Source organism: Panicum virgatum, chromosome 2N (assembly GCF_016808335.1).
Source record: "Panicum virgatum strain AP13 chromosome 2N, P.virgatum_v5, whole genome shotgun sequence".
Lineage (NCBI taxonomy): Eukaryota > Viridiplantae > Streptophyta > Magnoliopsida > Poales > Poaceae > Panicum > Panicum virgatum.
The window spans coordinates 49740770-49801717 of record NC_053146.1 but is presented as its reverse complement, the minus strand read 5'-3'; the positions used below and the strand labels follow the sequence as shown (position 1 = coordinate 49801717).

Genomic DNA, 60948 nt, shown 5'->3' with positions numbered 1-60948 from the left:
CTCCGGCACCACCGCCTGCACCACCTGCAATGGGTGGATACTGCGGAGAAGGCTCAACGCAGTTTGCTACGTAGGGGTACGGCTACTAGGACTTCCCTAGTGCTAGTGACATGCTGCATCGCTGTGTTTGTTCTGTTTTTTTTAAATTACCTAAGGCATGTTAGGTTAGTCCAGAATCTGTTTACCGTAGTTTGTAACGGGTTCTGACATGCCACTGCATGTGTGATGTGTTTTTCATTATCGTTGTATTATGATGTAAAATTTGGTGGTTCACATTACGTAATGCATTTCTTAGTTCTTATTTCTTATTTGTGTGATGTTAATTTGTAATGAGATAGCTGTGGACCACTTATTTATACACTTCAACGTTCGTCACTGATCACTCTCGTATTTTCCATTACATACAATAGATGGTATGTTTATACTTCGATGCTCCATTACGACTAAGTACGATTCAAACTCGACATTATGTACATGTCCAGTGAATGCAAGTTAGGTACGAGACATACGAACAAACATAATACAACATTAACAATACTAAATGTGAATACATCTTAAACCGATGAACATCATATGTTATAGATCATGGCATGAAATCATCTAGGTCGTCATCCCAGTTGACAGATGGTGGTGCTGCAGGTGGTGTAGTCTGGCTCGACGAACCTCTTGGATTTCCCTTTCTCTCTTTTCTGGATCTACGTTCATGTACAGGGGGAGGAACATCATGTGTTGGAGGCCATGGTTTGGGGGCCATGAAGTCATCCATGTCGTCATCCCAGCTAACACAAGTTTGTACTGCAGGTGGTGCAACATGACTTGACGAACCTCTTGCCTTTCGCTTTGTCTCCTTTCTGATTCTAGGTTCATGTACAGGGGGAGGAACATCATGTGTTCGAGGCCATGGTTTGGGGGGCATGAAGTCATCCATGTCGTCATCCCAGTTAACACAAGTTGGTGGTTGAGGTGCTGAAGCATGACTCGACGAACCTCCGGGCATCTATTCTTGCGCAGGCCAAGTACTATCACCCGAAGATCTTATCCGCCTCCTTCGTCTAGTTTGCGGCATAAGTCCACCACCGAAGATACATACCAATTTACGGAAATTTGGTATCATTTTGTTAATCTACTCCGTGTCCTTGGGGTAATCCTAGCATATAATTAAAAAACAATGTTACTGTTTCATAAATATGGATTCAAAATGATGGACGGGATTAGAACTGAATGAGAGTTACCTTAATGTGCATCTCCTACACCTCTGGCCGCATCCATATCTTACAAGAACTTTGTAAGAATCCAATGATATTAGGATGATTTGCTAGTTCACATACTCTCATGTATATCTTCCGACGTTCTAGCAGGTGTCCCATTATATCTTGCGTCGTAATACCTCGAAATAATGTGAAATCTTTAAACTCTACTACTTTGGACAACACCATCTCTATCGTACCATCCGCTAACGGATCCAACTTCTTACTGATAACAAGATGGGTCATGATATCAAGTATTATACTAGATTTTTCTTCGGTCCATGAAAATCCTCCACAATTTGAGACAGCCATTGCCTTATGCTGCAATATCAATAAGGTACTGTCATAATTCTATTCTAATGTATAATTATTTTATTTGAAAAAGTCTGTAATAGTACTCAAATTGTAATACTAAACCAGTGTTCTAAAGCACCAAATCTAATTCAGCTAATCCACTAATTAAATTAAATTGTTATACAATATCAATGGATTCATACGGAAGTTACCTGTAGATCAGGAGTACGCAATTCGGCAGAGCTTCGCCGCTTTTCTTCTCCTCACCCCTCTCTTTTTTCCTGAATTTTTAGGCTCAAATGACAAAGGGAATGGCGGCGAATGGCGGCCAGGGCTTAAATAGAGGGGAAGGCCCCTGTCGCCCCCCCCACGGGCGACAGGCCCCTGTCGCCCCTGGGGTGGGCGATAGGGGCCTGTCGCCCGTTGGGGGGGCGATAGGCCCCCTCTTTTTTTTTCTCTAGGGACTTTGTTGCAAATTTGAAGAAGAAAAAAATTACATTTGAGCCCTGTCGCCCCCCATAGGGCGACCGGGGTATACTTTTGAAATTTTCCAAAATGGACATATATTTTTGAAATTTTAATTTTTTTAAATATAAAAAAGAAAAAACTCCACCAGGACTTCATCATGAACGAAGCAGCAGATTACAAACGAAAAGCCTTCTTAAAGCATAGAGGCAGCCCGAAAGTGATCCTACCAGGGCGCAGCAGGCCCATTAGAATTTCTTAGCCCGGCCGAGGTGATTTGTATCTTATCAGCTAGGCAAAAAAAAAATTAAAGGTCAGTTAGGCGAAATGGGCTCTTTGAAGAAATGGACTGTGCCATCCCTCTCGAAGGTCGTGGGCCTCGTGGCTGCACGCTCTCTTGGGCACCGTCAGCAGGGTTCGCTCAAGGATGGCACGGCCCACAACGCCTGCTACTGGCCGATGCGCGCGGCGCACGCGGCACTCAATAAAATGGGCAGAAGTCGCTTGCCCACCGTTACCCTGTCGCTGCTCATCGCCGTTTGATCTGATTTCAGATCTGCAAGCGATCGCCACCTGAGCACAGGTCGACACGCCGCGGATTAGATTGGAGCCTGACTTGAAATATGAACAGTAGCTAGCGCTTGGTTGATGCTGAACTGAAGAAACGGAGCTGGGCTGAAACTCTGAAGCAGACCAGCACATAGGCGTGTCAGTTCCAACACGCAGCACTTATGCCAGCGAGTTTGACAAACAAACAAACAATTATCTGAGCTCACAGCCCAAAAGATCCATCCGGGCGACAGAAAATGCGTGCTGAAAGCTGGCACTTGATCTGACTGGCCACTCCTGAAATTTCTTGGCATCAAAGGTTGTTACTGTGTGTGTGAGAGAGAGAGAGACCTCAGCCTTACACTAAATAGTCTATTGTAGAACATGCCCGTTTTCCAGATAAATTGTTGATTTCCTCCTAAAAAATGGCGGCACTCACATTACCATCCCAGGTCCCAGCATACTCCGTGGTGCACATCTAGTGATCTATGCACCAAACAGTTACTCGTCTGAACTTTGGCAATGAAAGGTCGAAACGTACTAACCCCATTGACTATCTTGTTGCAGCCTGACTTCACCCAACGGAAAGAAGATTCTTTCGGCTTTGTAGTGGTCCGGAAAGCTTCTTATCAGCTGTCTCCGTAACTCGACGTCAACTAGTTCTCTCTCAGCCCTAGCTTTTGCCAAGGTTGCCGAAGCCGGTGTTTTCCAGATTGCAAAGGTTCAAGAGTTTTCTGTAGCAACCAACAAAAAAGAGAGCAATAGCTATAGCTTTTTGAAAGACGGAGTAAGTGTCCAACCGACAGGATCGCTTTTTTCTAATGTTCCTGCCCCTCGATTCGATCTTTATTTTTTCTCCGTTTTCCGCCGAACCAACACGCCCTTACCTGACCTGACAAGACGGCGATCTGAGAGGAGGATGTCTTGCACAAACCACTTCATCATCCATTGAACACAAGAGGAGCAAATTTTTATTTGAACGAAAATATATATAAACCGAACAAAAAACGATCATACATGATGTACACCTGGTGACGAATACACACAGCTACAGACATCAAAAGGACACGCCACGGCAGCGTAAGTACGTACACGAGCTGCTGCACGACGACCAATCGCCAGAAAACGTAGCAGGAATAATATGGACACAGCAATTACTGATGGATTATTACACGAATGTCATCATCAGCGGCCAAGAACGTGTAGCCTGCAATGCATGCACTGTCTCTACCCTGAGACTGATCCGATCGACGAGACGGCCGTGCTCAGCTCCGTCGTCAGAAGAGCGCGAGCCTGATCGCCGCGGCCGCGGCGGCAGCGGCGGAAGCCATTGTCGCCGGAAGTTGCGGGGCGGCCGCGGACGCGGCGGCGCCGGAGCGCGTGGCGGAGACGGAGATGGCGAACTTCATGCCGCTGGCGCAGTGGCCGGGGACGTTGCAGATGAAGTAGTGCGTGCCGGGGGTGGTGATCGTGACGGTGGTGGAGCCGCTGTCGTCGTCGCTCAGCGCGTTGGCGCCGGAGCCGGAGCAGGTGTCGTAGCCGCTCTTGCTCACCTCCGTCACCGTGTGCGCCTTGCTCACGTACCGGAACACTGCAGCAGCACACGACCCCGCGAGCTCAGCTCCGGTACGGTGATGACACGAGACGTGAGAGCGGAAGGGAAGCTGAAGCTCTACTGCAGCTCACCTAGCGTGTCCCCGATGGCGAAGCTCTTGTCGCTGGCCCAGCTGTTGTAGTCGACGCCGGTCGTCCAGCCCTGCGAGCCGCCGACGGTGAACGTGGTGGCCGAGGCCAGCGCCGCGCACCCGGCGACGAGCAGCGCGACGAGAGGCAGGGCGTTGGCCATGACGATGCTTAGCCTTATCTGACCGTGATGATGCGCTGCTGGCCGGGCGCCCGGGCGTACGTGCAAATCACTATTCTTGCTATGGTAGGCCACTCTGGGCTGGAGGTTGGAGGGTCTATTTATACAACGCAAGGTTTCTAAAATCTAAATGTTCCTCATCATAAAGTAAAATGTGTTTTTAAAAAAATGGTCCCTGTCAATCGAAGCATTTCTCCTGTGCGTTGATTTGTTTATTACTTTTGCACCCCTTTTCATCCGATTTGATCAAGAAAAATTCAAAAGGGCGCGGCGGCGGTGCAGTGCGTGAGGACGATGGAATTGGAATGCCTTTGGGGCGACTCAAAGCTTCCCGCAGGGGGCGCGAGAAAGTTGCGCGCAGCGCAGGCCAGCTGGCGGAGGCATCTTCGAGCAGTTTTTGATGTGTGCGAGTTTCTTCCGGCGATCTCGCGACTCCTTCTGCACATTTTGTAGATAGATGTAACAGAAAGGGTTACGCGTTTGCATGGGGTTTGGACCCCCGTGGGCATTGGAAACAGGAAAGGAACAGCCGTTGGAATCAAGCTTTTGATTTCTCAACAACTGGTGAAGCAGGAAGCGCTGCTGCTGCTGCTGTGCCTTGCGCTGGAAAACGAGCGTGGGAACTGATGCCAAAGTGCAGTGGAGCAGCAAAGGCGCCGGTCGCCTCCGCGTTTCTTTGCTTGTTTCACACACGCGGAGCGCCTGGCCGGCACGCTCGGATTCGTGTCAGTGGGACTGTGGGATATAGATGGCCAAATGGGCCGTGTCATATGGGTGGCACGGAAAATGACACTAAAAATACGACACGAACACTGAATGATACGGTGGGTTTAGTGTCAGTGTCACCATGGCACGAGCGTAGTATAGTGCGTGAGCTGTAACCTCAACACGCAGTCAGTGGCGGAGCCAGGGGGTGCAAGGGGTGCTCAAGCCCCCCTACCACCTTGGCTTCCATGGAAGCCCCCCTATAAATTTTGTGGAGGAAGAAGGAAGGAGAAAATTTTGAGGAGGAAGAAGAAGGAATGAGAGGAGGAAGAAGGAAAGGAAAGCCCCCTTAGCTCTGGATCTTGGCTCCGCCGCTGCACGCAGTGCTGGCACGGGCACGACCCGGATAATGGGCCGGCATAGGCCTGGCACGGTACCTATTTGATACTAGCCGTTAGACCTGATCTAATAGTCGTTAGACTTACAGGTTTACTGGACCGGGAGCCCACTTAAGACCCGTTACAGCGACCATCGTATATATACCGCGAACGACGCCTTTCACGCTCACCTCTCGCCTCTCCCGCTCCGGCCACCGGATCTGTGCCGCCGGCCGCCGATGGTCGTCTTGGGCAAACTCTTGGACAGCGTAGCCGGGTCCTTATCAGTTGGTATCCAGAGACAGATTACTCACGGTACTTTTGGAATTATTGCTGCTGATTTATAATGGATCAACCTTATTTGCTGGACAAAATAAAATTGATGCCGCAACTATCTCTGACAACAAGTATCAGTGAATACTTTGATTGGCAAGATGGTATGGAGGAATTTTTCAAGGGCCATGGATTTACATCTATCATAAAGATGTATTTTGCGGAAGAAACATTTGATAATGATGTTTTGCAATAGTGGCTTAATGCCGATGACCATATTCGGACATCGGGAGATATGACATGTGTGTTACGACGACGATTTGTTTATGATGCAATGAACAAGGCTATTGCTCATCCTCTTGAGCCAAAGAAGAATATATTATCAAGCAGTGGGAGTTCTTATATGGTTGTTTTTGAATTTTCTTGTACTACACAATTTGAGAAAAATGCTTCCACTAACCATGCAGCTATAATGGGGTTGCCTAGTGATCTTCCTGCAGCCACATCCATTGTTGGAGCTGATGTCAAGGTAAAAGCTGGTGGTTCTGATTTTTCTTTGACACTAGGGCAGCAAGTTTGTGAGTCTTCTTATGATGACCCAGTGGAACCTTTAATTAGAATTCCAGCTGTAGTTGTGGACTCTTTCAATGTTTCTTCTATAGAGCCATCGCTTGCTATTGATATGACAAGTGCATTATCTTTGATGTCTCATGAAGTGCAACGTGATGGAACCATTGCTAATGTGATGGGCCAGCGGAACCATTGCTAATGTGATGGGGCAGCGATCCAATATTTTTCAGTCAGAGTGCAAAATCCAAGACAAGGTATGCAAATTAATTATTGATGGTGGTAGCTTCACAAATGCTATTAGTTCTGATTTGGTGAATGCTTTATCCTTACCTACACGGAGGCTGCCAAAACCACATTATATGCGGTGGATGAATGAAAGTGGTACACTGAAAATTACTCACAAGACTAGAGTTAAATTTTCCATTGAAAATTATATGGATACAGTAGATTGTGATGTTGTGCCGATGAGTGCTTGTCATTTATTATTGGGTCGACCATGGCAGTTTGACCTTGATGCTACTCATGGTGGTCGTTCCAATAATTATTCGTTTGTGCACAAGGGAGTTCATCATGTGCTCAAACCGATGCCGGTTAGTGCTATTAAGGCTGAGGTATTTGCTACTTCAAAAGTAAAGAAAAAGGTTGCTGCAATAACCCCAAAGCCGAGGACCCCAAAGCCGAGGACGGCTTTGTTTTTAGAGGGGGAGAATGACATGGCTATTCCGGTTTCGATCCATTGTGCTGGTAATTCTGAAATCTCTACTAATGCAAGGAAGAAAGATGCCATCACTACTTCTCCTATTGTTGATTCAGAAAATATTTGCAAGGACTCTAAAGCTATAGCTGGTAAATTATTGAAATCTTCTGCTATTCATTTTGGTTCCTTAGCTGATGAGGAAAAGGAGAAGGATAAGAAAAATATTGCAGCCATCATGTCATGCAACAATAGAGTTAGAAAGGTTGACCCAATCAAACATGCCAATGCTGAAAATATTCCAAAGTCGAGGACGACTTTGATTCAAGGGGGAAAGAATGATGAGTCCATGGCTGATCAAAATATTCACCATAGGGTCGTTCAAAATACATACAAGCTGCAGTTCGGTTCCTTTGGTGAGTGGCAAAGTGATATGAACGATGAGGTTATTTATGATATTACCAATAATTCAACTAAGACCATAGTTTTTGGGGCTAATCTGAGCAAAAATATAGTGGAAAAGAATTTGTTTTTCAAGTATGGTAAGACTTTGGTTTGAATCTAACAAGGAGTTTCAAGATGGGAAGATTTGAACTCAATTCGGATTGCCACGTCACAGCTTTACAAGCCCAAAGTAAATTGGCCATATCTCCCTCATATGAAGTCCGTTTTTGCTATATAAGTACTTGTTGGAAAGATAATTTCAATATCTTTCCAATGGATCTGATCCCGCAGTCATATCTTTTTTGCATGAGTCGCAGTAGTCGAAACAATTGTCAGGTCATGTTGAGTCCGTGTCTGTTTCAGGTCATGGTCGAGTCCGACTTGGGTTTGTGGTTGGCCTACGTGCCATATAGCCTAGGGCTGATGCCCATGTATTTTTAGATTGGATTTTATTTGTGTATCTCGTCTAGGGTTTCTCCTACGAACAGCGAGACACCGTCCGATCTCATCTACTTTGCCGATTCTTCTGGATCGTGATTGGGAGCGTGATCAGGATTGTTTTCTGGGTGCGCTGCTCCGGATTCTTCAGTGGATCCCTATCTTCTGATCGTGGTTCGTCGTGGCCGCGGGTGGAAGATTTATCTAGGGTTTGGATTGCATTGACTGTAAGCCGATCTCTTCTCTGCTGTTACTGCTTGTGGTGCTGGATCAAATCGAAACATTATTTTCTACTATCTGGTTTGAATCGGTTCATATAAGTTGTCTCAATTTTGGATCTGATAATTATTCTATCGTGAAAGACATTGGCTGCTGCTTGTTATTTTAATTATATACCGATTGATCCCTGATTGGTTGGTGAGATAATTAACATCAATTTATTTGCCGAGAGAGCAAAGTTCGCTGGTTGATTTGTTAAACGTGAGTTTGCTACTGGTTGAGCGTGAATAGGATCTTGTGCCAGCCATATCTCTAAAAAAAGAAATATTCAGTGAAACTATTTGTAAGTACCGTGAAAGATTGGACCAAACTACGGGCATCGTAGGCGTGTCCTTATCAGTCTTGCTCCTGTGCTACACTGTCGTCCTCCTGCTCGACTCCTCTTCTCTTCTCGTCCTCGGCCAGAGACGCGGTCCGGCCAGTAAAGCTACGTTGCCTCCATCGTCGTCCCGGCCCGGCACTACCACAGGACTTCTTTCCCTTCTAGTCACATCCTTCTTTCCCATCTTCGGTCTCCTCGAATCCGTCCCCAAAACTGAATTCTGAGTATTTTGAGCCTTTTTTGTGGTGGTAGTGCCTGTGCCGGCACTAGCACAGCGTGATAAACCGTGCCGCCGGCGGCACGACACGGCACAGTTAAGTGCATATAGTAGTATAGTACCTGGGCCGAGCGGCTAGCACGCAGTGCCGGCACGACACGACTAGGACTTAGTGTCGATTAGTGTAATGTCGAATAGTGTTAGTGTAGTGTTGGGCCGGGCCGTCGTTTGGACATCTATACTGTGTGAGGCGCCGAGAGGCGGGCACTCAGGAGTGAGCCCATGCTCGGATTCGTCGTCACGGGCCTCACGGCCCATGCATATAATCGCAGGTAGCATCCCAATCCGAAGAAATCTCCGTCAGGGCCGTAGGCATACCAAAGCACGGGCCGGTTTGCTAATCTTGTGGGCTCAGGAATTGGGAGGCTGCTGGATCCTCCACACGGGCCGCATGCCTAATTTTGCACGTGTGTTTTACCTGGGAGAGAGAGACAGGAGTATATGTGTGGCGCACGGTCACTGCTCCGTCCACCTATCCATTCTCACACCACTCCAAACCACCATTACCGAACATTTTAATTTATAATGTAATAAACTATTAGTCAAACTATTGTTACAACTCAATAAAAATTTGTTTTCCAAAAAAAATTATAGAGTAGGTTTTGCCACAATATTTTGCACAGAGTAGCTACAAATTATACTGAGTTATCTCCAACAAATTTTGAATCAATTTCGACAAAATTTTACCGTGTGAATGCGGGATTTTATTTCTAGAGCCCAGCTCTTGACATGGGGTCCACATGTAATTCTAGCCACACTGCTTTGCACAGAGTAATTGCTAGTCTACTGAGTCATCTCCAACAAATTTCGATTAATTTCGATAAAATTTTATAGTGTGAACACGAGATTTTATTTCTAGAGTCCGGCTCTTGACCTTGGGCTCATGTGTAATTCTAGTCACACTACTTTGCACAGAGTAGTTACTAGTCATACTGAGTCATCTCCAACAAATTTCAGTCAATTTTCATAAAATTTTATAGCGTGAACGTGAGGGTTTATTTCTATGATCCGGCTCTTGGCATGGGTCCACGTGTAATTCTAACCACACTGTTTTGCAAGAGTAACTACTAGTCATACTGAGTCATCTCCAACAAATTTCGGTCACTTTCGATAGAATTTTATAGTGTAAACGCGAGGTTTTATTTCCAGAGTCCGGCTCTTGCCGTGGAGCTCACGTGTAATTCTAGCCACACTGTTTTGCACAGAGTAGCTGCTAGTCATACCGAGTCCAACAAATTTCAGTCAATTTCGATAAAATTTTATAGTGTGAACGCGAGGTTCTATTTTTAGGACCCGGCTCTTACATGATATATATATATATACACACACTGTTTTGCATAAAATATCCATTTTAGTCCACCCAACCCACATCAATTCATATTTACATAGAACCCACTCCACCCCATTCCATTAGTTAACACAACTCATTTGAACCTACTCAAATACAATTCATATCAAATCCAACCCATTAAACCCATTTAAGGCCAACTCATATCAACCCAACCCATTTGGATATTTGCAGGGCTAGCTCCGGTTCGGTGTTTCCTTCCGGTTTTCCAGAGGCAAATCACGGAAGATCAGCGCACCGTGGACAGCCACGCATGATCCAAATCGCACAATGATGCAGGCAATTAGCCACGAACAACTAATTTCCAGAAAACCTCTAGCGTATCGGAGATGTGGACAGTTACATATTGCACGTATTTCTGCGATCTGCCCTGCCCCTTGAGACGCCGAGTCGCGCGCGCCAACGGACGCGGCGGATGGGTTCGCTCAGAGCAGCGCGAGCTTGATCAGGGCCCCTGTTGCGGCCGCGGCGGCGGCGACGACGGGCACCGCCACCGGAACCTGCATGGCGCCCCCGGCGGCGCCGGATGTCGTCGCGGCAGCCCCCGACGCGGGTGCCGCGGAGACGTTCACGGCGAGCCTCATGCCGCTGGCGCAGTGGTTGGGGACGACGCAGATGAAGTAGTGCGCGCCGGGGGTCGCGAGCGTGACGGTGGTCAGGCCGCTCTTGTTGTCCTCGCTCCGCGCGTCGCCGCCGGCGGAGCACGCGTCGTACCCGCTCCTGCTCACCTCCGTCACCGTGTGATCCGTCCTCACGTAGCTGAACACTGCGGGCACGTGCACGTGCGTACGGTTTCCCCCGCACAAATTAACCTTTTGCTAATAATGGATCATGGGTAATTGAGCTGCAGCATAGCGACACACATAGCAGCTAGCTAGCTAGGCCTAATATAATGAGGGGGGCTTTACTCACGTAGCTGGTCTCCGACGGCGAACGTCTTGTCGCTGGCCCAGGCGGCATAGTCGACGCCGGTCATCCAGCTGTGCACGCCGCCGACGGTGTGCGTCGTGGCCGACGACGCCAGCGCCGCGTACCCGGCAGCGAGCAGTACCGCGACAAGAGCCCGCCAAGCGTTGGGCGCCATCTTGGTGAACAACATGGCCGGCTGACAGGAGGTTTTAGTGTGGCTTATTAACATCTTGGTCCATTTGTATGTATGATGTGAGAGCGCGCGCGCGCACACACACTTTCAAGATGCTCTCGAACAGAAAATTCATTTATCAAGACCTCGAGGGCACTGAAAACAGAAAAAGGGATGCGCCTTGCTCTGAAAGGCGAACGTCGAATGCTGACAGCCATTGGTCACTTAAGGAACTGATGCCAAAGTTCAGTTCAGTGAGGAAGCTGAACCAACGGACGGAGCCGTTTCACTTTCACATAGTCTTTGCCTTGACCAGAGCCTGAAGGAAGCCACGGTTCAGGGGACGACGCCCAAGGCTCACATTATGCCCCGTGTGAGAGTAAAGAAAAAATTAGATCAATACTCTTAAAAACAAATATTTAGCTATTTATCATTAACATATTTTCCGTTAGATATTTAACATCAAAAGATCACAATATTACTCTCGGGATGGTGCCCAATGCCACCCATTTGATGGCACCGTCTTGCTGCTTCTTCCTGCAAAAAACATGCTTGCTCTTCGGCCCTGTTTGGGAGAGCTTCGCCTCCGACGACTCCATCTACTATAGCAGTACTGTAGATTCCTGTAGCTCAGAGCTGGAGGAGCCACGTTTCCCAGCTCCACCGGCCAGTGGTGGACCCAATGGGTAGTCCAGGTAGGCCCAGGACTACCCAAAAATTCAGCCCAAAAAGCTTTTAGCGCTTAAAAATTAAAGCCCAGGCTTAACTAATGGCCCAACAATCAATCCTAGCCCAACAAATAACCTCTTCCTCAGCCCAAGTTCCCCCGTCTCCCAATCTCGGGCTCCTTCCGACTCCCCTTCCGCCTCAGCGCCTTGGCATTCCGGCACCGGGCGCCGCCACCCGCGGTCGCGCGCCGGCCAGTTGCCACTGCCCGCCTGACCCAGACGCCCGGCCTCCCGCGGTCCCTGCTGCCTGCTTCCTTGCTAGGTAAGCGCGGCGCGCGCGCCTCCCGCCGGCGTCGTGCGCAAGTCTGCACGGACGGCAGCAGCAGCTTCCCTGCTGGGCAAGCGCGGCGCGCGCACCTCCCGCCTGCTGCGGGCCTGCGTGGCTGGCAGCCACGGCAAACCAGCACACCTGTGCCAACAGCCTCCCGCACACCCGCGCGGCCGCACTGATCGTCCGGCGCCTCTGTAGCTGGCTGCCTAACTCGATTGCACAATTGCACTCCCCTCAATGGTCAGTACTCTGTTCCTGTATTCCACGAGACTATGATTCTGTGATTTCATCTCAATCTCACTTAATGGAACCATGGTTCTTAACTAATTTGTTGAATTGAATGATTATGAGGCCTTTATACTTATGTTATTGTAAATTTTAATCATTATATACCGTAATTTTGCCAAAGTGCTATTAGAGTATACCGAATTACACTTAGAATTTTTTTTGCTAGGACTACCCTAGTTTCAATTCCTGGGTCCGCCACTGCCACCGGCTCCTCCCCTCCCCCAGTGACTGTAGCATGGAGCTGAATCGTTTAGACTCCATGCTACAGTGCATCATAGTTCTGCACAGTGCCGAAACACTGTAGCACGGAGCTGGAGCTGCTCCCGCGGAGCCCTCCCAAAGAGGGCCTTCATGTTTGATGGTGAGCGCTCCGCGTTCTGTTCTAGAGAGGAGAGTCTCGATGCTATTTGTAGGCAAGAGAAAAAGCTGCGGCACCACTCTTTGTGTGTGACCTACGGGCTAACGTGCCGCATAGGGCGGGGTGGGTTAGAGCAAGGTTAATGATTTAGCTTATAGCTGGCTGCAAGAATCTTTGCATCTCATCTCTCAGCCCATTTTTATAGTGGTTTAGCTCTCTACCATTAATACATGACCCACTTGTCTATCTTACAAATTTTTTTGGTTCTTGTGTCGAAGTTGGCTGTAAGTTAACAGCCCACTTCTCCTCTTCTCTCCCCTCCATCTCAGCATTCAGCATGCTTATAGCTCACCATAATACATGCTCTTAACAGCTGCCATCGCCAGGTGCTCATCCGCTCCTCATGGTCTGTTGGGCGGATCTAGGGGGGTTAGGGGTTAAGCTCCCTTAGGCTGTCTGCACTCGGCATCCTCCATTCCCTTCCTCTAAAAGAAATATTCTGTTCTGATCATCGAGATTCTTTTCTCTATACCACTTTATCCCGCACCCATCCATACTATATATATCTACTCTATACCACTATTCTATTTTTTTTTCCAATCATCTTCAACTACCATCTCCCCTCTCCTTATTTATTTCTCATATCTCCTTCCTTCTCCACTCTCTCTCCTCAACTCCCCTCTGATCCGTCTCTCCGCGCCCCTCCTCCCCGATGGTTCGAGCTCCCACGGTCGTGGCGGCGCCTCTCCTCTCCTCTCTGCCTCTCCCCCCCTCTCCCGAGGGCCGCAGGACACGGCGGTGGGACCCGACGAGCTTTGCCGGCCGAACCCAGCGCCTCCTCGAGCTCCAGGGGCAGAGCCTCCCCGTGGCGGCGGAGCGGCGGCGCCCAGCGCCAACACGAGCAGGGCACAACGAGGCGGGCCGCGAAGGCGGAGGCGCACGCGCGGCGGCGAGACAGAGGCGGAGGTGCGCGGCAGCCTCGGGACCCGACGGCAACGCGCGCGACACAGATCCCGGTGGTGGCGCACGTGGGGCGTTGGGACCCGGCGGAGGCTCCATGGCCAAGCGCGCGCGGAGCGATGTCCAGCGGCGTCTCCCGGCGGCTCGACGAGGTAGGCCGTGGAGGCATGGCGGCGCGCGGCTGTAACGTCCCGCCTCCCCGAGGCCAGGCCCGCTTACATCTGGGAGCTTTCTAGGACATAGACTATCCCCACAGACCAACACATGTCTTTTCTGCGCACTTTGTCCTCACTCATGTGCACCCGGGAAGAAGTTCCCGGTCGGTCACCCATCCCGAAATTGCTCCAGGCCAAGCACACTTAACTTTGGAGTTCTTTCGAGATCGGCTTCCGGAAAAAAAGTTGCAACTTGTTGATATGAGTATTCTATCAATTCTATTAAGCCCTTGGGCTGGGGTGTCACAGCGGCGAGGTGGAGGCGGAGGCGGCGGTGCGCGGCAACGTCGGGATCTGGCCGGGCATGCGAGCCGGTTGCGGCCAGCTCATCCTCGTCAAGCGAGCTCCGAGCCGTGGGCAGAGCTCCGCCCCTCCCTCTCTATGGCAGCCAGGCCGGCGGCGCCTCCCTCGCGCCTCGGATCCATGGCGGTCAGGTTGGGGTCGCCGGAGGCGGCGGCATTGAGGATGCGCGCTCCAGACCGAGCAGTCTGAGACGCGCCCGGACGGGGACTACTAGCGACGGTGGCTTCCGGCTTTCGAGCCCGAGCCCGAAATTGTTGGGGGCAGCGGTGATGGGTCCGACGCGGCGCCACATTTGCCTTTGGCGGAGGACGGCAAGTGCGCTCAGAATAGCGTAATTAATGTCGTCTGCTTGCTTAGCGTATCAGGTAGCGTGCCCCGCTGTAGGCTTTTTCCGCCAAACGTGTACTGCAGGATGCTTTAGCGGATGTCCCCGTAGCCGGTGCGCATAGCCTTATCTCCAAAAGATTGATGGATACCCCCTAAACTCTTTCTTCATTTTTAAGAACGGGCTTGCTAGCGCCCGGACGTCTGATGGGAATATCTTCCATCGGACGGTCCATGCAACATTCAAAATCAGAGTTTGCAACATAGAAAAACTCGCACTGCAACATTGAAAATCTGCATTTGCAACATCAAAAACATGTTGAGAAAAATTATTATCCATTCATCAATGATGAGGAAAAAACCCGCCGCAACATAGGTTTCATGTTGCATGGATCATTCCAAATCTCTCAATGAAAATTCAACATCCAGATAAAACACTTGCAATATACGTGCGAAAACGTGCAATATTGCTACATTCAGATCTACTTTTGCAACATCCGCATGAAATATTTGCAATATTGTTTTGAAACATTTGAAACACGTGAAACATTCGCTTGCAACATGCGACAAACCCTAGCAAAAACAGTGGATGGTGAGCTGGGGAGCCGGTGGACCTCGACCTGGGCTACGAGGCCGACCCGACGACGAAGAAGACGATGGCCATCCCGAATTGTAATACTATTATTATGTCTTCACAAAATTGCAGTACATGAATTTCTAAAAAAAATCCTTTAGCATTTATACTAAGTAGATGAATTTTTACATTCCTGTTATCCTCTACTTTTACAATATTCCTGGAATATGATCTACCATGTGGTCTTTATTAGGAAGAGAAGTATACAATTCATACTTCTTTATCTTGTTGATTGATGATGCTTCCCTCGTGAGCTTCTGCCTGGGCCTTCGCCGACGACTCATGCTTCTTCTGTGACTTACGGACGTCACCTTCGGTTCCAAGCTTCACCTGATCATGCTTAACGGATCATGCTCTCCTTGCGGTCTTCAGAGTTGAGCAGCTTGTACCTTATATAATAGGTATAGACTAAGTATGACGAAGACAAATGTTATGGCGAAAAAGGAAGCTAGGAAATTAGAAGGAAAAAAGAAAAACAAAAAGGAAAAGAAAAGAGGGAGAGAAAAGAAAAAGAAAACGAAATGAGCCCATGTATGTGGAAGATAGCTTAACGGATCGAGCACTGACTTCTATTCTATTACAACGCGAGCTTGATCATAGCTCCCGCGGCCGCAGCGGCGACAGGGCCCATCCTTGGCCGGATCCGGGAGCCCGTGCCGGTGGCAGCCGAAGTGACGACCGGGGGCGAGCCGTCTCCGGCAACGGCGACGGCGAGCCTCATGCCGATGGTGCAGTGTCCTGGGATGTTGCAGATGAAGTAGCGCGTGCCGGGGCCCGTGAGCGTGACGTTGGTCGAGCCGCTGCGGTCGTTGCTCAGCGCGCTGCCGCCGGCGCAGGCGAAGTAGTCGTTCTTCCCCACCTCCGTCACCGTGTGCTCCGCGCTCGGGTAGCTGAACACTGCAATAGGTTTCTCACGACGTGCCAGTGCATGCGCGGCTCCACTCTGCAGACTGGTTTAAGGGAGCAGAGAGATGACCACGTACTTACCCAGTTTGTCTCCCACCTTGAACGTCTTGCCTCTGACCCAGGCGATGTAGTCGACGCCGATCGTCCAGCCCTGGTCGTCGCCGACGATGACCGTCGTGGCCGAGGCCAGCGTGCCCGCGGCGAACAGTATTGCTGCGACACGAGCCAAAGTGTTGGGCATGGTGATCTTCAGCCTTGCGATGTGCTGCGACAGTGAGGGACACAAGACGGTGGCGCACCGGTTCGGCGCGGGAGATCGACCAGGATTACGAACAGAAATCGCCTGTTCACCACTGTTGCTGCTGTGCACACTTGACATGAGGTTGGACACGGTGGTCCAAGTACTTATAGAGACCGTCACTTACGCCTGCTAATGGGGTTGACCCCGCCCCAAATCCGCCCTACCCATATTTCAAGAGCCCTAACTACCACCCGCCCCGACCCACCCCGTCGGCCCAATGCCCCAACCCACCCCAACCCGAAGTCACGACAAAAGATGATATGCGACTTACGCGCCGATCTACTACCATAGTGCCCCAACCCGTCCCAACCCGTCTGTGTCATCAACCCAACCCGCCCCAACCCGTTTTATAGTGTCACCCGTTTCCACCCATCCAATAGTACCCGTATTAAAACACACCCAAAAAATCCGTCAAACCCCGCCCCATTAGCAGGAGTACCGTCACTAGTCACCTCCTGGTTGTTGTGTTTCAAAATGCAAAATCCGGCCCGTGATGATTCTTATTTCTTGCATGTTTCTTTCATTCCTTTAGCTTTTTTTGACTAATTTCTTCAGAAGTGGAATAAGTGCAATGATGTGTCGAAGAATTATGGGGATGGAATTGGAGTGCATATGGTGCGAGTGCGACCAAAAGCTTAACACGAAAGCGGCACCAGAGGCTACGGGTAGGGCAACCAGCTGCTGTCATCTTCGTGCTGTCAAGTGCATCTTTTTTGTGTGATCAGAGCTCTAACGCATTTGTGTGATCAAGACCTCGTGGGCGTTGAAAACAGGGGGGGAAATGAACATGTACCTCAAATGATCCCCGATGTGAATAATCGAGGAGAGTGATGCCTGGTCAGGGACCTGATGCCAAAGTTAGAGCAAAATTAGGATCCTGGCCGGAGGGAACCGATGCCAAGCAAAGTGTAGAGAGCAGCATCAAGACCGTACCTAATGCATTGACCAAGCGTGCAAACGACTGGGCCAGCCAGGACTCAACTAGCTCGCTCGGATACGTCAGTCTCATGCATCCTGCTACTGTGTCCCAAATCATCTCGAAATTCTTGCAGCTCGCGGGCAAGAGGTCTCTAGTACGAACTGCGCAGAGCATAGCACTTCAAGGCCCATTCTTTTTATGTTAGGGCAATCTGGCAGGTGCCTGCCAAATCAATTAAGCAATACGAAGAGGTACAAATGATGAGTGCTCGATGATTTTTTATTAACAGTTGGATAATCATAGGTAGCAGGTGAGAGAATTAACGGTTGGATAAATATCATGTGAAACGAAAAATGAGTAGCTGAGAGAAGTCATTATTGTTTGCCCATATATTAGCGGTAATTATATTCCGTTATCTAAAAAGTGGCACCAAAGAGAATAATACCCCAAAACCCAATCAGAAACTCAACAGGGGGGGGGGGGGGGGGGGGGCGCTTGAACAGAATCCGTGTGGCCACATCGAGCTACCGCTGGCTTCCGACGGCACGGGGCCGCAGTGACGGCGAGCTTCACGCCGCTGCCGCAGAGGCCGGTGATGTCGCAGATGATGTAGCTCGTGCCGGGGCCCGTGTGAGCGTGTGAAGACGGTCCAGCTGCTGGTGTCGTCGCTCAGCGCGCCGCTGCCGGAGCAGGGTTCAGTGCTCCCATGGAAACCGGATGCGTTAGGGAACTGATGCCGAAGTGTGGGCTTTGATCAGCTTCGTGGTCTGGGGACAGATGCCAAAGTGCAGAGTAAAACATGGCCATCGAGATCCATAACATCCATTGGCGCTGATGGAGTGTTCAATGGGCACGTATAAGAACCACATAAATCCTAGAGTTTCTAGGAAATTCGTAGATGTATCTCCCCATCCCATTCCCATCTGCATGCACCACCTCATGGAGAACGAGTGGTGCATTTGACTATTTCTATTTTTTTCCTTTCCAAAGCGATGATCATTGTGGGTTAGTGGGCAATGATTGGAACACAAGGCCTATGTAATATTCCAGACTCCAGTTGGTAATTTTTGTGAATATATTTTGACCATCATGACACTCCGATTTGAGCATCCGCTTACTAAATCATGGAGCAGTTCTGGTCCATATTTACAAGGAATTCAGAAAGAAGAAGCTAGAGAAGAAAAGAAACAGCCATATTTACAACAAGCAACACTTCACTTTTTCCCTCGAATCTACATGAACTATTATTTCTTGGCATCTGATCCAGTAGAGGATGTTGGGTTTGGCTTGAAGTCCTTCTCAAGCGCTTCGATGATAGGCTCCACAGCGGCATCGATCTTGTCGCTCATGTCTTCAATCTGCAATAGAAGAGGTTTAACTTTTCCATAATACATGGAATTATCGTTGACTGGACGAAAGAAAACTGTTTCTAATTTTAGCTGGATGCCTGAATAAATTTGGTACGAAGCTACCCAAGCATGTTCAGCAGGTCTGAGTGTTTCTGAAATAAAGCAGACACAAGAGTGTTCTGAACTTGCCTTCTAAATAGAAGGCAAGTTCTGCAGGAAGCATCAGGAGCAATCTTTTAAAATCTGGTTTTCCCCAGCTCCAAGTGAAGCAAAGATTGAATGTGTCGTCAGTTTCTTACATGAACAGCTAGCCGAGAGCAAGATCCTCGTTTGACCAGTGCTCCTGCTGGTTTTTTCAAAAAAAAAAAAGGTCCCTTGTTGATGTGGTCAGAATTTTCCTACAATGAAAAGGTCTGAAGTTTGTTCTGGCACTTGTTTTCTCCATGTACCCTCACTAATGTCTAGTGAAAAAGCATGGCTGATAACAAATTAATACACTAGTGAAAAAGCATGGCTGATAACAAATTAATACATATGATTCTCAATTTCTCATGTATGACTGCAATATGGGATCCTTAATATGTTGACACATTCAATTTCAAGTAAGAGCAGTGATAGTGCAACGCATACCTTCTTAATGACCGCTTCAACCTTATGTGCATCCGTATCCACCACTTCAGCAATGTACTCAATCTCCACAGCAACCTTCTGCATAGATCCGTTCTCTGGTAGGGAATCGGCCGCGTTGGCAGCTAGCTTTTCTGTTACTTCAGCAACATGCTCCACAACCTCCACTGCAGTTTCCACATTGCTCAACGTTTCGCCTGACAAACATATTAATTCGAGCATTGCAATAAGCTGCTAGGAACTGGGTTATATGAACATGTGTCAGCAGTTTGTAATTAATCTGATCATCCATGATATACTATAAACTATATAAACTGACAATCAATCCTGAACTATGCCCCCAAGGTCCCAGTCACCACGTGCAATTCTGCATCCTGCAACTAGCAGTGTTATGGGCCTGAAGCCCTGAACATACCTTCGATCTTCCTGGCCCTCTTGTAGAACGGCACAGCCGTGTAAACCACGCCCCCAAGGACCATCTGCACCCTGAGAGAGACATGGAGCATGTTAAGCACATAATTCCAATCATATTTTGTGCTTCAGACAAAAAAAACAAAGAAAGAAAATTGCTATCCCCAACTCGTACCAGATAGGTATCATCGGCAGCGGCGAGAAGTTGAGGCGGGGATGCCCTGCGGCAGCGGCGGCCTCGGCCAAATCCGCCGGAACGATGTCCGATTTCCCCAGAACAACCCACCTATTCACCGGAATTAACCGCATCAGACAAATCCACGAGTCGTTGTCGCAAACAGCAGAGAACAAATCACAGATTCCTAGTCCGAGAAAACGTACCCTGAATCCATGCAGCCCGGATCTGCAGCACCGTCGCCAGGCTTCCTGATCCCGTTGCATCATAAAGAGAAAATTCAAAAAACCACTCCATCAGATTTGACATCAATCCCTTAGTAGGTTGAGTCTTGCGAAGAACCCAAAAAAGAAAAAAGAAACAGAACAAAACAAAACAAAGAAGCATCAAAGGTGGCGGCCGGGGCCGGGCACATACCCTGCAGGGCCTTCCTGCGTGGCGGTCTGGCCGCCGGCGTTGGTCGGCGGCAAGGTGAGGGTGGCCATGGAGGATCGGGGCCGGGGTAGGTGAGCGGTGAGCCCCAAGGCAAGAAAGGATCAAGCGAGTAGAGTAGTACAGATCAAGCTAGCCGGGTCAGCTATAGGTTCCGTGCTTAATTGCACACGCTATTATTAAACTTGTGATAGTCTCAGAATAATTATTGGAGATGCAGCCGTAATTGACGTCGCGGTCGAGTACGGAGTAGAAAAATTCAGCACGAGGGATGTTAGTTCTCGGTTTTTTAAAGTAGCTATTACGTTTGGATCTCAATTCGAATATTCACATACTAATTTGATATTAAATTAATTATATAAATTGTAATTAGAATCCTAAACGAATCTATTAAATATAATTAATGCAGTTCAGCGAATAGTTATCCTAACAATTAGTGATTAAATTATAAATTAATTAGGTTTAATGCATTCGTCTAGTGATTAAATCATAATTTATAAAATTAATTTTATAATAAATTAATATTTAATATTATTTAAATATAGAATGTGACAGGACCTATAACTTAAACTGAAAAATCAAACGAGACCAAACTAAACAAACTACTCTGCAATCAGGATAATTGCGTGACTCTGTATTATCAGTGCGTGATGACGTGGCTTGCCATGCCCCAGGCTGGATTTGAATTCGGCAGCGCGGCCCGGACTGGCCCGACCCATTCGCAAATCTCACATCAAAGCCCACGCAAATCTTATCTCTACTAAAAGGCCTTAGTTGGGCTGGTGGAGAACGAGCCCAACTAGCCCGAACTAATAGTGTTGACGTTATCCCGGAAAACAAAAAAGATTAGACGGAGCGCGTACCGCTCGAGTCAAAAATTTGCTCAATCATCCAGTCAAAACGAAAAAAAAAATGCTCAATCCTCTAGATGCAAGTTACCAGTTTCATTCAAATACAGTGTGTTAAAATCGAACGGCGAGAAGTTCAGAAACCAAATGAGATCTTGTTTAGATGCGTAAAATTTTGAGTGTAAATTACTATAGCACTTTTGTTTTATTTGGTAATTATTATCCGATCATGGGTTAATTAGGCTCAAAAAATTTGTCTCGCAAATTATAGACAAACTATATAATTAGTTATTTTATTTAGTTATATTTAATACTTCATGCATGCATTCAAAGATTTTAATTTTATAAAGTTTTGAAATTTTAAACTAAACAAAGAGTGAGCTGATGATATTGGGAGCCTGGAAAGATCCAAGAGCTCATTGACTATTTGTCGTCAGTCGTTGTGACCCGTGATGCACCCATTGATAGCGCTGGAACATCGATTAATTTACCAGCACTTGCCTAACACAACCGGACCGCGCTGGTCAAATTTACCCTTTGTTGCCAGTTGCCACTGTACTCCAGTAGCTCAGTTAACTAATCAAGTATCATTGTCTGGACCACATCCAGAGCAATGCGTAATCTTCTCCACTTTTACGCCTCACACGCCTTCCGGAACTGAATCAACGGTGTGAATAAGGGCCTCTCCAGCCCTACGTGTACGGAACAGTGGAGGCTAATCTTGGTCCAACTATCGTTTGACTTCCTGTAATCCAATACAGGGCGCGCTGCTCGGCGCACTAGCTTCTTTGGGCCCATCGTGTCAGAGAGATGCTTGCAAAGTCGTAGATGTCGCACTCGCCGTCGCCGTCGCCGTCGGCAGTCTCTGCGCTCCAGCTCCACCCCAAATTGCTGCCTCTGCACGTCCGCCAAACCTTTACCAAACCCAACAACGACCAATCCACTTCACATCTCCACCACCGCCCCCTCGCGCCCGCGGCCACCTCCCCGATGCGCGCCGCCGAGCCCGCCGCGCTGCCCCAGCCGCAGTCCGATCCGAGGTAGCCATGATCCCGCTGCGCCCGCACGCGGCGACGACGGTCACCGCCAACTGCACGGACACCCCGCTCGCCTGCCTCCGGGCCTGCCCCAGCGGCGTCGAGGACTGCTCCGAGTACGCGCTGCCCCCGCCGCCCCCGATCCCGGTGATCCCGCGCCAGCCGGACGCCGACCACCACGCGCCCGTGCGCCTCCTCCTCGTCGTCTCCCTGCTCTCCGCCTTCCTCTTCCTCTCGCTCGCGCTCTCCACGCTCCTCGTCTACCGCCGCCGCCGCCTCATCCTGCGCCGACGGCGCCGCCTCGCCGCGGCCGCCGCCGCCGCCGAAGGTGCCGACGACGGCGGGTTCGGCGACGAGGAGGGCGGCGGGGGAGGGGGAGCGGTGGTGCACCCCGTGTGGTACATCCGCACGGTGGGGCTCGACGAGGCCACCATCGCGTCCATAACAGCCGTGGAGTACCGCCGCGGGGTGGGCCGGGGCGGGGACTGCGCGGTGTGCCTCGGCGAGTTCAGCGACGGGGAGCTGGTCCGCCTCCTCCCCCGCTGCGCGCACCCGTTCCACGCGCCCTGCATCGACACCTGGCTCCGCGCCCACGTCAACTGCCCGATCTGCCGCTCCCCCGTCGTCGTTCCTTCCGATTTACCCGCCACGGCCGCGGAGGCTGCGGCGGATGGTGTCCAAGCGGAAGAGCACCAAGTGCATGACGAAATGTCGCTGTCACAATCTGAACCGGAGACTGAGGGCTCGGAGGTCTCTGAGGCCTCTTCAGACACTCAAAGTGAGGACACATCTGCTTCAGGGGAGGAGAATGGAAGGGCGACCGCCAAACCAATTCAGCGCTCTGCGTCCATGGACTCGCCATTGTTCCTTGTAGCTGTTCCTGAAGCTCAGGATGATGTCGTGCCGTCTAATTGCAAGTTGCCAATTGCCCGAGAGATGAAGATCTTCAGGGTGAAAGAGAAGGAGGCAGCAGGCACTTCTTCGTCTTCTTGTCAGTCAGGTCGGTTTAAGATTGGCAGGTCCATGTCAAGCAGTGGCCAGGGGTTCTTCTTCGCACGGAATGGCCGCTCCAGTGGCACTGTGCTGCCACTGTGAGTCGGCAAGTTTTTTATCGTCAAGGGGATGCAGCCTCAGCAAAGCCGGGAGCTGGTAGTGTGTCAGTGTCTGTTGATAGAAAGCTTATACCAGAGAGCTGAAGTCGCTCTCGGAGAAAATCTCCTTTGAGATGTGAGCTGAAGAGAGCAATTGTTGGTGATATGGATTTTAGGAGTGATGTGGTTGTGTTAGCTTCAAAGTCCCAAGTTTCCTGTATGATAACTTCAAGCTTGGGCCTTGGGTTAAGTGAATTTGGGGAAGCTGATGTTTGGCTTCTCCATAAACTTTTATTATGTAGCAATCACGTAAAAAGGAATGAACTATCACCTATATCAACTTCTATTTGTCTCAAAAAGGAAAGGAGTAAAAATACTAATGTAAGAATCTGTAGCCTGGGAGACCAGTACTTCCTGGTGGTGGTTTATGATATTGTTAGATCTCTTCTTTTTATGGATAGCATTGAGCATGTATTGATTGCAAACTTAATTAGTAATTTAGCATGTGATTGTCTTATTTATCATGGGGATGTTAAGATCCAGTTAGCATAACTAGTGATGGAATATTTGTTGTGCTGACATATTGCAGATTTTGCATGTGAGGTTTTCCTGTTGGCAGGATAATAAATGGACTGCAAATACAATACTATGGTGTTCTGCTGCTGATCAAGGTATGAAGATTCACCAAATCAAGGTACCTGAATTGTTGATTCCTCAGTAATATAACAGGTTTTAAACATAAGTGATAATATTTCAAGACCCATACACTTAGATTGTTGATGTCCTACATCTCTAAGGTTTTCCTTGGCCTTTGTTAGTGGCCGGCTAGCTTGTCTTATGTGAGATGTTTGATTACAACATTGATTTAGTTGCCTCTATGATAGTACTACAGAAAGATATTTCATGATGAAATGATGAATTAATAAAGCTTTAGCAATCACCTGCAGGCATCATGAACTTGATGCTTATTTTATTAAGAATACTAAAAAAATGATCCACTGGTGCCATATCTTTTTCACTACTCTATTAGTAAAAAAGTACTAACATGAAATTGAAATAATAAATAACATGATTATTCATTTCCATTTGCTGTGGATCATAATTCACAATATGTTTTTTCATAAAAAGTGCATGTTTGGTTTCTATCTTCTACTTTTTCCTTGTCTCCTTTTAATGCTAAATGTAAACTATCATAATGATTAGGATGCTTATGGCAAGGAACAAGATCGAAAATACATCTGTAGGAAACTTACGAGTTGAATGGTGAGGAAAACAACTGACAAATTCATTCTTAAAATAGTTGAGCTTAGTAAGGTATTTTTTTTTTCCTGGGGATCAGTAGGAACATATGTTTCTCAGACTTCCAAGTATGAAAAAGTATGGGATCACTACATCAAAGATTCTGTTCTATGCCTTTTCTTTAAATCTATATTACGCTAGAGAGCTATGTATATCGAGAAAATATGCTCACCTGTCAAGGAATTAACTTAAGAATCTGCAAAGTATATACTAAAATCACAGCATAAAGCTCACTTTACTGACCATAACATTTGTAAATGCAAGTTTAGGAAACATGTCGAATTCAATCAAAATCTGAAACACTAACTTTAGCTGTCACCTCATTTACTGATTGATGAAAGTATTTGTGCTTAAAAATTTTGTAAGTTTGCTACTGTGGGTATGTGGTTCCTTCGCATAAACTTTGGACAAGATCTCAATATGTATAATATTTGATTATTACTTCTCCAACACTTGGATTTCCCTGCCCATGTACGTTTAAATAGAATTGAGAACTAGTGCTTGTCTCTTGGTCTTTGTGTCTCTGAATTTTGTAAACGCTTATGTCGCTCACTCTGGCAGGTTTAGAACTGCATGGTTTGTACTCATTGGCTGCAAGCTATCATTCTGTGCTAGCTGAGGCCGGATATTTTCCAGAATCTAAAATAATTTTCATCTAAATTCCTTTCTTGACAAACGCGCAAAGTATGTCATTTTTTATTCTGGAGCTAGAGTGTAGAGGAAATTGCATTGCATGAATAGATATTACACCAACCAACAATGCATTTTGTATTTTCACTGGTCTATTTCTATGATGCTGCTGTATCTTTTGTTCCTTTTGGCAACCACTGAAACTCCCTTATGCTTAGACTTTCTGCCCCCATTACATCTCTTACTCCATTATTGTCTTCCTTTTTCCATTCCCCACTCTTTTTATTCAAGTGGAGTTATTTATGCATCTGTTAAGCTGTCCATTTTTTGTCTATTTGCTTTCTGATAGGGGTAACCGCTGCTGATCTCCAGTTGTCCACAGGCTAGTTTGGTTGATGAGAACCAAGACAACAATACTGTACTTGTATAGTGTAACATCCGTGCATTTTAGAATGACATGTTTGATGCTTTCTGCCCTTCACACTCTTCGAGAGTTTTGGTTCGATGTGCCTAATTGCATTAGCCTACTGACTTTAGTCGTCCATCATACATCATGCAAGTATTTTTCGGATCACAACTTGACTATAATTTTCCTGTACTATGCTTTTGCTTGTCATGGTTCAAGCGCTCAACTTACAACATGATCTTTTTCTATTGCTATCCCTATGGAATCCTTGAACAAGATGTCAAGTAATTGATAGGCCCTCAACATGTGTAGGTCCTTTAACTGTAGGTTTTGTATGTATGTGATCTATGCCGTATGTGCTGTTGAGATTGGTTCTCATATTGACTACTATATTAAGCTGTGGTTAGTCCACTTAACTAAGATCAATGTTGTCTTGGTACAACCAATTTTTGCTGATTTCAAGCCATTCTGCTCTACCTTTTTTTTCATTGTCATATGCTGCATAGAGTAGCTGCATTCTATAGAATCGATGTATGATACGCGAGTCTTCTATATATGCACCTAAGCATATTGTGCATTAATATCACAGTCTAGTTCTGTGATCTCATCAGTACATATATGCACCTATTGTTCGTGCTACATTGATCTGTCATATTCATGATACTCACATGCCTGCACATACATGTATTTCACGCTAGATATTCGAGATATAGTAGTACATCTACCTTTACAAGGCAGCTGAATTTTTTGGTTAATTGGTTGATGCATCATGCATGGGTCTCAGCTTTAACTTGTGCTGTTTATTTTTACCCAGGTGGCAGCCTTCTTTTACCGGATTACATTCCTTCCGAGCAGAACATCTGAATAGCAAAGGCGACATGCTGTATGGGAGCAAGATGCACATGTTGTTTGTCCTGTTAGTCGAATCAATCAGATGCATGCCTCACAGTCACAGGGATGAAATGCTCGTGCAGTTCTTTCACTGTTTGATCAATCATGCTTAGACAGAAATGGTAAAAGGTCGATCAGGTAAGGGTTCCCTGTTTTAGAACCTTTTCTTGGGTCAATGAGAGGACGCCCACGAGTTATTTGCTCTTTTTTTTTTCAGCCTTGATGTCCACACACTAAACCATACTCCATAGCTGTTCTTGCGATGAAAGCGATGAGATTTGCGGTACACAGTAGAAAAAACTATGCTCTTTGAGCCTGTGAAGGATTGGATCTGATAGAACTGCTCTCGCGCAGACAGAGATGTGTATTTTCGTGAATTTATTTGTGATTTACACAACTCTTTGATTCTATGATCCATGTGCACAGGATGACAGGAGCTGGGAATCTTTTGGTGTTTTTGGCAGGGCGGTGGTGCTTCACAAGGGGAACAGAATCCCACCAGGAGGCGTCAAACAGGACCTGTCGGTTATGTCAGATCCTGTGTTGAACATGGTAGCACCCACAAGGTAATGTTATGTGCCATCTCCACCACGCCGTGGATTTGGATCCGTTCTCTGGCGCTCTCGGAATTCAGAGACCTCTCATGCCGGACATTATTATCGATGAACAAAGATAAAGATATGCATTCTACTAATTGACAGACTAGCTAACCCGATAAGTACATTATTCGTTTGCACAAAGGGAATCACTTCAGTTGCTACAAGAATACAAGATCTAAAAAAAGTTGCGTGCATGGATTCATGCTTGATGCTGTTCTAAGCTGCAGCCTTGCTCTTGGTCGATCTTCTCGACGATCTGATAAGTTGCCGCTGCAATCTCATCCACAGAGGTAAGCTGGCAGTCATCCTCTACCTGCACTCACGAGACGGACATCATGTGATGATCCACAACTCTGATCTGGAACATGATTAAAGTAAACAGTCTAACAGACAGGAGAATTCGTAGCAGCTGGAGACAAGGGAAAATCCAAAAAGGCACGGAAACCTAGGCGCCAACTTGCCTCCTAGACTTCCAAGTGTGGTATGAGTGCTATACACCTTGGAGTGAGAGCGGTGTATATCCCCAGGAAGAAGAAGGTTGGATTACCTTGAGGCTGAACGAGTAGAGCACCATCTGGCCGGCGCTGCTCATGTTGAGGTGGAGCACGGTGAGGCGGTGGCCCTGCAGCCCCACCACCAGCCGCAGCAGCTGCCTCGGCCGCCGCCGGGACAGCACCCGCAGGTTGGCGTAGCTCTCCACCATGGTCGCCTCCACGTCGGCCACCGCCGACGGCTTCGACCCGGACGCGTCCTCGGCCTCGGCGGCGCCGTCGCGGTGGGTAGTGGCGTCCGCCGGAGCGTGCTCCGGCGCCGCGGCGGCGGTTCGCATCGAGTACTGCGGGAAGGTGAAGAAGCCCGCGAACGGCGCCGCGACGTCGCCGCCGACGCCGGTGACAGGGTGCTGCGCGGAACGCTGCCGCCTCCGCGCCTCCAGGGACTGGAGCAGCTGCTCCAGCTCCTTGACGAAGTTGATCGCGCCGCCGACGATGGACGCCTGGTCGCCCTGCACACACGGCGCGCGCTCTGAGTTGGCATCCCTGCCAGATTGTTTGATTCCTAGGAGGATGCGCATGTGATGTGGTCAAGGAGCCCGGCCCGTGGGTTTACCCGTTGCGCGTTGGCGGCCGGCATGAGGGAGCGGAGCACGGCGAGGTACTCATTCATCTGCTTGCGGCGGTTGCGCTCGACGGCAATGTGGGTCATCCGCTGGCTCTCCGCCGCCTCCTTGTTCTTCACCGCCCTCGTCCTTCGTCGCTTCCTCCTCGCCACGGGAGCCGGCGGCGCCGGCGCCACCGCCGTGGCCTCCTCCTGACCAACGCTTGCCCCGGACTCCACCGGCGGCACGGCGGCGGCCGCAATGCTACCGGCCGGCTCCTGGAACTCACGCAGCAGCATCGACGACGAGCACGCGGCCGCGTCCCAGGTGCCAGCGCCAGCGCCGCTCAACTCCGCAGCCCCCTCCGCTCCCCAAAACAGGCCACTCCAAGGCCCTCCTGCCATGGCGCCACACCCGAAGCGACGACTGCTGCCTTGCTGCTGGGACTGGGACAGCACCACAGCCTCCAATGCCATGCCTCCGTAGGTTCTCACCTCCCAAGGAGCCGCACCATGCAGGGCACACAAGAATCCGAGGAAAGCCAGGTCCCTCCCATGGGGCTCGCCGGCCCGCCGGCCGGGGAGTTGATTGGAGCTGGCTGAGCGGCGGCAGCTGCAGCGCGGTGGTTGTGGTTTTCTTGTACCAACACAACACAACAGGTCGGAGCTTGAACGGAGGGTCGGAGGGAGCTACGGGGCTGGAGGACACGCAAACGCCGCTGCCTGCGCGTTCGGGAATCGGGAATGGCAACGAGAGAGAGGGGGCCGGCGGGGGGCATATAAGAGGATGGGAGGGTTTGGAAGGGAGCGGGTCTTGGTGTGATCAAGGTTTTAAATAACCGGCTATAACTGCCCCTATAGCCGAATTTAGTATTTTGGGAGCATAAACACTAGGAGAAAGTCTATTTGGTGCTAAGCAGGATAGCCTGCTAATAACCCGCTATAGCCAGCTAAATCAGCTAAATTACCATCTCTTAGCCCGCTAAATTACCATCTCATTTCTTCGTCGGTTTGTCGTTTGTGTTAGACTTATGGTTGTTGCATCATTTGAACTTTGTGTTAGATTTGTGAAAGCATAAAGTTGAAGTCCTATGTTGTTTCTCTACATGATGAATTGATGATGTACTGAATATTCTGAAACTGTGAACTTGATTTGCAAAACAGCTAAATGGGTTAGCTAAGATTATAGCCGGATATAGTCTTTTCTTAGCCTTTGAAAAGATAACTGCTAAGGACCTTAGCAGGATATTTAAAACCTTGGGTGTGATTAGGCCATAATTCGGTCGCGGGGCAGCGGGGGGCGGCCGGGCTGGGGCTGCGGCGCGGCGCCATGCCAAAAGGTGGCGTCCGGCATGGGGAAAGGGGGAACGGATGGCGATGGAATGGAGACATGGACTATTCAGCTTCTCCGGCTGGGAAAAGGAGCTGGGCCAAGCTGTGGTGGTGAAATACTGAAATGGAGAGGCGGGCTCGGAATGGGAGGAATAAAAAAGTAGATGAAAAGCGAGCCCTTGAGGTGTACAAACGTCGCTACACTTTTGCCCATCAGCTACGTTGACAATTTCATGTGCCTCCTGTATTTGTTTCCCGTGAAGTTTGCAGTCCGCCCATATCATCATCGTTTCAGTGTCTCTACATTCAGGTTCAGGGGTCAATCCGGTTGTTTTTTTTTCTCCTTAATATCTGAATTTGATTTTTCTCCTCCACTTGGCCACAGCTGCCGCCGTTGGTGGAGGAGGATGGGGCGTCCGTGCTTGCCGCCGTGCAAGCCACCATCTTCCCCGACCGTGGGCTCTGCCTCGGCATCTTCGTTCAAGCTAGCTCGCGAGCTAACCGAGCCAAGCCAAGCAAGATTTTAGCTCGCTCTAGTATTGAGCCGAGCCGAGCCAGCTCCAGTTGAGCCGAGCTAAGCAATCTATTTGCATTTACGGCAGAGGAACCGCTTCCGTCACCAAGACTCCGGTCATCAAGACTTTTGGATCACAACCACAAATGTGGGCGCTAAGGTAGATGATCAACTTCCCATAAATGTTGATTCCATCTTCATTTCAGAGCTCGAGCTGGAACAACAAGTGCCTTTATATCCCATACTGCCGCTCCACACATAGCGGAGAGTTTTAGCAAGAAATAAAGCCACCAAGCCACCAACGCTCAAGTACTAGCACACCAAGATCACGCCTTGATCCAAGCACATTGTAGAAAAAACCTTGCAAAATGCAAACCATCTTGGTAGCACTATGAAGAAATCGGGTGCTCGTGGCCTTAGAAGAGAAGGAGGTGAATTAGGCAAATTAAAATTTTAACCTAAGACTCCAACTAATTTGCACATAAATTAAACTAAATCAAATTATCTAGATGTGCAATTACGGTTCATCTAGTGTGAAACTCTCATCCCAAAAGAGTTTTGCAACATATAACCAACCCTAGCTTGATGCTACACTAAGGAAGTAAACACACACAAGTTGTAAGTAAATGCGAAAAAGTAAAGTGGGGATGAAGGGAAGCAAATTCTTGACACGATGATATATCCCATGATATCGGTAGGCAAATGGTACCCGTACTCCACGTTGTTGAAGCACTCAATTAATGGTATCGCTTCTCGGCCACCAAGTCTCTTTCGGGGACACCTTGACTTGCCACAAAGGCTAGCCAAGTTCCCGGTCACCTTGGTCCCGTTTTCCACTTGGGAGCTTCTCTATAAAGGATGAAGGCCTCCACGCCCCCCGCACAAAACTGTTGTCACCGCTCCACACCAATCTGGAGGGTTGATGACTTGCCGACGAGCAACCAAAGCTCCTAGGGGTCGTCACACCGAGGTACAAGCTTGAGCAGCTCTCAAGCGCAGCACTCAAGGCACACAATCTTGCTCTTACACTCTCACACGAGTTAACCTAGCACTCACACTCTCAAGGATGTGCTACGGACTAAAGATGTGATCACTTTGCAATTGAATGGCTTGAAGGTGCTGTTCAATGTGTATGAGATCTCCCTAAACTCTAGCAACCTTGAATTGCTTGGGGTCAAGCCTTTATATAGTCCACCAACTCAAACTAGCCATTAGCAACCATTATCTCTTTTCTGTGTAGACCATCGGTTTAACCGATGACACCCATCGTTTCAACCGGTCAGAGTAGGCTTGAAACTAGCCGTTAAACCCTCTGGCACATGCTGCTATTGACGTATCAACAGTCGGTTAAACCTAACCGATGCTAAAGGATTTTCTCCTAGCTGCTTGTCATGCTCTCCGGAAGATGGCGAGATCAATGCACCGAGGCCTTCTTGAGTGTTAACGGTTTAGCTGGTGCCTCCGTGTCACGTCGCCCAAACAATGCACCGACGCATGACTCCTTGTAGCGTCAGTTTAACTGGTGTTGTTGAACTTCCTTCACTTGCTCCAGCTTTGCACCATCCAATGAGTCGATGACTTAGCTTCAGTTTAACCGGTGCTTTATTTTCTACTTGCATTTATTCAACTTGTCTATGCTTTTTCACTATAATTTGGATGTTTGATAGCAAATTGGACACTTTGACTATGGATTGGACTTCATCCATGGGACTTAGAAATCCTACAAATATAACCTCATAATTTTGTTAATCTCATTGATTATATTGTCACACAATCATCAAAATCACAAACAATAGCCTAACGAGGCCACGTTCCTTGCAGACTAAACTAGCATTAATCACGCTTTAACGTTGGGCTAATTTTCTTGGATGTCCACTTTTAACGTTTTGTTCGTTTGGTTGTCTTCTCAAGTGTATGCAGCTTCTTTTATAGACTCACTACGGGACACCGCCCTTTTGCCGTGTGCCAGGGGCACATGGCAAAGCCCTTAAAACCCACGGGAAAAGGTTTGCCGTGTGCCGCACACGGCAAAGGGCACACAACAACCAGCCGTCGGCAAAGGGGGCCTTTGCCGTGTGCTTTTTTTCGGACACACGACAATTTTCCCGTGTGCCAAGTCTGACCCTCGGCAAAAATTTGAGGCCGGCTGGACAGATGATGTGGCACACCCCTTTGCCGTGTGCTTTCCCGGCCTGGCACGCACACGGCAAAGAACAGACCTTTGCCGTGTGCCAGGGCATTTGCACACGGCAAATAATGTCCAGGGCTACTGTTTTGAGGGCTTCTTTGCCGTGTGCCATGGTAAATGCACACGGCAAAGAGCCCAGTTTTTAATTGTTTTTTTGTCAGTTACGTATATGGTACCCCAAGCATTACAGGCATTTCATACGTATATGGTATCTAGAAATACACAGATGCAAAGAAACTCTAGTATCGTTCATCCAGGTCTCGGCGGCACTACCCGGGCCCGGCCTGCGGCAGCGCTGAGGGCCACCGGCGAGCCTCAGATGGAGGCGAGCTCGAGCAGCGGCCTCAGGCGGAGGCGGCCTCGACCAGCGGCAGAGCCGGGGTCACCAGGGTGGCGGCGTCCCCTCGGGCGGTGCGGCGTCCTGGGCCGGTGGCGGCGGGGCAGCGCGGCATCCTGGGCCGGTGGCGGCGGGGCAGGCGAGCCGGGGTGGTGGCGGTGGGGCGGGGTGGCGGCAGTACTGCGGGGCAGTGGCGCGGTGGGGCGGGCCGGAGCGCCCGCGGTGGGGAAGGGTGGCGCGGCGGCGGTGTGGCCTGCCGGAGTGGTGGCGCGGCGGGGCAGGATGGCACGGCGCGACGGGGCAACGCTATCTTAATTTGGATAAGGTGGACGCCTTTTTGCCGTGTGTGAGATAGGGGGCACACGGCAAAAAGAGAATGTTTGCCGTGTGCCGCCGATCTGGCACACGGCAAACATGCCACATCGGCCGGCCGGTGTGCTGGCCACTTTGCCGTGTGTCTGCAGACCCCGGCACACGGCAAAGGGCAGGGCTAGGCACACGGCAAACACTTTTCCCATTTTATTTCAAATTTCTAAATATTTTCTTTTCAAATTTTGTTTTCAAACACTTTGGTATTCTATTACATGTTTTAAACTTTATTACATTTTATCATTACATTGCTAAAATGATTGCACAATTCATGTTTTATTTTGATTTTGTTATTATTTTATGTGTATGAAACAAATGTTTGATTGCAAAAAAATTAATAAATATACCTGTCATTCCAAAATTGACCAAAAATTGGCATTAAAAAACCTAAGTTGTTTTTTGCAAACACAAAAAGTTTTAAAGTCAACCGCTACTTCGTTCTTAACATTCTGTCCAAATGTAAACGATTCCTTCTCAACTCTACAGATCATCTATGGGCATGTTTCGATTTCAAACAAGCGTACATGAAAACTTTTGCAAAACATTCCCTAATTTTTACCACCATCTCCATGCATCAAAACATGATACCATGACAAATTTCATGATTTTCTGAATTCATTTGCTGTTAATGGAATTTTAAAACGATTCATTCTACCGGTTCACAGCATGGTTTGCGAGCAAGATCTTCAAAATCTACTTCCGTTTCATGCTTATGTCATCAAATTGAACTCCTTAACATGAATATTATTTTTCTATCCATTATACTCCCCTATTCAAAACACTTCCAGTTCAACTCCAAAAAATCATTTAATGAAATTAAATGACTAAATATAGCCAAAATAACGAGAAATATACTAGAATTTAACAAGTACTACAATACACTGTATATGTATAGCAGAAAAAATTAGGAGTGCTGATTCAATTTTTTTTGCACAAGTTTGCCGTGTGCTTTGTGATTGCTGTGTGCCTCCATTTTCAGCACACGGCAAAGTAACTCTTTTGCCGTGTGTTTTTGGCCTGACACACGGCAAACAATGCTGTGTGCCAGAAGGTTGCCATGTGTTATTTTTGCTGGCACACGGCAAAAGGTACGTTTGCCGTGTGCCCGTGTTTGCGCACACGGCAAACATTTTGGCACACGGCAAACTAGGGTCTCCCGTAGTGACTCCAACCACCTTAAATAACCAAGTGGGATTGTATTTATAGTTTCAACCATTATTCAACCTAGCCGTTCATTAAACAGCACATTTGTTTTATACGTCGATACTCCGCCCAATTACAACTTTACCATCACCTGACCATCGGGTACTTTTTTGGAGCTCCAGTCACCATCAATATAATTGTGAGCACTGGGTGTTCTAAGTGAGTTATTTATTCATTTCCAACTCCGGAACATTATCGGACGTGTACACCCGCGCTAAACTAGCTATTGGACATTGCGCTGTTCATCCAATCATCCTTGGATGCTTCGGTCTGTACACAACTCTTGCACAGCCGGACCTTGCGGCATGTACACATTTAAGCTCCGGGCCTTGGGCTAGGCTCGGACCAATGCAAGCTGAGTTCACTACTGTTCAGTTTGGGTAGCTCCTTGCCTTGGGCGGGGCCAGCTTACCAACCCAGTCGGGCCGGGCATGTTTAGCTCACGTGTGATCAGTTTTTGAACCAGTTGATGGAACGAAACCTCGAGGCATTGCCTCCTCGGTATGCCGGCCGGCAAAATTTCGCCACAAAGCGAACGCTACTGACATGGCATCCCACCGATCGCCGGCTCGCCGCCACGAGAGCGCACACGTGGTGGGCGCGGAGCGCACGAGGCATCGCGAAGTGCCTGCCGCTCTAGCCGCAGGCCACAGTGGAGACCAGCCTTCGTCGTCTACCTCGCCTCTTCTGCCATGGAGAGACTGAACCGGCCTGTATGGCGGTATCACTGCTCGCCCTACCGCACACAGCGCTAGCTCCGCCCCCTCCTATGGCTACATGCGCATCGTGATCGTATCTCACTTCTCTTCTCTCAAGAAGTGCTGCGCTCCTACGCTACACCAGCCAGACCCAGGTTTCGATGCCCATGCATGCGTGCGTGCAGCTAGCGCAGGCGGCGGCAGCGTCGCTACGCCCCGGCGGGAACCTACTGAGCATGAGCAGCGGTGCAGCCGGCGGCAGAGCAGCTCGCAGGGCGTGCAGGATAGAGACTGATGAGGCGACGAGCAGTCGGCAAATGTTTTCTTTAAGGCGCAGCTTTCTGCTTCTACTGTTGTGTCTGTTGGGCGTGTAGACTGTAGATATCTTTGCAGTTCCTTTTTTGTTCATTGTTTGGGTTTTTCATTCGCTGTGTGGTGATGCTTGTGTTTGGCTTTTTTTTTTTCAGATGTGCTGTTTGGAAGAATGAGTTTCAGGCGATTCTCGCAGAAATTCCCAAGGATATGGCCAAAAAGAAACAAGCACAAATGCATGATGCTGCCTCAATTTCAGGCTTTCAGCCACGATAGTACATTATACAGTATTATAATATAATACTACTACTAAACGGATGAATTAAGGTAGGGTGTAGATCAACATGGCGCAATGATCATGCAGAACCATTGGTTTCAGATGCAGGTCAATAAGCAACGTCCAGTCCTGTCGGTAGGCCTTCAGAACGATCCAAATCAAGAACGTGCAGCCGTGTCTCATCTGAAGAAACAGTAGAAAATGCGAGCAGTAGACTTGAGCTTTTAACACAGGGGGCTCACAAAATGATTTGCTGCTTACTGCATGTGCATGCAAGATCTCTTTCCCGGCCACATGAAAGTTTGCGTATAAAGGGCACGCATCTATCAATCGTCCAAGCCACACGAGATCTGAGGCCTCGCCGTCACGCGACCACAGTTCAAGGTGCTGATCACATAATTTAGCGTTTATATAAAAAGTTAATCTTTTAGTGCTTAAATAAGTTTCGTCATTTTGTTAGTGATTGGCATTGCCGCATTGGCGAGTGCAAGCTATGCTGGCTCTTCTATCTAATAGAGAAAGAAAAAAGTGGTGACAGGAGCTTTGAGGCTTCGAACCGGTGAACAGACCCATGTTATTTTGAGTTGTTTAGGGTAAGCAACAATCCTCCAGGGTCAGCCATACGATCCTGACCCGTGCCAGGTCTCGTACCGACAACCAGCAGTGTTAACAAGATTCCCAGAGAACAACCACACACGCCACTATCTCCGCCGCCGCCGCAGTGCGCACACAGACCGGAGGCCGCCGTAGTACGCTGCCCCGGTCGGCCGCCGGCCTTCTTCTTTTTTTTTGAAAGAACAACGGGGGGCGGATCGGAGTTCGCCCACCTGAACCTTTCATTGCAATCCACATGGTTGGACGGCTCGACGCTGCTAGCTCCATCGCAAATCACAATTCCACATGCACGCCAACCGATCGAGGAGCGATCAGAGGCAGGCGCGCGTACGCGGCGTTCGTTCTCGGTTCCGGCCGCTTTTCATCAGTGGAATCGGCCGGCGGCGCAGGCTGCCACCAGCCAAGCACGTTGCACGTACGCCGTGCCCGCCGTCCTGTCTCGCTCATCTTTTCGATGTGCTGTGCCCAGGGGGGGCCGCAGGGAGAGATCGACTAGGACTACACGGGATCTTGGGGCCCTGTGCGCGAGCCAGCGCAAGGTATGGCTTCTGCTGGTTTACCGTTTACCCGAGCACAGGAAGAGGAACATACCTGCCTCTCGCGGCCATGCGCTGTCCTGTCAAGGCTAGTAGGACGTGTGTCCTGCGCGCCTCGGAATCTTCCTCTCTTTCCTCCCCGGAAAACTCTGGCAGTTCTCTTATAATATACCAGTTCTCATGTTTTCAAACTTTCTTCTGCCAAAACCTGCTTGAAAATTTGAAAAGATTGTAGAAGTTTGTTTGCTACGTATTTTAACTGAGGTAGGTGGAGGTTAGTGGTGGACTGAGGGAGACCTGAAGACGAACAACATTGATCACCCAAATCTGATGAAGGGTGAAAAACCCATTGAGGGCAAAAACTGAAAAACTCAATTCAACTCCTGAATATACAGATACCCAGTACCCTTATGGCCTTATTTCAAGTTATGTGTTATTGGGAAGTAGAAGTACTAGTGCTACTAGGTCCTACCATTAACAGGATTTTCGACAAATGCTGTGTGTGGTCCGACCGAAGCTATAAGTAGGCCAAGGTAGACACATGCATGCTTAATGATCCCTACTAGCTTACTGGCAATGTAGCAATAGCACAGTGCATGGTCCTATATTATGCAGCTACACAGTCCCGGCAAGAAGTAAAGCTACTCCGATCCTACCTAGGTTTGGGCCCCCGGCCGGGTCGATCTGTGATCGATCCCCTTCCACAGTTTTATGGACAATAGACTTCGGACAACGATTCAGGCGGGATCAGGCAGAGATGGAGATGGCCTCCAAAGCTCTCGCTCCAGAGTACGTACAGACTGCAGAGACTGTAGCGTGCGCCACTGCACAGCACATTGCAGTGCAGGCACGACTGCATGAGCAAGGTGGCACAGTACTAGTACTGCTTTGGTGGTGGTAGTAGCTAGTATAAAAATGGTTATGGCGCCGCCCGGGGATGCAACGAAGGGCCTGTTTAGTTATAATTTTTTTCGCAACTTTTACAACACTAATTTAATTAGAAGTATTAAACATATACTAATTATAAAAATAATTATACAAATGGATGAAAATCGCGAGGCACCTAATTAATCCATCATTAATGGTTGTTTACTGTAGCACGACATTGCCTAATTGTTGCATAATTAGGTTCATTAGATTTATCTCACGATTATATCCAGGGGTTATGGAATGAGTTTGTCAGTTATATTTAATACTCCTAATTAGTAGTCAAATGTTTAAAGTTACGATAGCGCAGAAAAAATTTTGGGAACTAAACGCGCCCGAAATAGCCATCAGTAAAGGAGACCAAGGACAAGGAGAAAATAATGTGGATGTGAGGCCACCGTACAGTGTGGCATTAGGAATCTTGCCGCCTGCCTACGGCAAACTCATAGATCAGTTTGTTAATTTCGTTTCCGCGTTGCAGGTACCAGTTTCCCAACTTGTAAATTAAAAGTTTTTTAGTTTGTAATACACTTTGTCACAAACTTTATGTATTAAAAAGAAAGATACGACAAACATTTGAGTTTGCAGGAGGGATGAACTAGAGTCCAAGCATATGCGTGGCTATGTGAGCTTCCTATAACATCTTTTTCAGTGAAAAAAAAACTAATGTCACCATGTTAGATATGATCTTTGCAGGCATCAGCCGTTGATCAATTGATTATGATCTTTATGTTGCTTCGACTCAACACAACTAGACAAAGTATGTCAGTTAGTTATGTTTCAAGTGACGGATGATGTGTCTATTAACAATGTACGCATGGATTTGCCAAGAGTGTGTTTAGTTGGTGAAAAAGTTTGGATTTTAGTATTGTAGCACATTTCGTTGTTATTTGTCAAATAATGTCCAATTATGGACTAATAGGCTTAAAAGATTCAGCTCGTGCTAATCAGTTAGACCGTATAATTAGTTATTTTTTCAACTGCATTTAATGCTTCATGTATGTGTTCGAAGATTCGTTATGACGGATACTGTGCAATTTTTTTTGGGAACTAAACAGAGCCCCAAGTTAGTCTTCCTTACGTGTTTATATATAGGGGTAGGATGTGTGTGCCTACGTCATAAATATTAGCGTACATGCATGTCTATGAGTATATATATGCATTTTTATACTATTTTCAAGAAAATAATCTTAAATTATAAGACAAATCAAATAAATATGATCTTTTTTCCGAGCCAATCAAATATGATCAATTGTACTGAGTTTTGGTGCCAGGAATTCGGCAGGCAGGCAGTAACCAGTTCATTACGGAATGATGAGCCCAAGGAAAATGGTGTGTGGGCTTTGATATCGACTCCATTCGCAGATTCTGCCCTGCGAAATTTGGGCTCATGAGTTTCGAGTTTTCTGGCCAACCTGCCCTTCTCCACCGATCAGTTGCTTTGTGGAAACGGAAGCTTTTTTCTTTTTTGTCCTTGTCTGGTAAGGATGAAAACGGACGGATAAAATCTCATCCCGCACTATCTGTATTTCTATATTTTTTCCATTTATTCCCGTATTTATCTGTAAATATGGAAATGGGATGGGAAGATGGAAGGGGTGTATCCCGCTCGTACACTACTACAAAAACGTTGATTTGTCCCGGTTGGGAAACCGCTGTTGTCCCGATTTCCCAACCGAGAACGCTAGTCCGGGACAAAAGGGGGTGCCCTTTTATCCCGGGTGTGGCAACCGGGACAAAAGAGGACCTTTTGTCCCGGTTGGTGCAGCCAGCGCCCACGTGGCTGGCGCACCCTTTTGTCCCGGTTGGTGTTACCAACCGGGACAAAAGGTCTCTTTTTTTCATGTTTTTCTTTTCTCAATTCTTTTTCTATTTCAATTATACTTTTGCATTTCAATTAAACTTATGTATTGAAATTCAGTGTGTATGATCTCCACTAATATATACATATATATATAGTTACTTATATAATATTTGTCCTAGATAGTTTTCATATATAAATTAATTCACTTATATATATATGTATATACATATCTATACATGTGAATTCCTTTACATATGAAAATGTCTAGGACCAATATTATATAAATATATATATACACATATATATTATTGGAGTGCTTATATATATAATACATACATACTCCATCATATTTGTATAGGTATATTCGTTCTTAATTACATAGTAGAATTCGTCTTTTGGAAATTTAATACATACATACTCATAAATAGAAATTTAATACATAGACACACACATATATATTTACATAGTTATATTCGTTCTTAATTACATATATACGCGTATATTGTCATATTTGCTGTGATTGTCAATATTAGATATTCCATCATAGTAGAATTTGCCTTTTGGATCGATGACTTGCTCAACAATAAATCCGGAGAATTGTTCTTGAATCGCCATAATCTTTTCCTCCGGTATGAGTTTACCGCGCATCTCCCCGACCTATGGAAAAAGGGGATAATTAATTTCGACTAATTAAAATACGAGTTCAAATATTAATAAGTTTTTTACTTACTTCCTCCTCCCAATCTGTCCAGCCCTTTGGAGGACCTACCAGACCATGGATGTTCTCGCATACATAGTATGCGCACAATACAGTGCCTGATTTCTGCCTCATACACTTTAAGAGAGAAGAAATTATCAGGTATTTACATGAATATATAATAAAACTAATGAATCGTGCAACGAATCATCCAAGTGCGTACCGAAAAATCTGTCTTGATCTTCAATTCCATGTCAAATTTGCCTGGATGATTTTTAGCGAATTCTTTCCAAACCCTGTGCATGATTAGAACTATTACAGTCAAGTAACAAAGTGATTCAAATTATTGGTCATCGACGGAGTAGTGGTAGAATTACTTTTTCATCATGTTAAGAAGATTTTCGTATTGTTCTGGAGGTCTCCTCAATGAGTCCATAACCACGAGTAGGCTCTTCTCGGGAATTATGACAATTAGGACAAAGTGTTCACTGCAAGATTATACGGAGGCAGTTCTTGATAGTTAAGGTTTAAACAATTCGATTACAGAATAGAAAGAGTTAGACGGAAGGAATCACTCACGCAAAGTTGTAAGGAAACAATATCATTTGCTTGTTGTGATGAACGCTTATGTACTTGAACAAGTTTTGGAATATCTCATCGGAATTGTCACGTAGAAGCCTCAAATTACAAGTAATTGGGTCGATGAAGCCGAGGTGAGAGTATCCCTTTCTTCTGCAAGTATGTATCTCCATTCTACATGATACCGAATAAATCAAGAGATCAGTATGTTGAGATCATGCAAAACAATACGTAAGGAGAGTAAAATACTTACAGAACCCACAAGCCGACCATAGAGATGTCGAGGGCCTCCTGATGGAATAGTTGGTAAATTTCTTCCCAGTTTATCCATATAATGGCCTCCCCCCGTAAGAAATGGTCATCTTTAATCTTTGCGCCCTGCATGAAGATGCAATCGGCCATCGCACGCATGTAGTGCTGGTGCAGCTTATACATTTGCATTGGAAGCACAGACACTACTTTGGGGGGTACAAGAGTTTTGCCGATCTCAAACGTCCATTTGACGACCACATCGGCCTTTGGAATATATTCTCCCCCTGCAATCTGAGTGGCCGTCAGGTTTGATTCTTTCAAAAATGTAACAAAGTCTTGTTCTTGCGTCGTCTGTCCCACTACGAGAGGCTCTATTGATTGTTTCTTTTGGGCTCCGAGCTGTGGAACGTCGGACGACGACGACTTTGATTGTCTCTTCTTTTTCTCAGTACTTTTGATAATTATGCGTTTGTAGTCTGAAGGGGGGGGGTCTCTCGAAATGAATTTTCTCTTATTTGCTTCGCACATTCCCTTAAAAAATTTCAAATCTATCGGATTTATCACTTTCTCGGGCTCCGGCTTCGGCTTGAAGTGCTCTTTAACTCTTTCTTGAGTTATTCGATCGCATTCTTCAAGACTCATGTCCCAGGGTTTAATAGGAGCCTCCTTGGTTTTCTTCTCCTTTTCCTTCTTCTTTGGAGGCTCCTTAGCCGGTGCAGCTACCTTCTTTGCCGGCGGCCGTTTCTGCTTCTTTGCCGGCGGCGGAGGGGGTGACCATGGAGGCGACGGTGACGCTTGAGTGTTCATCGGCGCATGAGATGATGGTGATGGAGAATGTGCCGGTGAACCTTGCCGAGACAGTGCTGCCCTTGGGGAGTTTTGCGGAGATGCCGGTCTTGGAGAGGCATGCTGAGATGCCGGTCTTGGTGTTTGATCATCCGACTTTAGGACAATGTAGCGCTTATCCCGTAGGATGTAGCCATGAATGGCTTCTGCTAGTGTCCTCTCCCCATCGCCTCCAGGAATATCAAGCTCGAGCGTCTCCCAACCCTGGCACACCTGCTCCACGCCAACTCTTGTATATCTAGGCGGAATTTGCTGCCCGTGGTACACGTCGCCTGGTTCGGTTGGCATGGCGGTACCGTACGCAACAGTGAACATTAAGTTCTTAACGGCAGTCTGCAGGTCACAAGGTGTCCGGTGGGTGATCTCATCCACTGGAAATCGCTGCGGGGCCGATGCTTCAACTGCGGCCTGGATCCCCGTGGGCTCGGCGATGGCGACGTCTGTGGAAGCGCAGCTGCTTTTCCGCTGAGACAGGTGATCGGCTGCGACACTAGGCTCTGGAGGCACCGTTTGCGCTTGTTGTTGCTGGCTCATTGCTACGGCCACTTGGCGTTGAACCTCTTCCTCCAGTCTTTGATCGTGTGACATGAGTCATTCCTCTAGCCTTCGCAAGTGCTCCCGCTCATCATTCTTTCTTCTTTGCCGGCTTCTATATGAATCAATGTAATCCCTGAACCCATACTTCCACGGAACCACGCCTTTGCCTCTTATGCGGCCCGGATGCTCTGGATTCCCAAGGGCGTAAGTCAGCTCGTCCCTCTCTCTATCTGGTTGGAATGTTCCCTCGGCCGCTGCTTATATGGCCTCCTGTAGTCTCTGGGCTGCTCGCTGGATGTTTGGCCCATAGATGCAGTCACCAGTCAATGGGTCCAAGCTTCCCCCGTGACCATAAAACTAGGTCCTTGACCTTTCAGGCCAGTTCATGGTCGCAGGTTGGATGCCTCTGTCAAGCAGATCCTGCTCCATCTTCGCAGGTTGGATGCCTCTGTCAAGCAGATCCTGCTCCATCTTCTCCCATTTGGGTACTTCAAGCTTGTAGCCTCCTTGGCCTAGAGTGTGATGGTACACTTTCTTCGAGGCGTTGTCTTTGGTCTTCTGCACCTTCTGAAGCCCAAGCTCTGAAGACTTGTATTCCACAAATGCATCCCAGTGACCCCTGAGCTTTTCGAGCTCGCCGGTAAATACGGGTGTGGTCCCGGTCTTGATATATTTCTTCATCAAAATTTTCTTGAATGATCGCAGCTGTTCGGCCATCTTACTCAGGGTCCAGCGCTTGCATATCTCTTCGGATTCAGCTGGAACCATGAAGTTTTTCTTAAGCTCCCGCCAGCACCATTCTTTTTCTCTTTCGGGTACCGCATCCCGTTCCTCGCTTGGATTGGAAGCTTTCCAGAGCCTGAAGCTGATTGGGATGTGGTCCCTGACAATACATCCGGATTGTCTTATGAATTTTTTGGCGGCAGCTTCTGGAGCGATCGGTTCGCCATCTGGACCAACTTCCGTTATAATGAACCGCCCTTCCAGTTTTTTTGTTGGGCCTCACTTTGTCTTTTTCTGCTGCGACGATGATCCAGACGGCTATAAAAAAACATTCATAGTATTCATATAGATTCAGATGAAAATATGATTGTCACTACAAATAAGTATAGTTGTGATATGTACATTAGCACATTGTTCAGCAGCAGCGTCATCCTGAATAGATGGTGCCTCAATTCCATCACCGGACATATTCAAATATATGTCGGTATTGCTGCCATCATCAGCTTGTTCAGCGACATCTCCTTGACCTTCGCCAATCATATTCAACAGGAACTGTTCGTCTTCCGCGTCTGTGTGTCGCGGGTCCATCGTAACTAAAATATGAATACAAATAAAACCCTTAAAAAAATTATCTAAATAATCCACATATTTGGATCGGTAACGATCGGAAACTATCAGAAACGATTCGGTCGGGATCGGTAACAATCGGAAACTATCGGAAACGATTCGGTCGGGATCGGTAACGATCGGAAACTATCGGAAACGATTCGGTCGGGATCGGTAACGATCGGAAACTATCGGAAATGTTTGTGTGTTAGCGTGAGTTTGCGAGCTCGAGGCATAATTAAAGAATAAATACATGATAAATTGAACTCTTTGAATGACATAAAAAATAATAAATACATGATGAATTAAAGTCTTTGAATGACATAATTAAATAATGAATACATCATAATAGAAATTCTCTCTAATTCTATATTTCCTTCTCTATTTCTCTCGAAATTCTCTCTAATAATATATCCATAATTTGTTGCTAATAATATATCCAAAATTGAATTCTAATAATATATCCAAAATTGAATTCTAATAACATTTCCTTAATTAAATTCTAATAATATTTCCAAAATTGAATTCTAATAATATTTCCATAATTGAATTCTACTAATATATCCATAATTGAATTCTAATAATATATCCAAAATTGAATTCTAATAACATTTGCACAAAATTTGCACCTAATTCTAATAATTGAATTCTACTTAATATATAATAAATTAAATTAACACTACTCATACATGATAATTGAATTCTACATAAACATAAAATTTGAAAAGAAAAAAGAAAATGCGGCCGGCCACACTACTCACACAGGGCGGCGGGGAAACCTAGCTAGGGGCGCGGCACGGCCCTGGACGATGAGGCGGGGAGCTGGCGGCGCGGTGGCACGCAACGGAGAGGGTGGCGGCGCGGCGGCGTGCAGTGGAGGCCGCCGAGGGCGGCAAAGACGAGGGCGTGCGCGCGGAGTGGAGGCCGGGGCGGCGAAGCCGAGGTGGCACGGGGCCGGGGCCGGGATGGCGGACGTCAACGGCGGCGGCGCTCGCAGGGACGACGGCGCTCGGTGATGTTGGGCTCGCGCGGCGGGGCTCTGGGCGGCGACGTCGACGGCAGCGGTGCTCGGGAGCTCGAGCGGTGGAGGGAGCAGGGGAACGGACGGCGGCGGCACCAAAAGAAACAAGTGTTTGGGGGAAGGGCGAAGGAGGGAGGAAGGAAATATATGGGGGGGGCGCCTTTTGTCCCGGGTGAAGCCACCACCCGGGCCTTTTGTCCCGGGTGGTGGCTTCACCCAGGACAAAAGGGGTTTTTGGGCGGGCCGGGAAAATTCCCAGCCCGCAGCCCACCTTTAGTCCCAGGTAGATCTACCACCCGGGACAAAAGGGGCTGTTTTCCCTCGTTTCCGCCTAATGTTATGTTTGTTTTTGTTTTTTACTTCTCTTTTAAAATTGGCTTTCATTTGTTAATTCAGTTAATAAAATTATGATTCCAAAAATTATGGAACAAAATTTCTTATCTCTATATAAACTTGATACACACAATAAAAATAATTAATTTTCATTCAAGTGATTGGGTCAATGAAATATCTAACTTTTTTGAAATCATATTTGTTATTTTGACCATGCAAAAATATATTAGGTGAATTTTTTTTCTTCAAACTGTTGCTTTTCGACAGAAAGTGGATTCTATCACGATATTAACGTTTAAAAAGTGAATTTTAGATAAAATTAAGCAATTTCATGATATTAATGAGTAGTGTGTGAGTTTGAGAGATAGTGTGTGTTAGTGAGATTGTGTGTGTTAGTGAGAGAGTATAGTGTGTTAACGTGAATGTAATTTCATGAAATAAATAAAATTAGTTGAGTAATCCATTATTGAATGAAAATTATAATTTAGTCTAGTAATTAAGTGAAAAATATATAAAATAATATATATAACACATAAAGTATAATTATATAGTACATATATAATAAAAGTATTCGAATTGCGATTATGTTTTTATACAATAATATAAAATGATTCAAGTACATGAAGGATTAGCGGTAACAGACTTTCTCTTCACAAATGTCCCTTGATTATGATCACGGCGCAAGTATGGAGCATCATTATTGGCTAGCAGGATGCATGGATCAGCATTTACTTCGAAAGGTGGAATGACAACAAAATTATTATATTCTTCGGGTCAATTATCTTCTGAGAAACTGCGTTGAGGAAGGCACATATCTTCACGATGGTTAACCGGACGTTATCAGGCAGAATCCCCCGCATCACAACCGGAAGAAGTTCGGTCATAAGCACATGACAGTCATGGGACTTGAGATTTGTAAATTTCTTCTCTGCCAAATTTAAGATTCCTTTTATATTGGATGAGTATCCAGATGGAACCTTTATACTGCTCAAGCAGTCAAACATTGGTTTCTTTCTCTTCCTTGCTAAGAGTATAGCTGGCAGGACTTAAGTATTGTCGTCCATTATCTCGCTGTTGTGGATGTAAGACATCTCGTGCTTCCATACGTTGCAATTCTTGACGTGCTTCTACTGTATCTTTTGTCTTTCCGTACACTCCCAAGAATGCTATCAGGTTGACGCAAAAATTCTTCGTGAGGTGCATCACATCAATTGCATGACGAACATCTAAGACTCCCAATATGGTAGCTCCCAAAATATAGATTTCTTCTTCCACATGGGCGCTATTCCGTTTTCATTCGGAACAGGTTGGCTACCAGACCCTTTTCCAAAAATAACTTCTAGATCTTTTACCATGTTGAAGACGTCTTTACTACTACGGTGCATCGGTTTTGTTCGGTGGTCCGCTTGGCCTTTGAAATGCTTGCCCTTCTTTCGTACCGCATGCCTGATGGGAAGAAACCGACGATGACCCATGTATACAACCTTCTTATAGTGAGTCAACCATATATTATCGGTATCATCTAAACAGTGTGTGCATGCTTTGTATCCCTTGTTCGAATGTCCTGACAAGTTACTAAGAGTAGGCCAGTCATTGATCGTTACGAACATCAATGCTCGTAGGTTGAAGTTTTCCTGTTTATATTCATCCCACATCCGTACACCTTCATCGCCCCAGAGCAATAAGAGTTCTTCGACCAATGGTCTTAGGTACACATCAATGTCATTTCCGGGCTGCTTTGGACCCGGGATAAGCACTGGCATCATGATGAACTTTCGTTTCATGCAGAGCCATGGTGGAAGATTGTACAGACAAAGAGTCACATGGCAAGTGCTATAACCACTGCTCATCTCACCAAAAGGATTCATGCCATCCGTACTCAAACCGAACCTTATGTTTCTCGCATCCAAATCAAATTCAGGGTACGTTCTATCTATTTTTCTCCACTGCGACCCATCAGCGGGGTGTCTCAACATCGAGTCTTTCTTGCGTTCCTCTTTGTGCCATCGCATCAACTTAGCATTATCTTTATTTCTAAACAGACGCTTCAAACGTGGTATTATAGGCGAATACCACATGACCTTCGCAGGAACTCTCTTCCGGGGAGGCTCCCCCTCGACATCTCCAGGATCATCTTTTCTAATCTTGTAACGCAATGCACTGCATACGGGACATGCATCCAAATTCTTGTACTCGCCTCGGTAGATGATGCAGTCGTTGGGGCATGCATGTATCTTTTGCACTTCCAGTCCCAAAGGGCAAACAAGTTGTTTGGCTTCATACGTTGTGGCAGGCAATTCATTGTCCTTAAGAACCATTTTTTTAACAAGTTTGAGTAATTCACCAAATCCCTTGTCGGATACACCATTTGTCGCCTTCCATTGCAGCAACCCCAAGGTGGTGCCAAGTTTCTTAAATCCATTTTGACAATCTGGGTACAACAACTTATGGTGGTCCTCTAACAACTTCTGGAACCTCAACCTCTCCGTTTCACTCTCACAGTCTGCCTGCACATTGTGCAATGCCTGCCCCAGATCGTCGCTGGGATCATTTTCTGCTACATCTACTTCGGGCTCTTCCATGGGAATATCGTCATCGAATGCACCGATTCCAGCATTCCCGGGAAAGTGGTCGTCAAAATCTTATTCTTCATTGTCTTCCATGGTAACCCTCTATTCTCCGTGTTTCGTCCAACAAACATACTTCTCTATAAAACCATTTGCGAAAATGTGGCTGTGTAGGATTCTTGAAGATGAGTAATCCTTGTTATTGTTGCAATGAACACACGGGCAGCACATAAAACCATTCTGCTTGTTTGCCTCAGCCACAGACAAAAAATAATACAGGCCATCAATGAATTCTTTCGAACGTCGGTCAGCATTGTACATCCATTGCCGGTCCATCTGCATTTTAAATAAATCGATTTGAATTCTTTACACGTATCGAATAAATAAAATATATCAAACCTAAATTAAACTAAATGTGACAGAACATGAATAATTAAAAGATATGCAATATCCATCATACATCTTGATTAATTAAAAGGAGTACTTAATCCATTACAGAACTTAACAAAGGAGTACTATACATGAAATTTAGAAATTCGGTCAACAACACATAGGTTTTCAACCGTCCATGCGTTGGAACTCAGAATGCTCTAACGGATTTCTTGCTGGCGCAGAAGAAGATGGCGTAGCTGAAACCTCCGAGTTTGGTGGTGACGAACCGTAACGCCGCAATAAATCCTCAAGATCAAACGGAGGTTCCTCGCCCCTTGCCATGCATTCTCTATATTCTTTTTCCAAATAACGGAGCGCTGCCCTATGAAAAGCACTAGATTTTTTGGACCGACGACCTACTCGAGTTGTGCCCTTCTCTCCAGAAGGACAACGATCACCCCCACCGGCGCCACTCTCTCCAGCTGCTGAAGCCATATTTTACTGAAAAATACCTATATTTTCCACAAAATTATAAATTCTTACCATTACAATGCAAAAATTATTTACTATTACAATTACAATGATCAGATTAATAACTCTTGCAAATAACAATGAAATCATATAAAAAAGACGAAATGTATCATTAATCCAAAAGAAATCTCTAATTAATTGAAAGAATTCTTTATAACTTTTAATTACTTTGACACCCTTCAGTTCCAGGAGTAAACTAGAGTACTGAATAAATACATTCATGAATAATTCATTCATATTACAAAAAATTCTAATATACTCATTTCATTAATTCATTCATGAATACAAAAATCAACTATCCACAATATGGTCATGTATACAAGTACATCACATGAAGTATCTACACTCATTCTAAAAATTTCTACTATCCACATACTCATCTAAATTTAAAAAAAATCACACCTACATATGCAATCTAGCTAAATGTCCAAGAAATGAGCTAGCTACACATTTTCTCTATTTCTAAAGCATGAAATGAGCTATACAAGCCAAGGAAGAAGAGAAAAACAAGCCCCAAACCTTTAGCGCCGATGGATGGACGGGGAATCAAAGATCTTCACAAATGTGGTGAAGAAATGAGCAAGAACTCCTCCCTCCCGAGCCGAGAGCAGCATGAAACAAGTGAGCTGAATGGCTCGGGCGGGGGGAGAGGGAAGGGGATAAGGGGGCCAAGGCCTTTTGTCCCGGTTGGAGACACCAACCGAGACAAAATGGGGGCCTTTTATCCCGGTTGGTGGTTCCAACCGGGACAAAAGGGCCCCATTTTGTCCCGGTTGGTGGATCCAACCGGGATAAAAGGCCTTGCCCCCCCCCCCCCCCGCTGACCCGGCTAGCCGTTGGATCCGGGACAAAAGCCACATATTGTCCCGGGCCCAAAGGCTGTCGGGACAAATGGACCGGAACGAAGGCCTATTCTGTAGTAGTGGTATTTGCGGGATCCTGTTTTTATTCGGGATGATCCCGTATTTATAAAATTCGAAAAAGATTTATTAAGCACACCATATATCATCTCTTGTCCCATAATATAAATCGGTGCACTTCACATTTGAACATAGGAAACATGAAGTCTTAATCATATTTTTTGAAAAAATAGTTTGTATAAAGGAGTGTATAGTGTTATATCATATAAAGGTAAGTGGAGATTAAACAATAATGCCTTCTCGTAATTTTTTTAGTTCCTGTCCATTTCCGTAACCAGTATATCCCATTTTCACTGTTCTCGTTCTGGTTGTTTCTCTCCCACTCCTGTTTCCTTTAATAAAATACGGAAACGAAAATAGTTGAAGAAATTTTCCGTCTATTCTCATCCGTTTTCATCCTAGTGCCTGGCTGCCTCCGTAAGCAGCAGCAGACCGCGGCGATCAGCACTTCAGCAGAGCCATGCGTCAGAAGAAGCCCATCGAAACAGACATCGCCTGCCGATGGAAGCGCATGCATCACCGGACCAGAGCGCGTGGCCGGCCGTTGGCGATCGAGCGGCCGCCGAGGCGGCGGGGACGGACCAACTCCGTGAAGACTTTCTTTCCAGCTCCATACCGCCCGCTGCCCGATCAGGGCCGATGACGCGACAACGGAAGCCGGCTGCCGTTCTCCGTCCCCGAACGGACCAGCTGCTTCCCTCCCTAGCTTGCCCCGTCGTCAACTGCCTCCAAGTTCCAAGCGTTATCGCTTCGAAAGATCCGATCCATCGAGGTCAGGCGAGCTCAGCTTGACGAGGTCAGTCCGATCCGTTCCGTGAAGTCAGGTCAAAAATCAGATATACATATATACATATTAATTACTTGGCTCCACAATTTCCATGAATATCTGTGTTGTAGGATCGATGACTTGTATTTGTATATATACTACGAACATTTCTTGTACACTACGCGAGACAGGTGAGGCTAAAGAGGTTTTTTTGTTTCCTGAGGTATATTTTAAGCTCCATCACATCGAATATTTTAATATCAGTTAGAAAGACTAAATATAATCTAATTATAAAACTAACTGCATACATCTAGGATTTATTCACGAGATGAATTGATATTCACGAGATGAATTGATTAAATCTAACTAATTTATAATTAGCACATGTTTACTGTAGCATCGTATAAGCTAATCATAGACTAACTAAGCTTAATATATTCGTCTTGCGAAAAAACCTAGGGTTATGAAATTTGTTTCGCAATTAGTTTATATTTAGTACTGCTAATTAGAATCCATACATCAGATGTGATGAGGTTTAAAATAAGTCTAGCGGAACTAAACACCCCCTAATTCTCTACTCTAAAAAAAGAACGTACCCAGTGCCGTAGGCTCCCGCACTGTGCGGGGTCTGGAGGAGGTTATTAGCGGGAGGTCTTTCCCACACACCATGCAATGTGTAGAGACCACCGCTCGAACCTGTGACCTTTCGGTTCACAGGCGGCAAGCACTACCACTTGCACCAGGCTGCCCTTTCCCTAATTCTCTACTACCACTTGCACCAGGCTGCCCTTTCCCTAATTCTCTACTCTGATAAACAGAAAATATCACATGCATAGTGTGATACTAGTTTACTGCACACGCGGACGTGCCTGGTGATTTTGACCCAACGAATGGACCCGATGCAATCAGACGAAGCAAAATGAGGGACCGAAACTGGCGACCAAAGGGGGGTGAATGGGAGCCGATCAAAATTTCTTTCGAAATCGATCTGTCGGCCTATATCCCGAAAATCACCACAAACCCTCAAAACCTAGGATGTGAGAATAACTATGGACTAGATATCTCTTTGTGAAACGCCCTAGGAATATAAGCGAAAGCAAGAGAGGCAATTACGAGAGAATCTGCAGAACTCGCAGCCTCGGACCGGTCAAACCGTTGCAGCACCCCGGTCAGACCGGTGCAGCACCCCGGTCAGACCGGTCGGACCGGTCAGACCGGTTATCGACACCGGTCAGACCGGTTACTCCCAGACAGCCTGTGAACAAGGCTTCAAATGTTGAATCTCGAGCAAACGAAGTCCAAATCCAACGAAACTTGGAGGATACCTTCATAACTGTCTTGTGAACATATCCCCAAGAGATCTCTCCCAAAAAATTAAAGGATCTTGAGAATTCGAGGGAAGATCAAAGAGGATTGGGGTTTTCTCAAAAATGTGAAAAACTCCAATTCGTTAGAACTCGCGATTCTAGGGTGTTTGGCACTTGGCTAGATGAATTAGAATCATCACAACGATCCAGCAAACCATGAATCAAAGAACTTGACTCCTCCAAACACGAAACACACCAAAAGAGGAGAAATCAAGTCCAAAACACAAAAGAGGAAGGGGAGGACGAAAAATCAGCACACAAAGATGAACTCAACATGATATCATTCATTAATCTCAGAGGAATTCACCTATACAAAGCTAGAGCCTACCACACCATCATCCACGCTCTTGATTAGAGAGATTAGCTATAACCTAATCCTCCTTTGCGTTGGAGACCTTGGCCCTAACCTGGAGCAGGAGGAAGGGGAAGGAGAAAACAGAAAAGGACTCAAGAGACTCAACCAGCCACGGGCTGGTGGGGGTATTTATACCCGCCGAGACCGGTCAAACCGGTTCCATGGACCGGTCAGACCGGTCGGTCTGCAGCATCCCACTGTACACGATATTATCTGACGGTTGAGATTCTTTCTTCGAAACGAAGTCTTCTCCGCGATGCCGCCATGTTGATGAAGATCCGGTTCGCAGTTTTGGAATGTCCGCGAAACTCGGGTAGGTGGCCGGTTTTGAGAAAACCGCCAAAACTATATGCGCGGGAAGATTCCCGCCTCCACGCCGTGGGCCTAGACGCCGTTCCCGCCTCGGCCTTCTGACGGCCCTAGACGCCGCCCGACGCCCGTGATCGTCGCAGCGAGGCCTTAGACGCCGTCGACGCCTGTTCCTCCGCCAGTCCCGAGACCGACGCCCGTGCCTCCACGACTTGGCGTCTTCTACCGCCGTCCGCCTGCTTGGTTTTGTGGCGCAAACCAAGAAACCCGCCATCCGTCGCTGCTTGCACCCTTGATCCAGGACTGGACGCCACAGCTGCCGCCCGGCCTGAGCTCCTCCATGGCAACTCTCCGTCGACACTTGACGCCCGTGTACCTACAACCAAAGACCAAGCACACGATCACACCGCACGGTTGACAATTCACTCATCACAGTCAGGAGTGAGTACTGCTCATTCCTTAATCTCTCCCTTGATGAGTGCATTGTCAACACGCCACCTGTAACCAGAGAAATGAAAAGTGAAAAGAAAAGCAAGAGAGTGAAGAACTCAAGCAAGTGACAAAAAGTTCAGAAAGGCAAGAACAGTCACTTACTCAAATACAGATCGATCCCCTAAGACAAGGGCAACGGCTCGACGCAATCGATCAAAAACCAAGACATGACTCCTCAAAGACAGAGGTAATGCTCGACGTAGTCATGCAAGAAGCAGAGGGAATGCGAGGAAAGATCAGGAGCCAAAACAAAACAGACACTCCCCATGCAAAGTCTTTCCCTCTCACAAGTGCAACTCTCCCAAAATGATGCACTCTCAAAGCCCTGTGGGCAACAAGTTTTTCAAAAATCAAACAAGTCTCCCCCTTGTTCAATCACTTCTCTCCCAAAAATTCTCCCCCTTGTTGGCACATGCACACATCAAGCCTAAAAAATGCCTAAACCTCCCCCTGAAATCTTGCTATGCAATGAATGTCGTGCAGAGGGTGTAAGTGAAACATTCAGGCATACAAAGATATGATCATCTATTGACAGGCATGTGTGCTTCATAAACAGGAACTGAATCTAGCTCAACAGGGTATATCAATCAAGTCCAGAGCTAGCAAATTCAGTTCAGCAAAAATAAAAGCATCACCAATGATCTAGCAATAGCAAGTAGGAGAAAGAAAGCAGTGCTAGCCAAACTCATACAAGGTGATCCAAAGCAGCCAATATATTTTATCATGAACCAAATCTGCATCTTAAAACTTGCATGAGAATTTTAACAAGTTATATCAAGTAAGTGATTCTGCCAGGGGTTGAAAGCTTGTCATGCTTTACTTAGCAGCGAGGCCAAGCCTATGCCAAAGGCAGTCAGAATCTTAAGGCACTTGCTTTAGTCATGCACAGCCTTACCCGGGTTCTCACTAGTGCTATGTGAGCCGTCTCGAAAGCTCGATCAGTGCGACAAGCAATCCCACCTGGATCTTTTCATTCCATTTCAGACAAATTTTGAACAGATTTAACAATTTTTGCTCATGTCAAAGATCAAAAGCCACACTGGCGTGAATAAGATAGCAAAGCATAGCAATACATCCTAACATGCTAGTAGCCAAGACAGGGTGATCATGTTTTCAGATTTTCAAATCAAAATAGCTTAACTTAGATGATATGAAATATACTGTAGAGCAAGCTATACATGATCAAGTCTAAGAAACTACACTAGCAGGCACTAGAGGATCGTAACAGTGTATACAAGAATGCCAGTGTAGTGAAGCAATGCAAAATACAAACATGTACAATGCAAATGCATCTATCAGAAGCTAGAAAGCGTAGAGAAGTAAAAACAAAGACCTACCAAAAACTAACCAAAGAGAAGTCAGCGATCAAAAGGGGTAACAAACCCCAAGCTCCCCTCGCAAGCGAGCAAAGGTGTCCTGCTCAAGTGGTTTGGTGAGGATATCTGCAGTTTGCCTCTCTGAAGTGACATGGTTCAAGTCTATGTGGCCTCTCTCATGGTTATCTCGCAGGAAGTGGAAACGGATATCGATGTGTTTGGTTCTGGAGTGTAGGACAGGGTTCTTTGCAATGCTAATGGCGGACATGTTGTCTACAAAGATGGGAACCCTACCAAAACTCAATCCATAATCCTGCAAAGTCTGTTTCATCCAAAGGATCTGGGAGCAACAGCTTGCAGCGGCAACATACTCAGCTTCTGTGGAAGAAAGCGCTACGCTAGCCTGCTTACGAGAGGACCAAGACACCAAAGATGTTCCGAGAAATTGACAAGTGCCGGATGTCGACTTGCGATCCAATCGACACCCACCGAAATCGGCATCAGAAAAGCCCACCAAAACCAGAGAAGAATCCACAGAGTACCAAAGACCAAACTCAGGGGTAAATTTGAGATACCTAAAGATGCGTTTCACCACCTGCCTGTGGGAGGTGTGCGGGGAATTCTGATACCGCGCACAGAGGCCGACACCGAACTGAATGTCCGGCCGGGTCGCCGTCAGGTACAGGAGAGAGCCGATCATGCTCCTGTACTCCTTCTGGTCCACTGCCTCACCATCCAAGTCCTCATCAAGCGCCGTCGATGTGCTGATCAGAGTCGGCTGAGAAGACAAGTCACTCATGTCGAACTTCCGCAGCAAGTCCCTCGTATACTTAGCTTGATGGATGAACGTGCCCTAGGAACTTTGCTTGATCTGCAGCCCGAGGAAGAACTACAGCTCACCCATCATGCTCATCTCGAACTCCCTGGACATCTACTCAGAAAACTTGGAAACAAGAGCGTGAGAAGAGCCAACAAAGATGATATCATCCACGTATATCTGAACCAACAAAAAGTCAGAGCCAGAGCGCATGAGGAATAAAATTTTATCAACACATCCCATTTTAAAACCTTGAGCAAGCAAGAAGTTTTTAAGCCTATCGTACCAAGCTCTAGGTGCCTGTTTCAAACCGTAAAGAGCTTTCTGAAGTTTGTAAACTCGGTTTGGAAACTTGTGATTTTCAAAACCAGGGGGTTGTTCCACATAAACTTCCTCTTCAATAAAACCATTCAAGAAGGCAGATTTCACATCTATTTTGAAAACTTTAAAACCCTTGGAAGCAGCAAATGCAAGAAAGATTCAAATCGCCTCTAAGCGTTCTACCGGGGCAAAAGTTTCCTCATAATCAATACCCTCTTTTTGGCAAAACCCCTAGGCTACAAGTCGAGCCTTGTTCCGCACTACCAACCCATCTTCACCTTGCTTGTTCTTGAAAACCCATTTGGTTCCAATGGGATTACAAGCAGGCGGAGGCTCAACCAAAACCCAAACCTGATTCCTTTCAAAAATTTCAAGTTCCTCATGCATGGCATTGACCCAATTGGAGTCAGAAAGAGCGTGTCCAACATCTTTGGGCTCAAAAAAGGCAACAAATGCTGAATGAGCAAAGCCAGCGATACTTGTTACCTTGTACCGTGTGACTCGCTCGTTGAGGTCACCTAGCATCTGTTGAGGTGGGTGACGACGCTGAATGTGTCGCGGTGCTTCCCTTGTCGAAGTCGTCTCCTCCTCAACCAAAGCTGGTGTCTCCTCATGTGCAGCTGGGGAAGACTGAGTCACCTGCTCGATCGGCCCCCGGGAAGTTGATGTAGTCGGATCGAGGCCGTCATCATCGTCCGAGCTCGTGGCGGAGGCGGCTGGGTCCACAACACGCGTGGTAGCCTCAGCATCACTCTCCGCAGCTTCTTCCTCCTTATCTTCAAAGATGGGGGTGCCGAGCTCATCATCTCCTGCAACCCCAAAGACAGAAGAATTGCATGGTGCAGTCTCATCGAAAGTGACTTTACAAGTCTATCTGACGATGTTAGTATCAATAATCAGCACACGGTAAGCTCTAGAGTGAGAAGCATAACCGATAAAATACCGTCAGACGATCGAGACTCAAACTTATCAAGATTTCCTTCCTTCAGCACAAAGCACCAGCAACCGAAAACTCTGAGATGGTCAACACGGGGCTGGCGTCCAAATTGCAACTCATAAGAGGTCTTGTGCATGAAAGCACGCAAGAAAATACGGTTGGACACATAACAACCGGTGTTAACCGCCTCAGCCCAGTACTTTCTAGGAGTCATATGCTCATCGAGCATCGTCCTAGCCATATCCACCAGCGTCCGATTCTTCCGCTCTACAACCCCATTCTGCTGTGGAGTGTAGGGAGAAGAATACTGGTGTTCAAGACCTTGATCACTGCAAAAGGTGTCAAAACGAGCATTTTTGAATTCTATGCCATTGTCACTGCGAATCGCTCTCATGGCCTGGGGCAGCTCATTTTTCAACCTCAAGATCAAGTCTCGAACAAACTCGAAAGTTTCATCCTTGGTTCTCATGAAAAAGACCCAAGAATAGCGAGAAAAGTCGTCCACGATCACAAGAACGTACCACTTCCCACCAACCGACATCACCCAAGAAGGACCGTCTGTGTCCATGTGTAGCAACTCTCTACGGTGAGTGGTCATCACCTGATTAACAGGCGGATAGGAGCTGGCAACCATCTTCCCGTGGCGACACGGGTGGCAAACAAGGTCCTTTTCAAACTTCAATTTGGGCAATCCTCGGATCAGGCCAAGTGAGCTAAGTCTCGACAATAAGTCAAAGCTCAAATATCCAAGTCTCCTATGCCACTTCCACAGATTAGAAGAAGGACCAACCAACAAGCAACAAGGAGGACCAAAAGGAGTTCCAGAGAAATCGAGCAAAAAAAACTCGGTCACGAGGAACGATCCGGCAACCCAGGTCTCCTCTGGAATCCAAAACACGAGAACAACCCTCCTTGAAGCGAACTTCAAACCCATCCTCAAGAAGTTGCGAAACCGAAAGCAAATTAAAGCCAAGATTCGAAACCAAAGCAACCACTCTCAGGGTGAAACGATCCGAAACTCTAACAGCGCCAACACCACGTACCTTGCCCTTACCATTATCCCCAAATATGATGTATTCTTTGTGGCGCGTTGGGGTGAGGCTGGAGAACCATTTGTCATTTCCGGTCATATGGCGCGAACAACCGGAGTCCATGATCCACCTGTTCTCCAAGCCTCCAACCTGCATATCAGTAGTGAGACAAAGGGTGAGCAAATGTCTCAACACTGGGGTTAGCAAAGTGGGAAGCAAATCAGTGTCGAGCCATTTGCTCTACAGAATGGTTAGCAAAAACAGGAAAAGCGTATCCCCCGTCCCGTCTACCGCGAGGCTGACGACCACCACCGCGAGGAAACCGTGGTGCATCGTAACCTCCTCCAAAGCCTCGGTCCCATGGGCCATAGCCGTACTGAGGACGACCTGGAGCACGACCGGCAAAGCGACCACCCGCTGGAGCACGGTAACCACCACCGTCTCCGTGTCCTCCACCTACACAGCGCGCCCTAGCATCTTGCCTACCACCACGCCGAGAAGGACCATGCACCCGAGCAGAGTACATGTCCGAGTTGCGTCTCTCCTGCTCACGCCTCACAGCCCGCTTCCTCATGAAACAAAACTCCTCCAAGTGACCATCTCTGTCATAGAACTCACAGTGGTACCTCACCTCTCTCTTGGAAGGTGGAGGCCCTGCCTTTGGATGGGGAGGAGCATCCCCCTTCTTCTGGGCAACCTGGGCTGTGGCAGCAGGGAGCGTATCGAGGGGATTCCTCAGCTCATTGGGCTTTGGAACCCAAACCTACTTCTGTGGAGGTGCTTATTGTGGTTCTTTCAAGACACCATCCACGGGGTCAACAAGCGAAGGCTGCGTGCTCGTGCTAGCAGTGTTTAGAGCAATTGAAACTCCAGCAGCCTTGCCGATCTTACCATACAACTTGTCAAAGTCTGACTTCGTGTATGTGTAACCGACCCCAAAACCATCACCACGCTTAAACTGCTTGATCATCATGCCCAACTGCGGCTCACTGCTAGAAACCCAACTCAGAATCGCCCTAAGATATGTGTTCTCATTCTCCAAGTTGGCTTTCTCTACCGCAAGATTATCCAAATCAGAAATCAGACCAGGGCAAACATGACAATCAATAGGTGGGCTAGACTCCACGACCTTAGTCTTTCCCTAATACTTAATCAAGGCGTTCTTCTCATCTAGCTCCGACCTAAGCGTGGGACAAAGCTTACACGCACCAAGCAAAACTGGCCTAGACTTCATCTCCTCTAGCTTGCACACAACAGTAGCAAATTTAGATTGCAAAGCGGCTATATCAGACTTAAAGATGGGACACTCATCACATTCAAGCACATCACTAACTATGGGAGCGTCCTTGACCAGTTCAAGCTCATGCTTGGCCTTGGCTAGCTCGTGAGACACGTCAGCAAGCGAAGTCTTAGCAACATCTAAGTTCGCGACGTTCTCATCATGCTTCGCACGGAGAGCAACAAGATCATTCATGTGAGATATGCAGCTAGCGCACTCATCCTCACCAGATTTCTCTCTAGCACAAGACAGCTCAGACCTAAGTTTTCTACGCTCTCTAGCTACTTCCTTAAGCAGCCTCTTCTGGTTGTCGAGAGCGGCGTACAACTCCCTAACCTCAGTATCAAGCAGGTCAATAGTGGAGACCTCTGAATCACTCTCGGATCTAGGAGAAGAGCTGTCGTGCGTCAGTGTAGCATGTCCACCTGGAGACGCACGAGCACCATTGGCCTCACCCGCCATGGTGCAGAAACCCTTGCGCCGACCGACCGCCAAGCAAAGGCCGATGAAGCCGGTGGCATCCTTGTCCCGCTTCTTCTTCTTCTTCTTGTTGTCGTCAGAGGTCGGTGAAGAAGAGCGGTCGGTGTCGGAGCTCTTGTCGAGGTCGCTAAGCTGCGCCAGGAAAGCCTTCTCCGGCTTCTTGGCCATGTACTGGAAGCGCTTCTTGAGCGACTCCTTGTCGAAGTGTCCTCCCTTGTCCCGGTCACGACTGCGGTACTTGTGGCACTGACGCTCCTTGTTGGAGCCTCCCTCGTCACAGTCGCGGTGGCGGTAGTAGTCGAAGTTGTTGTTCTGGCCACCGCCGGACTTCTTGGGGCAGTCGGCGATGAAGTGGTTCAGATCGTCGCAGTGGTAGCACCCGGGGTTCTTCTTCCTCTGCCTGTTGTGGTAGACACGCTGGAACTTGTTGATGAGGAGGCACAAGTCGTCATCGCCCAGCGTCTCTAACTGCTCATCTGTAACAGAAGGCAAAGAGGCAAGAGAAAAGCCAAGAGCAGAGTTAGCGTTAGAGCTCGATCCACCTGGGCCAGTCATAAGAGCGATGCTCTTGGAAGGAGGGGCACCATTGAGCTTGTCTCGTGTCTGGTTATCCACCTCCGTGGCCTTGAGCTTGCTGAAAAGTTCATTCACGGTCAGAGTCTCATAGCCTGCAGACTCGATGATCGTGTTCACCTTTAGATCCCACACAGAGCGGTCAAGTGCGTAGAGCAACTTGAGGGCCTTCTCGTGCTCTGTGTAGTCAAGGGCATCAGCAAATCTGTTCGTACTGACTTTGTTCACAATCGATTGAAACCGATGGATCATGTCGCCAATGCTCTCACCCGGCCCCTGTGTGAAGTTATCATATTCACGCCGGTGAGTCTCGAACAATCTAGCCTTCACCTAAGGTGTGCCCTCGTGGTAGTTCTCAAGGCACGTCCAGACTTTGTGGGCTTCCTAAAAACCCTGGACGTGTGAGAACTCCGCACGAGAAACACCAGCGAACAAGGCACTGACAGTCTTGGCGTTCGCCTCGTGCTCGGACACCTAAAGAGGAGTGGTCCGAACGGCAAGCGCCTCGTACGCCTGGTTCTTGGTGACATCCCAGACCTCGGCTCCCATGCTTTGCAACAAGGCACGCATGCGAACCTTCCAATAAGCATAGTCCTCGCCGGAAAACACTGGGATCTTACCAAGACTCGCCATGGTCGCCAAGTGGTTTTCGAACCGGTTAAGGTACTGAAAACCTCAACCTTGCTCTGATACCAATTGAGGGACTGAAACTGGCGACCAGAGGGGGGGTGAATGAGAGCCGATCAAAATTTCTTTCGAAATTGATCCATCGGCCTATATCCCGAAAATCACCACAAACCCTCAAACCTAGGATATGAGAGAATAGCTATGGACTAACTATCTCTTTGCGAAACACCCTAGAAAGCTAAGCAGAAGTAAGAGAGGCAATTACGAGAGAATCTGCAGAACTCGCAGCCTCGGACCAGTCAGACCGGTGCAGCATCCCGGTCAGACCGGTCGGACCGGTTATCGACACCGGTCAGACCGGTTACTCCCAGACAGCCCGTGAACAAGGCTTCAAATGTTGAATCTCGAGCAAACGAAGTCCAAATCCAATGAAACTTGGAGGATACCTTCACAACTATCCCGTGAACATATCCCCAAGAGATCTCTCCCAAAAAATTAAAGGATCTTGAGAATTCGAGGGTAGATCAAAGAGGATTGGGGTTTGTTGTCGACCCAAACCCACCGGCGAGCAACGACGGGCAACACGAAGAGCCGGGAGGTTGCTAGGGCGCTAGAGGCACTGCTCCCTCGTCGACGGCCCGCAATTTCCGTCACGCGCCCGGAGGATGTATGAAAACCGGGCGTGCCACCTGACCTATACCCGATCAGGAGGGTGCAGACGTGCTCCGAATAGTTTCCTGCATACAAAGACACGTGTAAACGTAAGTCCGAGCCGTGGTCAGCTCCCCAGGACGACACTTGCATCGGCTTTGAAGAGCCGATCGAGTCCCGGTGTCAGATGGGATCTGATTGTATCCA

At 47.3% G+C, this 60948-nt stretch overlaps 6 protein-coding genes across 10 annotated transcripts; 1 reads left to right on the top strand and 5 right to left on the bottom strand.

Moving 5' to 3' along the window:
• Positions 1 to 3505: 3505 nt before the first annotated feature.
• Positions 3506 to 4488, bottom strand: LOC120660957 (blue copper protein-like). Its single transcript, XM_039939619.1, has 2 exons — positions 4242 to 4488; positions 3506 to 4146 (listed from the first exon to the last, which is right to left on the bottom strand). The coding sequence occupies exons 1-2, from the start codon at positions 4399 to 4401 to the stop codon at positions 3833 to 3835; spliced, it is 474 nt and encodes a 157-aa protein (XP_039795553.1). The 5' UTR covers positions 4402 to 4488; the 3' UTR covers positions 3506 to 3832.
• A 5729-nt stretch (positions 4489 to 10217) lies between these two features.
• LOC120658882 (blue copper protein-like) lies at positions 10218 to 11267 on the bottom strand. Its single transcript, XM_039937019.1, has 2 exons — positions 11059 to 11267; positions 10218 to 10912 (listed from the first exon to the last, which is right to left on the bottom strand). Exons 1-2 carry the CDS (start codon positions 11243 to 11245, stop codon positions 10572 to 10574), a joined length of 528 nt encoding a protein of 175 aa, XP_039792953.1. The 5' UTR covers positions 11246 to 11267; the 3' UTR covers positions 10218 to 10571.
• Positions 11268 to 15337: 4070 nt separating this feature from the next.
• Positions 15338 to 16635, bottom strand: LOC120660956 (blue copper protein-like). 3 transcript variants are annotated; one of them, XM_039939617.1, is made up of 3 exons: positions 16296 to 16635; positions 15876 to 16205; positions 15338 to 15697 (listed from the first exon to the last, which is right to left on the bottom strand). In XM_039939617.1, the coding sequence occupies exons 1-2, from the start codon at positions 16591 to 16593 to the stop codon at positions 15886 to 15888; spliced, it is 618 nt and encodes a 205-aa protein (XP_039795551.1). In that variant the 5' UTR covers positions 16594 to 16635; the 3' UTR covers positions 15338 to 15697; positions 15876 to 15885. The 3 variants fall into 3 exon arrangements, with proteins under 3 accessions (XP_039795551.1, XP_039795552.1, XP_039795550.1); XM_039939618.1 differs by having other exon boundaries at positions 15338 to 16198; positions 16296 to 16427; positions 16514 to 16629; XM_039939616.1 differs by having other exon boundaries at positions 15338 to 16205.
• Positions 16636 to 18471: 1836 nt separating this feature from the next.
• Positions 18472 to 20652, bottom strand: LOC120660955. Of its 3 annotated transcripts, none has more exons than XR_005669770.1 (7): positions 20414 to 20652; positions 20203 to 20247; positions 19997 to 20107; positions 19826 to 19896; positions 19414 to 19607; positions 18973 to 19129; positions 18660 to 18792 (listed from the first exon to the last, which is right to left on the bottom strand). XR_005669770.1 is itself a non-coding variant. In XM_039939615.1 (6 exons), exons 1-6 carry the CDS (start codon positions 20479 to 20481, stop codon positions 18679 to 18681), a joined length of 603 nt encoding a protein of 200 aa, XP_039795549.1. In that variant the 5' UTR covers positions 20482 to 20650; the 3' UTR covers positions 18472 to 18678. The 3 variants fall into 3 exon arrangements, 1 of the variants encoding a protein (XP_039795549.1); XR_005669771.1 differs by having other exon boundaries at positions 18973 to 19126; XM_039939615.1 differs by lacking the exon at positions 18973 to 19129 and having other exon boundaries at positions 18472 to 18792; positions 20414 to 20650.
• A 1483-nt stretch (positions 20653 to 22135) lies between these two features.
• LOC120660953 (E3 ubiquitin-protein ligase RING1-like) lies at positions 22136 to 23864 on the top strand. Its single transcript, XM_039939612.1, has one exon. The coding sequence runs from the start codon at positions 22323 to 22325 to the stop codon at positions 23406 to 23408; it is 1086 nt and encodes a 361-aa protein (XP_039795546.1). The 5' UTR covers positions 22136 to 22322; the 3' UTR covers positions 23409 to 23864.
• A 3429-nt stretch (positions 23865 to 27293) lies between these two features.
• Positions 27294 to 29132, bottom strand: LOC120660954 (transcription factor bHLH94-like). Its single transcript, XM_039939614.1, has 3 exons — positions 28337 to 29132; positions 27777 to 28232; positions 27294 to 27542 (listed from the first exon to the last, which is right to left on the bottom strand). Exons 1-3 carry the CDS (start codon positions 28799 to 28801, stop codon positions 27429 to 27431), a joined length of 1035 nt encoding a protein of 344 aa, XP_039795548.1. The 5' UTR covers positions 28802 to 29132; the 3' UTR covers positions 27294 to 27428.
• Between the last annotated feature and the right edge of the window lie 31816 nt (positions 29133 to 60948).

Bases quoted from the DNA above. Each gene is read 5' to 3' on its own strand.
- LOC120660957 (XM_039939619.1), bottom strand. From the start codon at position 4,401: ATGGCCAACGCCCTGCCTCTCGTCGCGCTGCTCGTCGCCGGGTGCGCG. The intron at 4,147-4,241 runs GTGAGCTGCAGT...GTGCTGCTGCAG, and splicing joins CGCCATCGGGGACACGCTAG to TGTTCCGGTACGTGAGCAAG.
- LOC120658882 (XM_039937019.1), bottom strand. From the start codon at position 11,245: ATGTTGTTCACCAAGATGGCGCCCAACGCTTGGCGGGCTCTTGTCGCG. The intron at 10,913-11,058 runs GTGAGTAAAGCC...ACGTGCCCGCAG, and splicing joins CGCCGTCGGAGACCAGCTAC to TGTTCAGCTACGTGAGGACG.
- LOC120660956 (XM_039939616.1), bottom strand. From the start codon at position 16,593: ATGTCAAGTGTGCACAGCAGCAACAGTGGTGAACAGGCGATTTCTGTT. The intron at 16,206-16,295 runs GTAAGTACGTGG...AACCTATTGCAG, and splicing joins CAAGGTGGGAGACAAACTGG to TGTTCAGCTACCCGAGCGCG.
- LOC120660955 (XM_039939615.1), bottom strand. From the start codon at position 20,481: ATGGCCACCCTCACCTTGCCGCCGACCAACGCCGGCGGCCAGACCGCC. The intron at 20,108-20,202 runs GTACGTTTTCTC...TCCGGTGAATAG, and splicing joins CCGGGCTGCATGGATTCAGG to GTGGGTTGTTCTGGGGAAAT. The intron at 19,897-19,996 runs GTACGAGTTGGG...TGTCTCTCTCAG, and splicing joins CTGCCGATGATACCTATCTG to GGTGCAGATGGTCCTTGGGG.
- LOC120660953 (XM_039939612.1), top strand. From the start codon at position 22,323: ATGATCCCGCTGCGCCCGCACGCGGCGACGACGGTCACCGCCAACTGC.
- LOC120660954 (XM_039939614.1), bottom strand. From the start codon at position 28,801: ATGGCATTGGAGGCTGTGGTGCTGTCCCAGTCCCAGCAGCAAGGCAGC. The intron at 28,233-28,336 runs GTAAACCCACGG...CCGTGTGTGCAG, and splicing joins CGGCCGCCAACGCGCAACGG to GGCGACCAGGCGTCCATCGT. The intron at 27,543-27,776 runs GTAATCCAACCT...TCGTGAGTGCAG, and splicing joins TCTACTCGTTCAGCCTCAAG to GTAGAGGATGACTGCCAGCT.